Below are 72,089 nucleotides of genomic sequence, written 5' to 3' on the forward strand. Positions count from 1 at the left end.
CCAAACAGTGGTTTACCCCCACATATGGGGTATCATCGTACTCAGGACAAACTGGACAACAACATTTGGGGTCCAATTTCTCCTATTACCCTTGGGAAAATAAAAAATTCTGGGCTAAAAATCATTTTTGAGGAAAGAAAAATTATTTTTTTATTTTCACGGCTCTGCGTTATAAACTTCTGTGAAGCACCTGGGGGTTATAAGTGCTCACTATGCATCTAGATAAGTTCCTTGGGGGGTCTAGTTTCCAAAATGGGGCCACTTGTAGGGGAGCTCCAATGTTTAGGCACACAGGGGCTCTCCAAACGCGACATGGTGTCCGCTAACGATTGGAGCTAAATTTCCATTCAAAAAGTCAAATGGCATGCCTCCCCTTTCCGAGCCTTGCCGTGCACCCAAACAGTGGTTTACCCCCACATATGAGGTATCGGCATACTCAGGAGAAATTGCCCAACAAATTATAGGATCCATTTTATCCTGTTGCCCATGTGAAAATGAAAGAATTGAGGCTAAAAGAAATTTTGTGTGAAAAAAAAGTACTTTTTCATTTTTGCGGATCAATTTGTGAAGCACCTGGGGGTTTAAAGTGCTCACTATGCCTCTAGATGAGTTCCTTGGGGGGTCTAGTTTCCAAAATGGGGTCACTTGTGGAGGAGCTCCAATGTTTAGGCACACAGGGGCTTTCCAAACGCGACATGGTGTCCGCTAACGATGGAGATAATTTTTCATTCAAAAAGTCAAATTGCGCTTCTTCCCTTCCGAGCCTTACCATGTGCCCAAACAGTGGTTTACCCCCACATGTGAGGTATTGGTGTACTCAGGAGAAATTGCCCAACAAAATTTAGGATCCATTTTATCCTGTTGCCCATGTGAAAATGAAAAAATTGAGGCTAAAATAATTTTTCTGTGAAAAAAAAGTACTTTTTCATTTTTACGGATCAATTTGTGAAGCACCTGGGGGTTTAAAGTGCTCACTATGCTTCTAGATAAGTTCCTTGGGGGGTCTAGTTTCCAAAATGTGGTCACTTGTGGGGGAGCTCCAATGTTTAGGCACACGGGGGCTCTCCAAACGCGACATGGTGTCCGCTAAAGATTGGAGCCAATTTTTCATTCAAAAAGTCAAATTGCGCTTCTTCCCTTCCGAGCCTTACCATGTGCCCAAACAGTGGTTTACCCCCACATGTGAGGTATTGGTGTACTCAGGAGAAATTGCCCAACAAAATTTAGGATCCATTTTATCCTGTTGCCCATGTGAAAATGAAAAAATTGAGGCTAAAATAATTTTTCTGTGAAAAAAAAGTACTTTTTCATTTTTACGGATCAATTTGTGAAGCACCTGGGGGTTTAAAGTGCTCACTATGCTTCTAGATAAGTTCCTTGGGGGGTCTAGTTTCCAAAATGTGGTCACTTGTGGGGGAGCTCCAATGTTTAGGCACACGGGGGCTCTCCAAACGCGACATGGTGTCCGCTAAAGATTGGAGCCAATTTTTCATTCAAAAAGTCAAATGGCGCTCCTTCCCTTCCGAGCCCTGCCGTGCGCCCAAACAGTGGTTTACCCCCACATATGAGGTATCAGCGTACTCAGGACAAATTGTACAACAACGTCCGTGGTCCAGTTTCTCCTTTTACCCTTGGGAAAATAAAAAATTGTTGCTAAAAGATCATTTTTGTGACTAAAAAGTTAAATGTTCATTTTTTACTTCCATGTTGCTTCTGCTGCTGTGAAACACCTGAAGGGTTAATAAACTTCTTGAATGTGGTTTTGAGCACCTTGAGGGGTGCAGTTTTTAGAATGGTGTCACTTTTGGGTATTTTCAGCCATATAGAACCCTCAAACTGACTTCAAATGTGAGGTGGTCCCTAAAAAAAATGGTTTTGTAAATTTTGTTGTAAAAATGAGAAATCACTGGTCAAATTTTAACCCTTATAACTTCCTAGCAAAAAAAAAATTTGTTTCCAAAATTGTGCTGATGTAAAGTAGACATGTGGGAAATGTTATTTATTAACTATTTTGTGTCACATAACTCTCTGGTTTAACAGAATAAAAATTCAAAATGTGAAAATTGTGAAATTTTCAAAATTTTTGCCAAATTTCCGTTTTTTTCACAAATAAACTCAGAAATTATCGACCTAAATTTACCACTACCATGAAGCCCAATATGTCACAAAAAAACAATCTCAGAATCGCTAGGATCCGTTGAAGCGTTCCTGAGTTATTACCTCATAAAGGGACACTGGTCAGAATTGCAAAAAACGGCAAGGTCATGCAGGGGTTAATATATTAACACATATTGCATCTTTATCAAAGTACATTTGCTTCATTCGCAACAATAATATTTAAAATATTCTATAAAATCATTCTTACTACAACATTCACATTAGTGCCTGTGATATTCTATGCACATGAACAACATTTGCAATACACAAAAGCTCACCCATTTTATAGAGAAGAGAAAGAGCATGTTTCTTCCTGACACACTTAGAGAAGTTTTGTGAATTCTGCTCTTGGGCTCCCTCCGGTGGTTATAAGTGGTAGCGCTGCTGTCAGTCATTCACAGCAGTCATCAGGTGTGTCCACTTCGGACTGGGCTATTTAGTCTTGCTTCACCCTTTAGTCAGTGCCAGTTGTCCATTGTTCCTGGAGGATTCACATCCTTTCCTGGTCTCTCCTGCTTGCTGTTCATCTCATCAAAGATAAGTTCTGGCTTTGCTTTTTGCAGTCCACATGCTGTGGGCTTAATAGTTCAGTTCATTTCTACATTTTGTTTTGTCCAGCTTGGTCTGTGCAAGGATTTGTTCAGCCATGCTGGTATCTCTGGAGATGCAGATATACCCTCCATATCCTTAGTTGGATGTGGAGATTTTGTACTTTCTGTGGTGGAGATTTTCTAGTGTTTTTAATACTGACCGCATAGCACTCTGTTCTATCCTTTCTATCTAGCTAGTACGGCCTCCTTTGCTAAATCCTGATTTCAGTCTGCGTATGTTATTTCCCTCTCCTCTCACAGTCAATATTTGTGGGGGGCTGTCTATCCTTTGGGGATTTTCTCTGAGGCAAGATAGTTTTCCTTTTCTTATCTCTAGGGGTATTTAGACCTCCGGCTGTAACGAGGTGTCTAGGGAGTGTTAGGAACATCCCACGGCTGCTTCTAGTTGCAGTGTTAAGTTCAGGGTCTGCGGTCAGTACAGGTACCACCTTCTCCAGAGTGTTCCTCATGCTGCTCCTAGGCCACCAGATCATAACAGAGAGGTCAGGACAGAGGATATTATTTCAGGAAAAGGGCCAAGATGGATGACATTGTTATAGGATGAGGGATATTATTACAGGATGGGGGCCAGGACAAAGGACATTTTTACTGGATGGAGACCAGATGGGTGGGAATATTGTAGGATGGGGGCATTATTGCAGAATTATGAACATTATTACAGAATGAGAAGCATTTTTACAGGTTGAAGACATTATTATAGAATGGGAAGCAATATTGCAGGATGAATATATTATTACAGGGTGAAGGAAGTTATTACAGGATGTGGACATTATTACAGGGTAGAGGAACTTATTACATGATGGTAACATTATTACAAGGTAGAGGACCTTATTACAGGATGGGGACATTATTACAAGGTGACAAGGTGGAGGAACTTATTACAGGATTGTAACATTATTACAAGGTGGAGGAACTTATTACAGGATGGGAAAATTATTACAAGGTGGATGAACTTATTACAGGATGGGGCCAATATTGCAAGGTGACAAGGTGAAGGAACTTATCACAGTATGGGGACATTATTACGAGGTGGAGGAACTTATTACAGGATGGGGACATTATTACAAGGTGACAAGGTGGAGGAACTTATCACAGTATGGGGACATTATTACGAGGTGAAGGAACTTATTACAGGATGGGAACATTATTACAAGATGGAGGAACTTATCACAGTGTGGGGACATTATTACTGCAGGATTTTAGCATTCAACAAGGTCTAGTTGAAACTCTCTAACAAGCCATTTCCCATTCCTTCCAATAGGAAATCTGCATTGCCAGTTAAATGATGGACGGCCACAAACATTTTAGATCCATTGCAGATAGAGCCTTAGCAGTATATACTGCAAATCGGCAACAGCAAAACATGGCATTTCTGTTTTTGCATCTGACATACAAATGTTCCCTAAAGATTCAAATTTGGCAGGAAAAATAGATTTACATCTTGTTATTTAATGCAAATCAAATATTCCTTTTTAAGATCTGGTATTCCTCCATAATCTAGAGCATAGTAATAGTATGGTCTAAAAAAATGAATACCTTGCTGTTCACCTGTCCCATCACCGGTGCAGACCACCATCCATTGCTCTGCACCATTCAGGCTTTTCCTTCCTGCATCAAGGAATGTTGTCTTTGAACTTCTTTACTCTGTGCGTTGGGTGACGCAAGCTTTGATCTTGTGACATTGTAAGAGGCATAGTTGACTACAGAAACTATGATGTGCGATGAAGAAGCATGAAGAGGATGTCGTACATCAAAAGAAATAAGAGGCCAGATAAGGTGGAGAATTGGACAAAAAGCTGCATAGGGACAAGTGATCAATAAACTAAGTATTGTTTTTTTTAAACCCTTTTCTTAGCAAAATAATTGATTATCTGCAATAATGCTAAACTCACATATTTAATAACACAATACAGCAGAGCTAACTGTTAGCATATGGTCATTAATTGACAGGTCACAGGACATTCTAAGTGAACTGTCTTCCCTGTGTAAGAGCCATCATTGCCTGGGTTTGTTTCATAGAATGCTAGAGTTAGAAGGGACCTCAAGAGCCAACGTGTCCAACTCCCTGCTCAATGCAGGATTTTCTAAACCATCTCAGAGAGATGTCTGTCCAGCCTCTTTTGAAGACTTCCATTGATGGAGAACTTACCTACACAGTGAGCTCCTGATGACATTGTGAGATCAATGTACGGGCTCCCGCAACATCACTAGCAAGTTCAGAGAAGAACTACCAGGACGGTGAGCAGACTGCAAACTATGTCCTATGAGGAATGGTTAAAGGATCTGGGAATGTTTAGCTTGAAAAAAAAAGGATAAGAGATGACTTAATAGCAGTCTGCAAATGTCTGAAGGGCTGTCACAATGTAGAGGGATCATCCTTATTCTCATTTAAACATGGAAACATGAAAAGCAATGGGATGAAACTGAAAGGGAGATGATACAGATATTAGAAAAACGTTGTTAGAGTAAAGGTGATCATTGAGTGGGACATGCTGCCATGAGAGGGGGTGAGTTCTCCTTCAATGCATGTCTTGAAACAGAAGTTGAATCCTGCATTGAGCAGGGGGTTGGACATGATGAACCTGGAAGTCCCTTCCAACTCTAAGATTCTATGATTAGAAGCTCACTGCATGAAAAACATCACTGCAACGAACCAGGGCAATGGCGGCGCCTGTGCATTGAGCTACTAATGAGTACAGTGATCTGGTAAATTGATCTTGGAGCTCACTGTGCAGTGGAGACCGGTGACTGAAAGAAAAGTGAGCTATCAATCAATGATTGGAGGTGAGCAGTAAAGTGACCGCACTTTGGAATAACATGTAAAAAAGAGATTTCTTAAAAATGCCCCAACTGAATTCTCCTAGAAGGGAAGTATGAATGCAAGAAGAACTTAAGGGGTTATACACTCAATACTATAGTTAGGTATGAAATATCCTGGTCTGCTTTAAAACCTAGCTGTTAGAGCTGTAAATGTATGACAAGTGACTATAATTTTATTAAAAAGTAAGACTTTTTAGTTAGGAACCAGTACAACGTCCTGGTATGATCTACATGTTTCATATAGAAATGCAAATAAAGGAATTCTATATGAATATGAAAAAAGCCCTGGAATTATAGCGGGAATGCAGCTAAATAGATCGACGTGAGAACAAGTGGTGTGATTAAATGACTATTTACAGATAAGAGACCATACACTACACAGAGTGTTACTGAATTATGAAATCATTTATATGTTAATGAGGAAAAATTTACATTTAGTTCTTTCTGTGAATTTAATCCTCTAGAAAGGATCGGATTAATGAAAATGCAGAACGGTATTTGGAAAGACTTGCTGGATCAGTATTTATGGGTTTCATCTACTTTGTCCTTGTATGCCTCAAACTATAGCATAGGGTGTTAGAATAACAGACAGCTAATCAATATACCATATTGGAGGATAGCCACTCTTGTATGTGAGCATAATGTAGCAATGTGTTTTGTACAAAGATTAGAAATAAAGCACAAAGTCCACTGAATGCATTCTAAGAAGCAATTAATGGCTTATGAGCTGTTGATTAGGAGCGGCTGAAAATAATATTTAAATTGAGTGGGGTCACTACATAATAATAGCTGCACAAAATGTTCTCAGACAAGCAATAATCAATGGTCCTTCATGGCTGCCTTTCTAATGAAACCTTGAAAACAATACGCCCATTCCATCCACAATGTCTTAGCTAGTCTGAAACAAAACGAAAAATAGTTAAAATCGCTTATTGTTATGATAAAGAGTAGCAGGCAGCTAGCACTGATTGTAATTCATCTTAAATATACAAGTGGATGTAGCAACAACAAAAGAATACATTTTTCAAGCACAAAATATGTGGAATCTAATGATATAATCCATATTGATGAGGAGGGTGCTTTTAAAATATGTAGTAATAATAATAATCATTACAATGACAGCCTGTGGTTCTTTAACCCCTTAACGGAGCCTGACAGCTATATTTATTAGAGTCCACCTATATACTGTATATCTGTCATGAAGAGTGTAAGCAAGCTCAGAAACCAGAGCCTGTCCCACTAAGAGCAGATGCCGGTAATATTATATAGCCGACATCTGCCTCTACCAGTGCCTGTCGATTGCTACTGGTAACTTCTTAAATGCTGTTTGCCTTATGGAATATTCACTTATTGATTGAGTATCCTGTTACGATACTGGTGGAACAGCTTGAATTCAATGGCCAGAGGATCACGAGCAGGGTAAAGCAAGCGATGGTAGAAGTTCTTGGACCTAGCAATGGAAGTTGTAGACACAATCCAGAGATGAATGAGAACAGTCACAGTAAGACAGTTCAGGATCTGGAGACTAGAATTAGATTAACAAAGCTAAACATTATACGCAAGCAATGAGTGAATCTTTCATGTGGCTTCAAGTTGGCCAATACAGGAAAAAAAGATGGTTTCCACAGGTTCAATATAGACCGTATTGGAAAATGACAATTGCAGAAACATAATAACAGCCTCCAACGGTAAGGAGCGGAAAGGCAGCATAATTTAGTAAAAGTCAATATCGTCATCATCCTCTTGATTACATTCCAGAGGTTTTCAATGGGGTTCAGGTCTGGAGATTGGGCTGCCCATGACAGGGTTTTGATGTGGTGGTCTCTTAATTTTTACCAGAGCTATACTTCTGTTTAAATGAATGACTATGTTTCAACCTACATATGAAATTGGTGATCATTATCCCCTGTGTGGTATAATTAGTTACTTGTACACCTGACCATAATCCTACAATTACCTTTCTTTCAAGTGTACCTTTGAAGGCAAAGGGTGGTCAAACCAAATATTAATTTGATTTACATTTCTACTTACTCATTCGTTTTGCATTTTGGTAAGTGCTAAAAATAAACTATCAATACTTCTACTTTTGAAAACTTTTTTCTTTTGCAGTATTTTTTCACAGCCACCTAAATCATTTGCACAAAATGTGTCTCAAATAAAAAAAAATTCAAGCATTACATATTTGGAGATTGTCAGATATTTGAGTAAATTTAATTAGAGTTTTCTTCTTTGTCTCTGTGTGTAACAGCAATTACAACAAATGCTTGAAAAAAATAAATATGCAAAAATTATGCGAAACAAAGTCAATATTTAATTTACACACGATTCTGAAAAGCAAGCACAACAATGAGAAACTGATAAAAAAAATCTGCATAATATATCCACAGCCAAGAAAGTCTCAAAAAAATATAAGAGTGGTTATACCTAAAGTAAAAAGAACTTAATTTACAAGGAACCTGTCATGTCTCCCAACACTTTTAATCTGTGTCCATGACCTTTTTTGACCTATAATGCGGTACTCCAATAATGGATTTATTCCTTTATACAAATGCATACATTTCAGGAAAATAAATTGCTATGCAACACCCCACCATCATTTTGAGAAAAAAAATAAAAATAACAAAAATTAACATAATGTGTCTGTTTATGCAGTTGTTCCTGAAAAATTTGTTTCTTGCAGAAGCTAATTTTTTCTTCCTTATAAAGAAAGTTTAAAGTCCATTAGTATGCTCTATTGTCTACAGAACCCATATCACAATAAATAAGATTTGTTATAAATAAAAAGAATCATAATTCTCACCTTGTACTGACACTCTCTGGTCACTGATACTCACCACTAGAGATGAGCGAATTTGTTCGGCTCCCTCCTTATTCAGCAAGTTATAGCGCTTACTGAATAAGCTGCAGAGGGAACCTGACTAACTGGATCCCTCTGGCTGATCAGCGGCTGCATGATATCAGGACATGTGCAGTGAGTGACCTTCCACGTGTACTGTATGTGTAAAACCCTATACATGAATACTGGCATAATATCAGAGGCCCAAAAAGTAGCGGAGGGGCTAAAAAGGTGATGTGAGTATAGCAACTTTTCTTTAATTTTTTAAAGAGGTTGTCCACTACAATTTTTAATGCCCCCATTGATTTAAACCTTGTAAATAAGTATTTAAAAGTAAACCGAATTGCCGGCTTTTCATCTATCTATGTAATATATATACATATATACAGCTCTGGCAAAAAATTAAGAGACCACCACATCAAAACCCTGTCATGGGCAGCCCAATCTCGAGACCTGAACCCCAATGAAAACCTTTGGAATGTAATCAAGAGGATGATGGATAGTCACAAGCCATCAAACAAAGAAGAACTGCTTAAATTTTTGTGCCAGAAGCAGTGCGAAAGACTGGTGGAAAGCATGCCAAGACGCATGAAAGCTGTGATCAAAAATGCTTCCTGGCCATGTGCATAGGGGGGGGGGTGGCGCCAGAACTCTCTGGTTCTTATGTAATCAGGGTGCACCTGTCTAATCTGTTCCTGACCAATTACCAAGAGGCCTCCAGTATTTAGGGCAGCTCCACCCTGTGGACTGTGCCTGTGTGATGTGTCTAAACTCAGTTAGCGTTTTGCTTCTGACCTGCCAGGCCTTGCTCTGTGTTTTTTCTTCTCTGGAGGCTTTTCTCTTTTTCTTGCCTTGATCTTGTTTGTCTGCCCTCCAGGAGGCTTTATATGCTGGTCTCAGTGTCTTTGTTCTAGCCTTGCTTTGTACTTGTCTGTCTGCCCTCCAGGAGGCAGAAGATCCCGGTCCCTGTGTCTTTGTTCTTGTACCCTGTCTTGTTCCTTTACCTTGTCTGAACTCTGTCCTACCTATAGGCCCCGTCTCACATAGCGAGATCGCTAGCGAGATCGCTGCTGAGTCACTAGTTTTGTGACGCAACAGCGACCTCAGTAGCGATCTCGCTATGTGTGACACGTACCAGCAATCAGGCCCCTGCTGTGAGATCGCTGGTCGTGTCGGAATGGCCTGGACCTTTTTTTGGTCATTGAGGTCCCGCTGACATCGCTGAATCGGTGTGTGTGACACCGATCCAGCGATGTCTTCACTGGTAACCAGGGTAAACATCGGGTTACTAAGCGCAGGGCCACGCTTAGTAACCCGATGTTTACCCTGGTTACCAGCGTAAATGTAAAAAAAACCAAACACTACATACTCACCATCTGATGTCCGTCAGGTCCCTTGCCGTCTGCTTCCTGCTCTGACTGAGATCCGGCTGTACAGTGAGAGCGCAGCACAGCAGTGACGTCACCGCTGCGCTCTGCTCTCACTGTACGGTGGCTCAGTCAGAGCAGGAAGCAGACGGCAAGGGACCTGACGGACACCGAAAGGCGAGTATGTACTGTTTGTTTTTTTTGGTAACCAGGGTAAACATCGGGTTACTAAGCGCGGCCCTGCGCTTAGTAACCCGATGTTTACCCTGGTTACCCGGGTGCTGCAGGGGGACTTCGGCATCGTTGAAGACAGTTTCAATGATGCCGAGGTCGTTCCCCTGATCGTTGGTCGCTGGAGAGAGCTGTCTGTGTGACAGCTCCCCAGCGACCACACAACGACTTACCAACGATCACGGCCAGGTCATATCGCTGGTCGTGATTGTTGGTAAATCGCTATGTGAGACGGGGCCTTCTGTCTCCATGTCTGTGGCTTCTTTTCCTGCTGTGCCACTCTGCTCTTGGCTCTGCACTCTGCGACCTTGCTTTGCTCATTGCTCTGCAACCTGTGACTTTGCTCAGCACTCTGTGGCTTTGCTCTGTTCTTGGCTCTACACTCTGTGGCTTGCTCTTCACTCTGTGCCTTGTCTCTGCACTCTGTGCCTTGGCTCTGCTCTGGGCTCTGTGACTTTGCTCTGCAACTTTGCTCTGCTCTGGGCTTTGTACTCTGTGCCTTTGCTCTGCTCTGGGCTCTGCACTCTGTGCCTTCGCTCTGCTCTCGGCTCTAGGCTCTGTGACTTTGCTCTGCTCTGGGATTTGTGCCTTTGCTCTGCTCTGGGCTCTGTGCCTTTGCTCTGCTCTGGGCTCTGTACTCTGTGCCTTTGCTCTGCTCTGGGCTCTGCATTCTGTGCCTTCACTCTGCTTTTGGCTCTGGTCTCTGTGACTTTGCTCTGCTCTGGGCTCTGTGCCTTCGCTCTGCTCTGAGCTCTGTGTCTTTGCTCTGGGCTCTGTGCCTTCGCTCTGCTCTGGGCTCTGCACTCTGTGGTTCCACTCTGCCCTTGCTCTGTGGCTCTGTTCTACCCTGCTCCGCTCCTTGCAGTTCTACCCTACTCTCTTTCCTTGTCTCTCTGTGGCTCTGCCTGTGCTCCATACTCCTGCAGTTCTGCTTCATGCTGGTTCTGCTGCTGCAGAATTTCTTGCTGCTCTACAGCTCTTATCTGCAGCGGTTCTCCTCCTGTATGAAGAGGTCTTAACCTGTTCCTTCATACTTTATTCCTTCCTGCTTGTATCCTTACCTGCACCTCCTGTGTGAACAGGTCCCAATCTGTTCCTTCATTCACCACACCAGCTTGCCGTGTGTCTCAGCTGTGCCTGCCTGCCCTGTGTCTCAGCCATGCCCGCCTGCTTGTGTCTGTCGTGACAACCTGCCCGAGTACTAGCCGTGCTCACCAGTCCCTCTGCTACTCGTACCTGTCCTAGTGTGCCATCTCCCCAAGTGGGATCAGCAGCCACAGCCAGACACCACCCTGGAGTAGCATCTGGTAGCTGCACAAGCCTGACCTCAGCATCAGTGGCTCCAGTGATAACCAAGGCAGCTGTCTTAGTCATGCCCCTTCCAGAGTAGTCTGGTTTGTGGCCCAGTGGGGCCACAAACCCCCTGGCTCACATCCACCGGTCAGGGCGTGAGCATGACATTCCTACGTTAAAACATTAGTATTGTTGTTTCTACATGATTATGAACTTGTTTTCTTTGCATTACTTGAAGTCTGAAAGCACTGGTTTTTTTTACCATTTCTCCTTTTCAGAAAAAAAATACATTTATTGCTTGGAAATTCGTCAGAAGTTTATAGATGAAAAGAACAATTTACATTTTACTCAAAAAATATACCTATAAAGAGAAAAATCAGACAAACTGAACATTTTGCAGTGGTCTCTTAATTTTTGCAAGAGCTGTATATGTGTGTGTCACTGGCATCTATTTATCTACGTATTCCATGTGTATATATCTACAGGGTGGGCAATTTATATGGATACACCTAAATAAAATGGGAATGGTTGGTGACATCAACTTCCTGTGTGTGGCACATTAGTATATGGGAGGGGGAAAACTTCAAGATGGGTGGTGACCATGGCGGCCACTTTAAAGTCAGCCATTTTAGGGGATCAGATTGGGACAGGAAACCTTGGTGGCCATTCAACTAACCCACAATGACCATCATAATGATGTGTTGCCCTCTTTATGCACTGAATATGGCATGCTCCCTGAGTTTTTCCAGCAAGCTGGTGCACCACCACATTATGGGTATCAGGTCTGAGCTTTCCAGCATGAACAGCTTCCTGGAAAGTGGATTGGTCATAGTGGGCCAATTGAATGGCCACCAGGGTCTCCCGATCTGACCCCCTTAGACTTTTATCTTTGGCGTCATCTGAAGGCAATTGTCTATGCTGTGAAGATACGAATTATGTAGCATCGGAAACAATGGATACTGGAAGCCTGTGCTAGCATTTCTTCTGCGGTGTTGCTATCAGTGTGTCAAGAGTGGGAGAAGAGAGTTGCATTGACAATCCAACACAATGAGCAGCACTTTGAACACATTTTATAAGTGGTCATAAACTTGTAAATAACTCATGAAAGAATAAAGTTATGCTAAAACCAAGCACACCATTGTTTTTCTTGTGAAATTCTCAATAAGTTTGATGTGTCACATGACCCTCTTCCCATTGGAAAAGATAAAATTGGATCCAAAATGGCCGACTTCAAAATGGCCACCATGGTCACCACCCATCTTGAAAAGTTTTCCCCCTCCCATATACTAATGTGCCACAAACAGGAAGCTTTTTCATTTTCACTGCTCAACTATATGAAATTTTGTGAAACACCAGTGAATTGACGGTGCTCACCACACCTTTAGTTAAGTTCCTTGAGGGATGTAGATTCCAAAATAGGGTCACTTGTGTAGGGTTTCCACTGTTTAGGCACATCAGGGGCTCTGCAAATGCAACATGGTGTCCTCTATCTATTCCATCCAATTTTGCCTTCCAAACAGTAGTTTTCTCGACATTTGGGATATTGTTGTACTCATGAGAAATTTCACAGCACATTTTCTCCTGAAATATTTGAGGCTAAATAACATTTTTGCTGAAAAAATGTTTGTTTTTTTATTTTCATGGCTCAACAATATCAAATTCTGTAACCCCCCTTTAGTTTCAAGATGCTCACCACACCTCTAGATAACTTCCTTGAGGGTGTATTTTCAAAATGTGGATACTTGTGGGGGGGTCTCCACTGTTTAGGCACATCAGGGGAACTGCAAACGCAACATGGTGTCTGCTATCTATTCCAACCAATTTTGCGTTGCAAAAGTCGATTGCCGCTCCTTCACTCCCAAGCCCTACCATGACTCCAAATAGTAGTTTTCCACCACATATGTGGTATCAGTGTGCTAAGAAGAAACTATACAACAAATTTTATTATCCATTTTTTCATGTTGCTCTTGTGAAAATGAAATATTTGGGGATAAAGCAAAATTTTTATGGGAAAAATATATTTTTTCCATTTTCATGGCTCAACGATATAAAATTCTATGAAGCACCTGTGAGTTCAAGGTGTTCATCACACCTCTAGATAACTTCCTTGAGGGGTGGATTTCCAAAATTTGAATACTTGTGGGGGGTTCCCACTGTTTAGGGATTTCAGAAGCTCTGCAAACGCAACATGGCATCCGTTACCTGTTCCAGACAATTTTGCTTTCCAAAAGTCAATTGGGAATCCTTCCCTTCTGAGCCCGGCTCAATTTATGCACTAAAAGAGCATTCCTGTTTGCAACACTGGTGTTGTAAACAGGAATGCTCTTTTAAACTGGAAAGAAACATTTTGGATGTATCGTTTGGGAACATTATATCCAAATGGATTGAATGATATCATAAAGAGAGTTTAAACGTTGCTTTTTTTTGCATCAGTGTTGACAAGGCTGCATCAATCATTGGGTGTGTTCCTGAACTTGGTCCACACCCCAAATTAAATTTCTGAGGCTGGGATAAAAGGTTTGCTACTATATATATGTGATTGAATTTTGTACTAGTACGATTTGTACTGTGTTTTTATGATACCTAAAGAAGGATATATACTGTATCCGAAATGTGTTGTATCTCCTCTATCTTTACTTATCAAATAAAAAAAAATATAAAATATCATCTTTGGATGTGAGTCCTGGGAAGCGCTGTCATTCATGGGATGAATGTGCTTTTCTTGATCTATTCATCCTGTGTGAGCCTGACTCTGGCTCTTTCACTTGGATCCACCCGAGGCAAGCTGCAAGCCTTGTCAATTGAAAAGTATCCCAGTGGGATTTTTGAGGATATCCAATCTAAAGCCATATTAGTCTTCTATCAGGTGAGTACATGAAATTGTGCACCCTTTAAAGACCATAATATTGTGTTTACGCACTTAGAGGGCCACAATTTGTCTGTTCTTCTCTCCCAAACAGGGTTTTTTTTTTGTATATTGCTACACCCATGCCAGCGTAAATTAAAGGGAATCTTTCACCCCAAAAATCGTATATGAGCTAAGGCCACTGGCATCAGGGGCTTATCTACAACATTCTGTAATGCTGTAGATCAACCCCCGATGTAACCTGAAAGGTAAGAAAAACAGGTTATATTATTCTCACCCAGGGGCGGTCCCAGTTTGTTTCGGGTCCGATGGGCGTCGCGGTCTGGGTATGGCGCCTCCTATCTTCATGCGATGGCGTCCTCTTCTTGTCTTCCGGCCGCAGCTCCGATGCAGGAGTACTTTGTCTGCCCTGTTGAGGGCAGAGCAAAGTACTGCAGTGCGCAGGCGCCGGGTCTCTCTTACCTTTCCCGGCTCATGTTTACTGCAGTACTTTGCTCTGCCCTCATCAGGGCAGACAAAGTACGTCTGCGCCAGAGCCGTGGCAGGAAGACAAGGAAAAAACTTCATCGTATGAAGATGGGAGGCGCCGGACCCGGACCTAGCCTCTTTTTCTCATCTTTCAGGTTACATTGGGGGCTTATCTACAGCATTACAGAATGCTGTAGATAAGCCCCTGATGCCGATGGCCTTAGCTCATATACGATTTTTGGGGTGACAGATTCCCCTTAATCACTTCATCCCCCAAGCCTGTTTTCAGCTTCATGACAGGGACACATTTTACAATTCTAACCAGTATGGTAATTTCTCTACAATGCTTCAACAGATCATACCGATTCTGAGGTTTATTTTTTGTGACATATTGTATTTCATGAAAGAGTTAACATTTATTCGATATGAATTGCATTTATTTAAAAAAAATAGGAAATTTGGCAAAAAAATAAAATTTTCACATTTTAATTTTTATGCACTTAAAATGAGAGAGTTATGACACACAATGTAGTCAATAAGTAACATTTCCCACATATTTACCTTACATCAGCACAATTTTGGAAGCATAATTATTTTGTTAAGAAGTTATAAGGGTTAAAAGTTGACCAGTAATCTCTCATTTTTCCAACAAAATTTTCAAAACCATTTTTTAGAGATCACATTGCATTTGAAGTGACTTTGAGGGGTCTATATGACATAAAATACCCCAAAATGACACCATTCTAAAAATTGCACCCCTCATCATTCGAGAAGTTTATTAACCCTTCAGGTGCTTCTCAGGAATTTTTAGAATTTGGAAGAAAAAAAGGAATATTTAACTTTTTTCCTCAAAAATTTAATTTTAGACTCATGTTTTATTTTTGCAAGGGTAACAAGATAAAATGGACTCCAAAATGTGTTATGCAATTTCTCCTGAGCATGCAGATACCCCATATGTGAGATAAACTACTGTTTGGGTGTGCAAGCTTGAATCGAATATTCAAACACCACATAATTAGTCTAATAGGGCCAGGAACTAACTCACATACAGTGTGGTTCCCCCACAATCAGACAAAAAGTTAAAGTGTGGCGTACTCCCAGTAACATAGGAACAAAAGTGAAACCGGAGTAACCATAAACCACAAGAAAGAGTAAAGGCAAACAAATTGTATTTATACATAATTAATAAAACATCATATACAAATGTTGTTAAGACAAGAAACAAGGAGGAACATCCAAAGCAAACACCGGGGTGAACCACAAATATAGACAGAGTAAAGAGACACCAAGTGTGGATAAGTATCATAAAATACCCACAGAATAGATATGCCCACTGAATAAATGGTGGGTACAGAAAGAAGTGCATGTACTTAATCATAAGGTGCCAAGGACAAATGTGTCTATTTGAATCTTGTGTGTATCTACATAGTTAACACTGCATAATCTCTAATAGGTCATAGAAAATGTAAACTGCCACTTACCCATGTCAGAATAAGATGGAGTGCCCTACTAATCCCTGACGTGTGTTTCGCCATGGCTTTCTCAAGGGGAGGTTTGGAAATTATAACCCTTTGGAAATTTGTGCATTGATGATATTTACTCCATGGGTGTTTTCCAGAAACTATAATGAGGCAGGAGAGTTACTCTGGATTCTGTTCAGGGGTGTTTTTTTTTCAGAAGTGCACAAAACTGACCTGAGCCCTTTTACAACCGGTGGGAGGCAGAATGAAAAAATCAACAGCAGGTGAAGATATTTTTTATTTTTTCCTCTTGTAGTATAAGGGATATGGAGACTTTATTCTTTGGGTCAGTGTGATTGCAGCAATACCATATTTTTACTGGGTTTTTATGTTTGGCTGCTGTTACACAAAAAAATAATTTTTCCATATTTTGTGCAACAGAGTTATGCAATGTTTTTTTTTTATACCTCTTTACTCCACTTCCACTGTTATGAGGTATGATGAAAAAGATTGTTTATTTTCCTTGTTTTTTATTTTTATTTTTTTACGGTGTTCACTAAAGGGGTTAACTATTGGGACTGTTTTATAGGTCATATCGTTCCGGACGCTGTTTTACCATATATGTAGACTTTTTGTTTTTTTTCAATAAAAATATTTATTTATGGTACAATATTTTTTAATTACTTTGTGATATTTTAAAAATATTTCTACAATTTTGTTTAACTTTTTTTTACTTCCTTGCGTAGTCTCACTATGGGACTTTTACTTTCTGCAGTCTGATCGCAGTTCTTATGCACTGCAATTCACCAGCATTGCAATGCATTATAACTGCCAGTCTGCTCTCACACAAACATGTTAGATCATGCACTGAGCATGATTTAACAAGTTTGCTAGAGTCTGTTGACCTGGATGTCTTCATGATGACTTTAGGTCACCATGGCAATGATCGCGGGTGTCTGCGATCATGTGGTGGGGACGTCAATCGGAGGACAGAGGGGGCTCCCTCCCTCTGCCTGCCTTCTAAATGCTGTGATCAGGTGTCATAATTAGCTGACATTGGGCTGCAATCGCGCTCACACAGTGTCTGTGCTCACAAAATTGCCTGGATGTACAGTACTCTGTATGTCCAATGTCAGTAAGCTGTTATGATCTGGTGACCTGGGAGCCGCATGAAACTTTCTCAGGAGTAGGTGGAACCTATACTGACCACAATCCCTAAACTGACACCGCAACTAGAAGTAGCCGTGGGATGTACCTAACAATCCTAGACACCTCGACACAGCCGGAGGACTAAATACCCCTATAGATGGAAATGGGAATCCTATCTTGCCTCAGAGCAGAACCCCAAAGGATAGACAGCCCCCCACAAATATTGACTGTGAGTATTAGAGGAAAGACACACGCAGGCAGAAAACAGGGTTTAGCAAAAGAGGCCACTCTAGCTAAATAGATAAGGATAGGACAGAATGCTAAGCGGTCAGTAATAAAACCCTGAAAATATCCACAGCAGATAATATAAAAATTCCACCATCTAACTAAAGACATGGAATGTATATCTGCATCTCCTGAGAATCCAACTTGACTGGAAAAATCCTGGCACAGACAAAGCTGGACAAGAAAAAACAATGAATAGCACTGATCTGTAGAGCACACAGCATGTGTGCTGCGCGAAACAAAAAACAGACACTTATCTTTGCTGAATTGGCAGCAGGGCAGGAGGAACCAGACTGAGATCCAAACCTTCCAAGAACAATGGACAACTGGCAAGGACTAATGAATCCTGCAACCTTAAATACCCCAGTCAGCACTGCAATCAGCAGGGACACCTGACCAGGATTGCAACCCTGGGACAACTGTATTACCACCAACAACCACCGGAGGGAACCCAAGAGCAGAATTCACAACAGTACCCCCCCTTGAGGAGGGGTCACCGAACCCTCACCAGAGCCCCCAGGCCGATCAGGACGAGCCAGATGAAAGGCACGAACCTAATCAGCAGCATGGACATCAGAGGCAAAAACCCAAGAATTATCCTCCTGGCCATAACCCTTCCATTTGATAAGGTACTGAAGCCTCCGCCTCGAAAAGTGAGAATCCAAAATCTTCTCAACCACATACTCCAACTCCCCGTCAACCAACACCGGGGCCGAGGGATCAACAGAGGGAACAACGGGCACCACATATTTCCGCAATAAAGATCTATGGAAGACATTATGGATAGCAAAAGAGGCCGGAAGCGCCAATCGAAAAGACACCGGATTAATAATCTCAGAAATCCTATAAGGACCAATAAACCGAGGCTTAAACTTAGGGGAAGAAACCTTCATAGGAACATGATGGGAAGACAACCAAACCAGATCCCCAACCCGAACCAACACACCGACGATGGTTAGCAAAACGTTGAGCCTCCTCCTGAGACAACACCAAATTGTCCACCACATGAGTCCAAATCTGCTGCAACCTGTCAACCACAGAATCCACACCGGGACAGTCAGAAGGTTCAACCTGCCCTGAAGAAAAACGAGGATGAAAACCAAAATTACAAAAGAAGGGCGAAACCAAAGTAGCCGAACTAGCCCGATTATTAAGGGCAAACTCGGCCAATGGCAAAAAAGCCACCCAATCATCCTGATCAGCAGACACAAAGCATCTCAAATAAGTCTCCAGGGTCTGATTAGTTCGCTCGGTTTGGCCATTTGTCTGAGGATGAAATGCGGAATAAAAAGACAAATCAATGCCCAGCCTAGCACAAACAGCCCGCCAAAACCTAGAAACAAACTGGGAACCTCTGTCGGACACAATATTCTCCGGAATACCATGCAAACGAACTACATGCTGAAAAAACAATGGAACCAAATCTGAAGAGGAAGGCAATTTAGGCAAAGGCACCAAATGAACCATCTTAGAGAACTGGTCACAAACCACCCAGATAACCGACATCCTCTGGGAAACCGGAAGATCAGAAATAAAATCCATAGAAATATGCATCCAGGGCCTCTCAGGGACCAGCAATGGCAAAAGCAACCCACTAGCATGGGAACAACAAGGCTTGGCCCGCGCACACGTCCCACAAGACTGCACAAAAGAACGCACATCACGAGACAAAGAAGGCCACCAAAATGACCTACTAACCAAATCTCTGGTACCAAAAATACCAGGATGGCCAGCCAACACAGAACAATGAACCTCAGAAATTACTCTACTAGTCCATCTGTCAGGAGCAAACAGTTTCCCCACCGGACAGCGGTCAGGTTTGTCAGCCTGAAATTCCTGAAGAACCCATCGTAAATCAGGGGAAATGGCAGAGAGGACCACCCCTTCTTTCAGAATGCCGACCGGTTCAAGGACCTCAGGATAATCAGGCAAAAAACTCCTAGAGAGGGCATCAGCCTTAATATTCTTAGAACCCGGAAGGTACGAGACCACGAAATCAAAACGGGAAAAAACCAAGAACCATCGAGCCTGTCTAGGATTCAGCCGTCTGGCAGACTCGAGGTAAATCAGATTCTTATGATCGGTCAAGACCACAATACGGTGCTTAGCTCCCTCAAGCCAATGTCGCCACTCCTCAAACGCCCACTTCATAGCCAACAATTCCCGATTGCCGACATCATAATTGCGTTCGGTAGGCGAAAACTTACAGGAAAAGAAGGCACATGGTTTCATCAAGGAACCAACAGGATCCCTCGGGGACAAAACGGCCCCTGCGCCAATCTCAGAAGCGTCAACCTCATCCTGAAACGGAAGAGAAACATCCAGTTGACGCAACACCGGGGCAGAAGTAAATCGGCGTTTAAGCTCCTGAAAGGCAGAGACAGCTGCAGAGGACCAATTGGCCACATCAGCGCCTTTCTTCGTCAAATCGGTCAAGGGTTTAACCACGCTGGAGAAGTTAGCAATGAAACAGCGATAAAAATGAGCAAAGCCCAAAAATTTCTGAAGGCTCTTCACGGATGTGGGTTGAATCCAATCATGAATGGCCTGAACCTTAACCGGATCCATCTCGATAGATGAGGGAGAAAAAATGACGCCCAAAAAAGAAACCTTCTGCACTCCAAAGAGACACTTAGACCCCTTCACAAACAAAGCATTATCACGAAGTATCTGAAATACCATCCTGACCTGCTTCACATGAGATTCCCAATCATCGGAAAAGATCAAAATGTCATCTAAATATATAATCAAGAATTTATCAAGATAAGTCCAGAAGATATCATGCATGAAGGACTGAAAAACAGATGGAGCATTAGAGAGTCCGAATGGCATCACAAGGTATTCAAAATGGCCTTCGGGCGTATTGAACGCAGTTTTCCATTCATCACCCTGCTTAATACGAACAAGATTATATGCCCCCCGAAGGTCAATTTTAGTAAACCAACTAGCCCCCTTAATCCTAGCAAACAAATCGGAAAGCAGAGGTAAAGGGTATTGAAACTTGACCGTGATCTTATTCAAGAGGCGATAATCAATACAGGGTCTCAAGGAGCCATCCTTCTTAGCAACAAAAAAAATCCCGCTCCCAATGGTGAAGAAGATGGCTGAATATGCCCCTTCTCCAAAGACTCCTTAACATAACTCCGCATAGCGGTATGTTCAAGCACAGACAGGTTGAAAAGTCGGCCCTTAGGAAACTTACAGCCTGGAATCAAGTCAATAGCACAATCACAGTCCCTATGTGGTGGAAGGGAACTGGACTTGGGCTCATCGAATACATCCTGAAAATCAGACAAAAACTCTGGAATTTCAGAAGAGGAAGAAGAGGAGATTGACATCAAAGGAACGTCATTGTGAACCCCCTGACAACCCCAACTAGTCACAGACATAGACTTCCAATCAAATACAGGATTATGTACCTGCAACCACGGAAAACCCAGCACGATAACATCAGGCAAATTATGCAACACCACAAATCGACAATCTTCCTGATGGGCTGGCGCCATGTGCATGGTCACCTGTGTCCAAAACTGAGGCTTATTTTTAGCCAAAGGTGTAGCATCAATCCCCTTAAAGGAATAGGATTCTGCAAAGGCTGCAAGGGAAAACCACAATGCCTGGCAAACTTGAAGTCCATTAAGTTCAAGGCGGCGCCTGAATCCACAAACACCATGACAGAAAATGAAGACAATGAGCAGATCAAGGACACAGATAACAGAAATTTAGGTTGTACAGTACTGATGGTAAATGAACTAGCGATCCTCTTTGTACGCTTACGGCAGACTGAAATGACATGAGAAGCATCGCCACAATAAAAACACAACCTATTCTGATGTCTGAATCCTTGTTGTTCCGTTCTAGACAGAATCCTATCACATTGCATTGGCTCAGGCATCTGCTCTGAGGACAACACCACAGCGCGCACAGTTCTGCGCTCTCGCAAACGCCGATCAATCTGAATGGCCAGAGACATAGAATCACTCAGACCGGAAGGCGTGGGAAACCCCACCATAACATCTTTAACGGATTCAGAAAGACCCTTCCATTTAGTCAACACAGACCATTTTCTAAATTTCTGACAATACAATTCTGCCGCTTCTTGACCCTGAGACAGGGCCAACAAGGTCTTCTCTGCTTGATCCACAGAGTTTGGTTCATCATATAATAATCCTAAAGCCTGAAAGAAGGCATCTACATTAAGCAAGGCCGGATTCCCAGATTCCAGGGAAAATGCCCAATCCTGAGGATCGCCACGCAGCAGGGAGATGACAATTTTAACCTGCTGAATGGAATCACCAGAGGATCGAGGTCTCAGAGCAAAAAACAGTTTACAGTATTTTTTAAAACTCAGAAATTTGGACCTGTCACCAAAAAACAAATCAGGAATAGGAATCTTAGGCTCTAAAACCGGAGTCTGAACAATATAATCAGAAATACCCTGTACCCTAGCAGCAAGCTGGTCCACACGAGAAGATAATCTCTGAATATCCATGCTAGCACCAGACTCCTCAGCCACCCAGAGAAAAAGAAGGAAGAAAAGACAAAGCAGGCTACAGAAAAAAATGGCTCAACACTTTTCTTCCCTTCTTCTGAGATGCATTTAACTCATTGTTGGCCAGTTGTACTGCTATGATCTGGTGACCTGGGAGCCGCATGAAACTTTCTCAGGAGTAGGTGGAACCTATACTGACCGCAATCCCTAAACTGACACCGCAACTAGAAGTAGCCGTGGGATGTACCTAACAATCCTAGACACCTCGACATAGCCGGAGGACTAAATACCCCTATAGATGGAAATGGGAATCCTATCTTGCTTCAGAGCAGAACCCCAAAGGATAGACAGCCCCCCACAAATATTGACTGTGAGTATTAGAGGAAAGACACACGCAGGCAGAAAACAGGGTTTAGCAAAAGAGGCCACTCTAGCTAAATAGAAAAGGATAGGACAGAATGCTAAGCGGTCAGTAATAAAACCCTGAAAATATCCACAGCAGATAATATAAAAATTCCACCATCTAACTAAAGACATGGAACGTATATCTGCATCTCCTGAGAATCCAACTTGACTGGAAAAATCCTGGCACAGTCAAAGCTGGACAAGAAAAAACAATGAATAGCACTGATCTGTAGAGCACACAGCATGTGTGCTGCAGAAACAAAAACCAGACACTTATCTTTGCTGAATTGGCAGCAGGTCAGGAGGAACCAGACTGAGATCCAAACCTTCCAAGAACAATGGACAACTGGCAAGGACTAATGAATCCTACAACCTTAAATACCCCAGTTAGCACTGCAATCAGCAGGGACACCTGCCCAGGATTGCAACCCAGGGACAACTGTATTACCACCAACAACCACCGGAGGGAACCCAAGAGCAGAATTCACAACAGTAAGCACTTTCTAACAAGGGCATACTGAGCACATCCAAGGTCGGGAAGGGGTTAAAAATCAATGGTTTTTTAGAAGCCCCTATGCTTCCTGGAGAAAATCCCTAATCTGTCATAAGAATATTAGGTTATAGTATATACAGTTGTGCTCAAAAGTTTACTTACCCTGGCAGAATTATTGCTTTTTTGGTCTTTTTTTCAGAGACTTTGAATGATAACATCAAAACTTTTTCTCTACTCATGGTCATTGTCAAACTACTGTCCTTTCTCTTTTTAAATCATAATGATAACCTAAAACATCCAAATGACCTTGATTAAAGGTTCACATACCACATTTCTTTATACCTGTATTGCCACCTCTAACATCAATGACAGCTTGAAGTCTTTTGTGGTAGTTGTGGATGAGGTTCTTTATTTTATTGTTGGTTTTTCTTTGCATCCCAAACAATTTTCCTGGCAGTTGAGGACAACATTTTTGTTGGCATACCTGACTGTGGTTTTGTTTTTACAGAGCCCCTGATTTTCCATTTGTTAATCACAGTTTGAACGCTGCTGACTAGCATTATCAATTCCTTGGATATCTTTTTGTATCCCTTTCTTGTTTTATACAGTTCAACTACGTCTTCCCGTAGATCCATTGACAATGCTTTTTCTTTCCCCATGGCTCACAATCCATAAATGTCAGTGGCTGGATGAAAGACACAAGAGTCTGTCTGGTTCCCAGAAACTCACTCAGCTTTTATGCACACACATTGATTACAAACAAACAGGTCGCAGGTGAGGATGTTACCTTTAGTAGCCATTCAAACCCATTTGTGTCAACTTCTGTGCATGTTATCAGACCCAAATCACCAGGGTATGTGAACTTTTTGATCAGGGTCATTTGGATGTTTTGGGTTGTCATTATGATTTAAAAAGAGAAAACACAGTAGTTTGACAATAAATGGCTTCACCAAACCGCTAACAATGAGTGAAGAAAAAGTTTTGGTGTCATCATTCATATTCTCTGAAAAAAGGCCAAGAAAGCAAAAATTCTGCTGGGGTATGTAAACTTTTGAGCACAACTGTAATATCCAATCACCAGTTCTTCTTTTCATTGGTATCAAGCTGTGATGATTAGTGATACTGTATTTTTTATGTGAAATGCCAATAATGTGTATTGTCTAGAGCCAAACGCAACACAAAATTCCATTTCTGAGCTCACCATTACTAAAATAAATGAGACTTGAGGGGACTTTTCCCAGTACATGCTTCTAGAGGGGATACGATGTTGTTTCTCCCATTGATGAACTAAGCTCAGTACAATATATGATAAAAACGTGCAACATTCAAATCAAACTCCTACATCAAAAATCTGCTTCTTCCACAGATTAATAGTTTGCAGATACTATCATGTCTGAATTTATTGCATGCAAGTTATATGAAACAGGATATTAAGGCACCAAAAATGAATTATAACTGTAATTATAAAATGTGATGTAGTTCTCTATAACACATACGCTGATACGCATCGACATACCATTGCTATAAATTGTATAAAATGTTCTCCCGCCTCTACAGTAGTTCCAGGATAATGGAAACAAAAGTTTTAGAAAGAAAAGAACTTTTGATCTGTCAATCAGCTTCTTTATCAACCATTTATCATAATCGCTGCATTTGGAAGGGGCCTTTAAGACGAAGCTAAAAATGTGTAATTTGCATGTAATTAGAACTTCTCCAGTTCAATGACTCACAAACATGTAATTATAGGTATGAAATGACAGCAATAAAAAGTGAAAGCAAATGTTGAAAGTAGAATTAGAATATGCTGCCCTGTTTCACAAAGAATCTATTTTGATTCTTATAGTGAGGCTTGTCATTAATATGACTGACAGGGACAGAAGGGAGCTTAGGACACTGACACTCAGAGCAAATATACAATAAGAGAGTGTTATTCTTTTTTTTGTTAGGCATCGGACAGATCGCACAAAGATCAAAATTTTGGCACATTTACAAAATACACAGCATAGGTTCTGAAATCCAGATCACACAAATGATGAGTGATCCAATTGTAAAAGGTAACCAGTTGATAAGCTTGCCATTAGACACATTACTGATAAATGCCCAAATGAATATATTTGGCACAAAGCAGTGAAGAACATATCTTCTGAGCCAAAAAACTAATTTTAATTGAAGGGATTGTTGCCTTTCAATTACTTTTCTTCCATGGCTTCAATTTGCCATATAAATACAAACCTTCCCGGGTCCACTGATGCGTCTCCACTGCTGTTCCCGGTGTCTAACATTGCCTTGTCTGCAATGCTGCCATCATGTCGAAAGTGCATCACCAAATCAGTAAGCTTGGTGGTCCTGAAAGGGGCGCTCTTGTTACATGACAACACCCCGTCACAGCTCAGAACTCACTGATTGGCTGCCAATGTGCCAAGGTGACATCAGTTCTTCAGCTATGGGCAGACAAAGGAAACAGTAGAGTAGCCTGGTGGAGCCAGAAAAAATAAGTACAGCGCGGTTTGTTTTATCCTACCAAATTGCAGATAGAAGAGAAATTAAATAAAAAGAGAACAACCCCATTCAGAATTTGCCACACTTGATACATGTTATTGAAAATACTAATGTTTTCTTTTCCAGAAGGGGGTCTTTGGCCTTCTTTAGCTATATGGATCCATGCGCACCTTATGCCCCAATGTTATTGATGTAAACATTGCAGAAAGGTACAAAAAAATAGTTAAAAATAAAAGAATGGGAAAAAGATGCATTAAGAAGGGAAAACTAAAGGATAATTGCAAAAATATTTGGGAAAAATCCCATATAAAAGTGCTGCAAAATGTCCAAATGGGATAGAATACTTACTCGATCAAGGAAAAGGTGGTACAATAAGTAATGTGTTACCTTCAACAAGCCAAAAGTCAATATCAAATGATATTGTAAATTTAGTTTGTGAATCTAAAGTTAAAGGGAACCTGTCAATAAATTAATGTCGCAAAGAAAAAGAAAAGGAAAAAAGCCAGCTCACCGATCTTCAGAAGGTGCACGGAACTCCGTCCTGATGAGACACAACTATCAGGCTATGTGCACACTTTGCGGATTCTGCTGCGGATTTTTCCTGCAGCGGATTTGATGAAATCCGCAGTGCAAAAAGTACTGCGGATTTATCGTGTTTTTTTGTGCCGTTTCCACTGCGGTTTTAGACACCTGCGGGTTTTTAACATGGAGCAGGTGCCAAACCGCTGCGGATTCCGCACAAATAATTGACATGCTGCGGAATGAAAACAGCTGCATTTCCGCACGTTTTTTTCCGCAGCATGTGCACAGCGTTTTTTGTTTTCCATAGGTTAACATAGTACTGTACATCACATGGAAAACTGCTGCGGATCCGCAGCGTCCAAAAAGGCTGCGGATCCGCAGCAAAAACCGCAAAGTGTGCACATAGCCTGAGTAAGAAAACGAATGAAGTGTTCCAGCTCCTTCTTGATAAAACAATTCCTTCATTCCATGTAAATTAAAATACAGAAAGCTCCTCGGACTTCACCATATCACACGTGAGGAAAGTGACGTGTTTCGACCGCTGACGTGGACTTTATCAAAGCTACTCCACCATAGAATCGGCAAGCATTAAAAAGGATCTGGCACCAATCAACTGTCAGAATCCTGTCACATGATCAAAGGTCCTAATAACAATATACACATATACAAATTATTAAAAACTATGAATCAATAAAGAAAAAAGAAGAAAAAGGCATTAATATAAATGAACCATAATTAATCATACTTTGATACCAATTAATAAGGAAACATGATAATTTTTTTCTATTCAATCCATCAGGGAATCTAATTCCTAAGTTGAAAATCTAATATGCTTCATGGGTAAGGAAAATGTTCCTAATATCACCACCAAGAGGGGTTTTTTTTAATTCTCTCCATGCCCACTACCCTCAAAGAACTAATACTATGTGAGTGATGATCTATAAAATGTTTTGCTGCAGAGTTACGATTGTTATCCCTAACATTGGAAACATCATCTAGGTGTTCACTTATGTGTGTTTTTAATTTCCTAGACGTGCACCCTATGTAATCTTTATTGCACACATTATAATCAATTTTATACACAACAAAACGTGCATTACAATTAATAAAATCCTGTATTTTAAAGGTGTTAGTGCTGTTATAACTACTCAATGACTTCGAATTAACCATTTGTTTGCAAGTACTGCATTTAGTTGCACCACATTTAAAATTTCCCTTACATCTCAACCAGGTTTCTTGCTGCTTGTTGGAATTGAACATACTAGGGGATAAAATATTTCCAAAAGTGGGTGCCCTCCTTGCCACAATATTGCAGCCCTGTTGCAAAACTGTTGCCAAAATAGGACCTTCATATAAACATCGGATTAAATCTATTGATAATATTTTTAATGTCATAAAATTGAGGACTATATTGTAAACATACAAATAGCTTATCAAAAGATTCATTTTTCTCTTTGTTAATACGGTTAACCCGTGATGAATGACAATAAAAAATACACTACTCCCATTGCTCAGGTGATCCAGCGGTGTCATTGTGACTACTGGAACTTATCTCAATTACCTCGGGCCACTGTTTTAAGCTTTTTGGCTGTTCCTGTCCATTGACCAGACAGGAGCAGCCAAAGAACAGATGTGGCCTACAGTCTGCACATTGGTCAGGTCTGCTATAAGAGGTGGTACATAAAGAGCCTATACCGCCATAAGAAACAGTTGCATGAAGCATTAGTTTAAAATATATAATAAATGAACATAACAAACATTATATTTTTATAATTTAACATTTAAAAGAACAGCAACAGCAACAAACATGCTAACATAGCTCATTTAATTCTAAACATTTATTGCCATAGGAAATATTTCAAAAGGTTATCGTGCACTGAACCTCTATATACATTAAATGAAGAACGTTAGGGACATAAAATCCTTGTAAATAGTTATTAGCAAGTTCTTTAGGTAATAATAGATAAAGCAAAGCTGAACAATATTTCATGCAAAGTTTCAAAACAGTTTAGATTCATTAAATGAGATTGAGCAAGTTCAGCAGCAGAGATTGAAGGTAAATTCATTGGTAAAAAAAAAAATCTGAAAAATATATTACATTTTTTCTCTGTCTTTTTTTATTAGCTCTTTTACAGTTTGAAAACAATGAGTGACGGGAAATTGGTTGTTAAAACAAAGTTTAATTTAAAAAAAGCACCAAAAATTAAAGGACTCCCCAGCAAAATATTTTTATTATTTTTTTTTTTTTTTTTGCATATAGAGTGCAAGATGACAGTCATAAAAATTAATGTTGAGATTCTTGTGTATACCTGCGCCATATCTGAGTTGTCTGACTTTGTGTTTTCTTATACACTTCTGATATGGCTCTGTTAATGAAGATAATATTTCCCATGAAGCCATTGCCTTTGCAGAGTTGGTGGATTTTTATTGCATAGTGTTTGCTCCTATGTAATATCTATCAGTGATAGATCAGGAATGTAGGGCATATGTCCCCTTAGTTATACTGTAGAGATTCAGCTTCAGCCTGTCTTCTGCTGATGATATGTTTCTCCCTGTCAAAGTTTAGATGTGTGACTCTGCATCACACAGACATACTTTTCATTAGATAATCAGCAAGCAGTACTTACAGATTGTCGGTATGAGTCAAGGTGTGGTTATAACTCTGCAACTAATCATTAAATGCACTAGTGTATCTCTAAATGCATGGAGGAGGCATTCAGTAGAACAATAAGAATAAGGTTCTTTGGGAGATGTCTTAGAGTTGGTTGAAGGGATCTAAAAAGTGGGAGGTGAAGAAGTAATCCTGCAGTTAAGTAGGAAATAACTTCCTGTCTAATAAGAAGACCGTTTAGTTTATTAGATTGGTTGAGATGTCTCATCTGCCTGTATGAAAGGTTGAAAAAATGGATGCAACTGAGCTTGAATGAAAGAAATTGCACAGAAAGAATATTGCTGAGCAATACGTACTATATTTCCAAGCAAGATTAAATTCCTGGAGTGCTACTTTAGATTGTACTTGTGTGCCAACATCCCTTGGTAAACTATAATAAAATGCAAATTATATAATACAAAAAAATTACTATTTATGCTTACTTATATAACTCATTAAATTACAGGGTACATATGCCAGTAGACACTCTACTGTGAACAGTTTATATATAAATTACAGAGATGGGAACACATTTATTTCAAAACTTTAACAATTGCAAAAATGTGTTACTTGAATATAACAAAGTTATTTTAACATGGTCAAACAGTATGAAAAAACTGTTAATGTTTGGCATAAACCTAATAATCTCTCAATGAATCCTGAATGCAGGGGCATGTTTAAGTGTGGAGACAGTAAGTGTCTGTGCTGCACAATGTTGAAGCATGGATGCACCGACTTTAAATCAAGGTTGACCGGAGAAACTTTTGACATTTAGCAACATCTGACCTTTGGCATGTCATTCGCTGTTTACCTGTTGCAATGCGTGTGCGATCTCCAATATATGAGAAGCATCACATAGCAGGTTCACTGCAGAATGAATAGCTACAAGCAGAACATCAAAAATGGAGTAACCAACCATAGCATGTTGATGGATTTCCTAATGTATCATCAAGATAGGCCTGATAATTTATGTTTGGCAATTCTGGAACATATACCTGAGACTACTCTGTATTGGATACGAAGGCTGAATAACAGAGTCCTTCTGGATATAGAAGTTGGGTGCTTTATAAGCAGAGAGTTTGAACCTTAATTTTGAGCACAGCCATTTAACAAACATCATATAACTTAGCTAGGTGAAGTTATGATTAATAGTATTACATTTATGAATTCTGTCTATAAACACAAATAAGTCCTGCCAAACTATTTTTGATCCAGATCTGGTGGAGATGCCCAGGGGGATGGGATCTTAGAAGTATTTGAATGTTACTTATTATTTTTTCTCCTCTTTCTAACAATCATTTTTTTGTGTATTATTGCTTTGTCTTATATGATTTGTAAGTATTTACATTTTATGTATGTTCATAATTTTTAAAGCCTGTGTGCATTAAGTTTTAACCAATCACGTCAGTGCCTGTCTATTCATAGCACTAAGCATGGTATACATTTTGTACTCACCTAATGAAGGGGACAGATCGTCCCTGAAACAAATTGTGCATTGAATAATTAAACTTTTCTTATCTAACTTGTGTGGTTCCTGACTCAGACCATGGCGCCCAGTGGATTTGCACCACCAACCATTTATCATTTTTCACTGTATGTCAAGGTGTATTAGAGCAACTTTCTACTTGAGACAGCTAATCGCCAAATGTTACTTCAGCGACTCCATCATAAACATTATTCAGAAAAGCATGCATGTTTTTAATGGTGAGAGAAGACGAAATGGCTGATCTGTAGCAGAGCATGCTTAATTTTATGATAAAATGACCATTTAGCAATAACAGAAAACCCCTAGCACATTGCACATTATTCTATCTCTTGGTTGTCAAACTTATATTCCTATGTTGTAGTTCATCTCCCAACTCCAACTTGTCAACATAAAATCCATACTCTCTGCTCCTCCATAGTTGCTAAGGTAGATGCTGTATGACAACTCCTCTGGTAGCCTATTTACGAGGGACGTTCATTAAATATTTCGCCTGACCCACTTCTATTTATCACAGGATGCTGAAACTGCATGTGTAATGATATAAGTCTCTATGGGTTACTTACCAATTTGCAACTCAGAACTGATAATGGTCTTGATTTTACAGGTGCTGAAGTAGTGTGAGGTTTGATAATAGACCTAGTGGAATACAGAGCAGCAAACAGGTTCCTTTACTTGAAAGGCCGTACACTAAAGGAGACGTTCAATTAAATGAAAGAGGTTTATGGTGATGATTCCCAGTCATATGATGTAGTCAAGAACTGGCATTGTCAATTCAAATCTGGTCGGACTTTGCTGCAAACAGCTCCAATTCCAGGACGACCTCACTCTGCTATTGATGAACACACCATCCAGAAAGTAGAGGTCGCCATTTTGGAAAATCGACGCATAACCATTCATCACCTAGCCAAAAATGTCAAGATTAGTGTGGGATCCATGGAACAAAATCATCCAAGACCCTCTTCACATGCATAAGGTATATGTTCACTGGTTTCCTCAGCTGCTCACACCTTTCCAGAAGCAGGAACGAGTTGATTGTTGTCAAGCTCTATTGATGATATGCCATGGAAACCAGGAGGTCTTTTTAAACAGAATAACCACACAGGATGAAAGCTGGGTCCATAACTATGATCCTGAGACTAAAGTCCAGTCGATGCAATGGAAGCATCATGACTCAGTGCCTCCAAAGAAGGCATGTGCCTGACCCTCGACAGGCAAGGTCATGCTCACAGTATTTTGGGACCATCACAGAGTAGTATTAATGGGATTCCTAGAAAAAGGTACCATGATCACTGGGCATACTATTCTTCACTGCTGTGGAAATTGTGGGAGCCATCAAAACCATGAGATGTGGCATCCTCACCAACAGTGTCCACCTTCTGCAAGACAAAGCATCAGTTCACAACTCACATGTTACCCAAATTGAAGCATGCTCCTGTGGCTTTGAAATTCTACCGTATCTCCCTTAATCACCCAACCTTGCACCATTGGACTTCCACCTCTATCCAACAATGAAGTTATTTTTGAAGAGCATGCATTTTCCAAATTCACAACGTGAGGCTGGAGATGCTGCCAGGAGACAGGCCAGTACACCAGGAGACTAGGAGGGTGTTGTAGGAGGGCAAAACCCAGCAGCAGGACCGCTACCTCAGCCTTTGTGCAAGGAGGATCAGGAGGATCACTACCAGAGCCCTTCAAAATGACCTCCATCAGGCCGCAAATGTGCATGTGTCTGCACAATGAGGATGGTCTGAGTGCCGATGTTCACAGATGGGGGTTGTGCTCACAGCCCAACATCGTGCAGGATGTTTGGCATTTGCCACAGAACACCATGATTGGCAAATTCGCCACTGGTGCCCTGTGCTCTTCACAGATGAAAGCAGGTTCACACTGAGCACATGTGACAGACGTGACAGAGTCTGGAGATGCCTTGGAGAGTGATCTGCTGCCTGCAACATCCTTCAGTGTGACCGGTTTGGCAGTGCGTCAGCAATAGTGTGGGGTGGCATTTTGTTTGAGGGCTGCACAGCCCTCCATTTGCTCGCCAGAGGTATCCTCAGACCTCTTGTGAGACCATATGCTGGTGTGATTGGCCCTTGGTTCCTCCTGATGCAGGACAATGCCAAAACTCATGTGGCTAAAATGTGTCAGCAGTTCCTGCAAGATGAAGGCATTGAAGTTATGGACTAGCCTGTCCATTTTCCAGACCTGAATCCGATTGAACACATCTGGGACATCATGTCTTCCACCATCCACCAATGTCACGTTGCACCACAGACTGTCCAGGACTTGGCGGATGCTTTAGTCCAGGTCTGGGAGGAGATCCCTCAGGAGACCATCTGGCACATCATCAGGAGCATGCACAGGTGTTGTAGGGAGATCATACAGGCACATGGAAGCCACACAAACTGCTGAGCTTCATTTCCTTGTCTTGAGGCATTTCCACTGAAGTTGGATCAGCCTGTAACTTGATTTTCCACTTTCATTTTGAGTATAATTCCAACTCCAGACCTCCGTGGGATATTAATTGTGATTTACGTTGATCATTTATAGGTTAAATTGTTCTCAACACATTCCACTATGTAATGATTAATGAATAAAGATTTACAACTGGAATATTTCATTCAGTGATATCTAGGATGTGGAATTTTAGTGTTCCCTTTTGTTTTTTGGAGCAGTGTATATATACAGTATATATATATATATATATATATATATATAATACATTACATCTTCAACTTGCTTTACTGTTCACATTGACAGCTTTGTATGTGGAGGTATACAGCAGCATCCTGGTGTTAGGGCTAGCGGAACGCAATGAGGAAAACAGTTTTTATTGTTATTGGTGTGTTCGCAGCACCGGGGTCCACCGTGCAGGAGAACCTGCTGCTAGACAAATGGCAGCACTATATGGCGGTATTGGCTAGCTCGGTTAACTCACAGAGCAGCCGTGAAAGCAAAGCTCTGTGCCCTGTTAACTTCACAGGAACACAGGCTAACTACCCAAGAGAGAGCAGTCAGTGGTCATGCATGCACACAAAATTCCTCGCCGGAGGTGCCAGCATTCTAGGGGCTTATTTCAGCCAGGTCCCTGAATGTACTCAGACACACAAACTCCTCGCTGGATGTGCCAGCATTCTAGGGGCTTATTTCAGCCGGGTCCCTGAACACAATCACACATGACCACACTGGCGCAAAGCACATAATTTAGAAAGACACTAGCGCATGGCCGTGCGGCCATGCAAGCCTTTTATAGCTGCAGCCTGAACAGGACCTTCCAAGAAGGACCAATGAGAAGCTGCCGCAAAGCCTGAGCACCTTCAGGACCTTCCTGGAGGACCAATGGGCTTTGCTGCAGTATCCAAGCATGTGACCCTCGATCTCCAATTAGAGATCTTACCCTGGGCATGCTCAGAAGGAGAAAAGCAAGACTTAGTCCCAAAAGCGTCTGCTCACCGCTGCCCAGCTCTGACTACAATAGCAGAAGCTGGAAGAGCAGCAGTAATCCTCCTCACAGAGTCAGATTGAGCGAGACGCTGAGACCGACGTCTCCGCTGAGCAGCCTCCACTGCGGCAGGAGAAGAATGGGAGACCGCAGCGGAAATGGCCTGAGATTCCCCCTGTGCAGAGGCAGGAACTCGACCACTAACATTACCCCCCCTCCTAGGGCCCCCCCTCCTTGGGCCTCGCTACGCTCGAAGGCAGCAATGAGCTGCGGAGCCCTAATGTGCTCAGCAGGCTCCCAAGACCTGTCCTCAGGACCATAACCCTTCCAGTCCACCAAATAAAGTTTTTTGCCACGTACCACCTTGCACCCCAAAATAGCGTTCACCTCGTAATCATCCGTAGATGAACCCGATGTCCCAGCAGATGACTCGGAAAATCGGGACATGTGTACGGGTTTCAAGAGGGACACATGAAAGGTGTCGGTGATACCAAGGCGTGGCGGAAGAACTAAACGATAGACCACAGGGTTAACCTGTTTGAGGACCTTGAAAGGACCCAAGTAGCGAGGTGCAAACTTAGTGGACTCAACTCGCAGCCTGATGTTACGGGCGGAGAGCCACACCAAGTCACCAGGAGAAAAGGTCGGAGAGGGGCGCCGATGTGCATCGGCGGAAGACCTCATTCTCTCCTTGGAGGCCCGAATGGCATCCTGAGTGTGGTCCCAAATATCCTGTGCCTCCACAGCCCAGTCTGCCACCCTGGAGTCGGCGGAAGACAAGGGCATAGGCACAGGTACCCGCGGATGCTGACCACAGTTGAGGAGGAATGGGGTTTGTCCAGTGGAGTCGGCTACAGCATTGTTCAGCGCAGACTCTGCCCACAGTAGCAAGGATGCCCAGTCATCCTGCCTGGCTGAGACAAAATGTCGCAGATATGTGACCAAGGTCTGGTTGGTCCTCTCTACCAACCCATTCGTCTCGGGATGATATGCGGAAGAGAGATTTAAGTCAATGCTGAGAAGACAACAAAGCTCTCTCCAGAACCGAGACGCAAACTGGGGACCCCGGTCACTGACAATTTTGTCTGGCATACCGTGTAGGCGGAAGATATGTTTTATGAACAACGCTGCCAAGGCCCGTGCAGAAGGTAACCGTGGAAGCGGCACCAAATGCACCATTTTGGAAAAATGACCAGTGATAACCCAAATGATGGTACAGCCACGAGACTTTGGCAAACCCACCACAAAGTCCATCCCAACCATTTCCCAGGGCCTGTCTGCCACCGGCAAGGGATAGAGTAACCCAGCTGGCCATTGTTGAGGAGACTTATTTTTGGCGCAGGAGACACACGCCTGAATATAATCTCTGACATCACGGACCATATGTGGCCACCAGTACGTTTTTGCCAACAGCTCAGACATCCTCTTTGTCCCAAAGTGTCCACCCACCCTGGACGAATGAGCCCAAGAGAGAACCTCCGGTCGCAAATTAATGGGCACAAAAGTCTCGCCCAGAGGCACAGACTCTAGCGAAACTAGAGCTACGGTTCTCAGACTCTCGGAAGGGACAATAAGCCGAGGCTCTCCTTCCTCCTGCTCAGATGACACAACAGAGCAAGAAAGGGCATCAGCACGAATGTTCTTCTCCTCAGCGAGATAATGGAGGGTGAAATGGAACCTGGAGAAGAACAAGGACCATCTGGCCTGGCGAGAATTTAGCTGCTGAGCTGTTTGCAAATATAATAAATGTTTGTGGTCCGTGAAGACTTGAAAGGGAAAATGAGCCCCCTCCAAGAGATGTCTCCACTCAGAGAAAGCCAACTTCATCGCTAGCAACTCCCTGTCCCCGATGGAATAATTCTTCTCCGCTGGTGTAAAGGTCTTGGAGAAAAAGAAGCAAGGATGCTTCTGACCTTGAGCATCCTTTTGGAAAAGGACTGCTCCTGCACCATTGGATGAGGCATCCACCTCCATGATAAACAGCTTATCTACATCGGGACGATGTAGAATGGGAGCGCTAGCAAAATGAGACTTGATAGAGGAGAAGGCCTTGGAGACCTCTTCTGACCACAATTTGGGATTTGCTCCCTTCTTGGTGAGGGTTACCAAGGGAGCTACCAAAGTTGAGAAGTGGGGAATGAACTGGCGGTAATAATTAATTAACCCCATAAAGCGCTGCACCGCTTTAAGAGAATGAGGTTCTTGCCAGTCCATCACAGCTTAATATAAAGAAGGAGCACCAAAAACGCAGTCAACACTGTCCAATTATCACAAACATGGAAAATACCTTTATTAAAGTTAAAACATACAGGTATACAGCATGGCAGGAAAACATCCCCTATAAGACCCGCACACGCATGTCATTAAGGGACTGGATTAAGGTGCATAAATAACATTGTAGACCACAAACATCCAGATGGAAAGTCTTAGTAGTATTAAGCATATACAGATATCTATCTGTGGTCCCTATAATCATGTGGGCTTGGATAACATGATCAAATACATACCGCAGTGCCAGATAACAGTACCCACGCACAGCAAACCCAGTCCTCCCCGACGCGCGTTTCGGCGCTTTGCCTTCCTCAGGGGGGTAGTTGTAGCTTGTAGTTTGGCAGGATCCATAGCCAATCCCTGGGCTGAGATGATATAGCCCAGGAAAGGTAAAGACTCCTGCTCAAACATACACTTCTCCAACTTAGCATACAGGGAATTTGCCCATAAGAGGTTGAAGACTCTGCCAACATCTCTCCGGTGGGAGTCAATATCAGGAGAAAAGTTGAGAATATCATCCAGATAGACTACAACTGAGGTGGAGAGCATATCCCGGAAAATGTCATTGACAAAGTCTTGGAAAACGGCTGGGGCATTACAGAGCCTGAAGGGCATCACTAAATATTCATAGTGCCCATCTCTGGTGTTAAACGCTGTCTTCCATTCGTCCCCCTCACGGATGCAAATCAGGTTATACGCACCCCGCAGATCTAATTTGGTAAATACCCTTGCTCCCCGTAGCCTATCCAAAAGCTCAGAAATCAAGGGCAGCGGGTATTTATTCTTAATGGTGATGGCGTTAAGACCCCTGTAGTCTATGCAAGGACGTAACTCTCCGTTCTTCTTCTGGACAAAAAAGAACCCCGCCCCTGCCAGTGACACTGACTTCCTAATGAACCCTCTTGCCAAGTTCTCCTGGATGTATAGGGACATAGCCTCAGTCTCCGGGAGAGAGAGGGGATAGACACGTCCCCTAGGAGGTTCTGCTCCAGGCAAGAGATCTATAGGACAGTCATAAGGACAGTGAGGTGGAAGGGTCTCAGCAGCCCTCTTGGAGAGAACGTCTGCATAGGACCGATAGCATTCGGGAAGAGAAGACAGATCTGCGGGTATCTCAGTGGTGGAAACCTGAACGCACTCTTTCACACATCTGCCCTTACAAGACTCGCTCCAATCCAATATCCTCCCAGAGGACCACTCAATATGTGGAGAGTGAAAACGGAGCCAGGGTATTCCCAGCAAAATCTCATCCATTCCCTCGGGAAGAACAAGAAGGGAAATAATCTCCTGGTGGGATGGGGACATGGCTAATGTGAAAGGGACAGTCTGGTGTGTGATTTGTAATGGAAGTGTCGACCCATTCACCACTCTAACAGTTACTGGTTTAGTGAGCATCACCAGAAGTACATTGTGGCGCAGAGCAAAAGTAGAGGACATGAAATTTCCCTCAGCTCCTGAATCCACACAAAGCTCAACTGCAAGAGTGAATGAGTCCAACAGAATTGTCCCTTTAAAGGACAACTTGGAGGAAAAGGCCGCTGTGTCCAGTGAACCTCCTCCTATAGTCACTAGACGCGATCGTTTACCCGACCGCTGTGGACACTTGTTAGCATAATGTCCCAGTTGCTGATAATTTCTACACACCACAGGTACTCGAACGGTCTGAGACTTAGGTCCCGCTCGAGAAACCTCCATGGCCTCATGGGAGTCGGACGCCAGGACGGGAGATTCTAGAGGTTTGGCGAAGGTGGGAGCCAGCCGAAACCTCTGCCTACACTTGGTCCGCTCCAACCTCCGCTCGTTAAAACGGAGGTCGATGCGGGTAGAAATTGTAATGAGCTCCTCCAGTGTGGCAGGAATCTCCCTGGTGGCCAAGGCGTCCTTTACATGATCAGCCAGTCCTTTCCAGTATACCGGAATAAGGACTTTATCCGGCCATTCTAACTCAGAGGCTAGAGTCCGGAATTGAACGGCAAACTGGCTGACCATGGACGAACCCTGAGTAATTGCCAACAATTGGAGTGCGGTATCGTGAGTGTCATGAGGTCCTAAAAAGACCTGCCTAAGAGCGTCCAGGAAGAGAGGAGCACTCTGCACTACACGATCATTGCGCTCCCAAAGCGGCGTTGCCCACTCCAATGCCCTGCCCGACAAAAGAGACAAAATGAATCCCACTCTCGCCCATTTCGAAGGAAAACGTGCAGCCAGGAGCTCGAGATGTATGGAGCACTGGCTCACAAATCTGCGACATAGTTTACTGTCACCAGAAAACTTGTCTGGAAGCGGGAGACGGGATATAGTCGGAGCAGGGGTGGTTGCGGCAAACTGGCTGCAGCCGCACTTGCAGCCTGAACAGCGACAGCAGTGATGTCCACAGCTGAGGTTGTACGCTCTAGAGCCGCCAACCTTCCCTCCAGCTGCTGGATGTACCGCTGTAAACGCTGATCGTCCGCCATTCACTAGCCCGACCCTGGCGCTAGTGTACTGCTAGGGCTAGCGGAACGCACTGAGGAAAATAGTTTTTATTGTTATTGGTGCGTTCGCAGCCCGTGGTCCACCGTGCAGGAGAACCTGCTGCTAGACAAATGGCAGCACTATATGGCGGTATTGGCTAGCTCGGTTAACTCACAGAGCAGCCGAGAAACCAAAGCTCTGCGCCCTGTTAATTTACAGGAGCACAGGCTAACTACCCAGGAGAGAGCAGTCAGTGGTCATGCATGCACACAAAACTCCTCACCGGAGATGCCAGCATTCTAGGGGCTTATTTCAGCCAGGTCCCTGAATGTACTCAGACACACAAACTCCTCGCCAGAGGTGCCAGCATTCTAGGGGCTTATTTCAGCCGGGTCCCTGAACAAAATCACACATGACCACACTGGCGCAAAGCACATAATTTAGAAAGACACTAGCGCATGGCCGTGCGGCCATGCGAGCCTTTTATAGCTGCAGCCCGAACAGGACCTTCCAAGAAGGACCAATGAGAAGCTGCCGCAAAGCCTGAACACCTTCAGGACCTTCCTGGAGGACCAATGGGCTTTGCTGCAGTATCCAAGCATGTGACCCTCGATCTCCAATGAGAGATCTTACCCTGGGCATGCTCAGAAGGAGAAAAGCAAGACTTAGTCCAAAAAGCATCTGCTCGCCGCTGCCCAGCACTGACTACCATAGCAGAAGCTGGAAGAGCAGCAGTAATCTTCCTCACAGAGTCAGATTGAGCGAGACGCTGAGACCGATGTCTCCGCTGAGCAGCCTCCACTGCGGCAGGAGAAGAATGGGAGACCGCAGCGGAGATGGCCCGAGATTCCCCCTGTGCAGAGGCGGGAACTCGAACCCCTAACACCTGGTTGGATTATTTAAAAATAAAAAATTTTATTAGAAAAAAATGAAAATTAGCCATTATATGTAAAAATAGCATATCTCTAGGATGTGCTAGGGTTCAAACTGACGTGTTTCGAACTATACGTTCTTAGTCATAGTTTATAATGATTGTGTTAAGTAAAGATGAGTGAAATTATCTGTTTGCTCCATTTTTTCAATTAGTAGAGAAGTTATTCTCTGTCACATGAAAGTTGTTGTCAACTACTAGCACAACCCATTCTTGATCTAAATGTTTCGCCCCCCAAAATAAAAAAGTCTACACTTCTCTCCCGAGCCAACACTGTTCTATCAGTTTCAGCACTCCCATTCCCTGGACTATCGTGCAGTTTTTATGACATGTTTTGCCCAATCCGCACTGTCATCTCTTTCCCTGCCTTTGTACAAATTGAACATGAAGAGAAAATCACAAATCAGCTGCAGCCCTGACTTTCTCTTTATGTTCAAAATATCTGAAGTCTAGGCCAGTGATGCCTGCACTAATTGGGCTCTGGGCACCACGTGTCATAACAACCGCACAAGAGCCCATGGAACTCGAGTGCCGACACCGCTGGAACTATGCCAGCATGGGAGGTTAGTATGAACTTTTTTACTTTATCAGGTCCAAACATTTAGATCAAGATGGGGTTGTCCTAGTTGGGGACTTTAATGTTTCTTATTATGTTTGGAATCTTTCCTCACCCAAGAGCATAATAAACGTAACATGTAAAAAAAATTAAAAAATTATTATGCTCACTCTGGTCACCTCTCAGGCCTATCCATTTCTCATCACCACCCATCTTTGTCCTCGTAAAATACAAATGGAATTCAAGTACACTAGAACTCATTTGCTCAGCTCTAGTGTTAAGGTAAACTTTTCTATATATATGTTGGAACTAAACACTGTCTCCGGACTTTAATGTTTGCTTGGGACAATTTGCTCCATTTTCGTACAATAATTTACCTAAATGTTAAAATAAATTCTGCTAAAGATCTTGTTGAGAATGTAAGTATTCAAGAGCAACAATGGAACATATAAACATATGTTAAGAGTGAGTCTAAATAAAGAAAGTATAAATTGTAGTTTTGCTGCTATTTTTATAAAACTGTAGCTAATGTACCGTAACTTAAATTACTTTAACCCTATATTAAGAAGGTGGTCACTTTTCGTATAGATGCTGTCTTCAGGCTAAAGTAACGGTATAAATATAGCACACATCATTTTCTTTTATTGGTGCAGTGATGGATTCTCAGCAGGATTCACATGTCTTGTTAATTTGGGTCTCTTCTTTCTAGTATGAATATTGCATTAAGTGGTATATTTCACTTCATAATCACACTTGGTCTCCATCTAATTGCGGCACCCTCTGTTTCCTTCTGACATGTAGAGGAGAGAAGAGTTATGTCCTAAGACTTTGGTGTTCGGATCTATGCCACAGTCCATATTTCACATCCAGGCAAAAAACATTTCTAGCTGCTTCCTACTACTGACATTATGCTGGGGCACTCTGGTCCTGTATATCTCACGCTCACAGAAATTTTTCTACAAGTCTTTGTCCATCATTGGATCAGTATTCAAAGAATGTATATGATGGTTTCAAAGTAACAGGTAAGTTTTGACCATTTAATATTATTGAGGACTAGATTTTATCATACAGTCATTTTACATACATACACACATGGTCAAAATTGCTGGTACCCCTCGCTAATTAGTGGACACACCTTGATTTAACATGTCCCTTTTTCACATTATTTTCAGGGGTACCATCATTTCTGTCCAGGCCTATTTCATGAGTTTTTTGTTTTTTTTTAATTTGTGGAAGCATGGTTGAACAGCAATGTCTGACTTTCATTTGTTTATTGTCATAGTTTTTTTTATTTATTATTACTTTTGTCAGATTCAAGTTATTTATGTGACCATTGTGGGTTTTTCTGTCATTAAATGAGGGATACCAACAATTTTGACCACGTGTGTAAGGAGATCAGACACTGTAAAGTATAGCATGTGCCCTCATTATTATTGGTCTATGTCAAAGAGGGTTGTCACATTGACTTTTTATTTTCTCTAGACAGCTTATCCATAAATCATGGACAGACAATATTTTAAGGACATTTTGAAAAACCATAATAAATTATTATGATTATTGGTGGTCAATGTCTGCAGCCAATAATTCTGATTAGAAGATATCGTCTGCATTCACTTTAAACTGTGAAATGATGATAAATACAGTAAAAATAAGCCACCCATCCACCTTTTTTCCTTCATTTACCCTTTTTTGCTTTGTTTCCTTCTTTCTTACAGTCTTTATGTATTCCCTCCTCCCTTTCAATACATCATTTTACGCCTTTCTTACACATAAACTTTATATAGGTGATAGCTCATGTGCAATAGATCTTGCGCCGTCTGGGTTTTATTTTTTCTTTTCTTGCTTTCCTTTTCTTTCTTTCTTTCTTTCTTTCTTTCTTTCTTTCTTTCTTTCTTTCCTTCTTTCTATCTTTCATATTATATTCATTCTTTCTATTTCTTCCATGCTTTCTTTCCTTTATTTTCACTGTTTGCTTACTTCTCAGTTATCTTTCTTCTTACTTCCTTTCCCTTTTCTTTCTTTCATTTTTCCTTCATTCATTTTCCATCATTCATTTTCCATTTTTTCTTCATTCCTCCAATTTCCATTTCTTGCCATTTTTTCCTTTTTCACATTCTTTGATTCCTTCTTCCGTTTTCAATTTTCTATTCCTTCAATCCTTCCTTCTATGCTTCCTTCCTTACTTTCTATTTCCACTTCTGCTTTTCTGCACTTTTATAATTTCGTCCCCTTCCCTCATTTCCTAGCTTTGCAACTGTATATAGATGATGCCGGTGAATATGAGGCTGTACAAGTAGTATTCAGGATTTTGTATCCTTCCAAAGTCAAAACTCTTTGATGATGGTGGGTGGTCGAACAGAGCAGCAATTATTGTAGGTTTGACAGAGAGAGTCTGGTAGAAAATAAATAGTTTAAGCACATGGACACCTGCTGCTCTATATTCTGCACTTATTCCTATGTAATAGCTCCAGAAGGATGCAGTGATATAAGCTTATTTTGTGTAAAAGTGTGCACTTGCTCGTATCACAATAAAGTATGATTTTTTTTATTTTGGTATCCGATATGGTAGAATACTGTAGAATTTCTGACAATATAAGTTTTTATGCAGAAAAAGGAAAAGAAAGCTCTAAAGCTGAAGACGAAACTAATGCAGCAGACCAGTATCATATTTCTGTTGGACCTCTACTCTGATTCTACCATCACATGTCAGTCTTTGCAATGGTTGCCTGACTGTTACAGAATCGAATATAAACTTACCACTCTTATACACAAAACTCTCCACAATTCTGCACCTTTCTACATTTCCTCTGTCATCTCTGCCTTCTACCTTGCACGTGCCCTACATTCTTCTAACAACCTAAGACTAACATTCTCTATAATCTGAAATTTCCACTCATGTCTCCAGGACTTCTCTTGTGCTGCACCAGTTTTCAGGAATTTACAACTCTAGGTAATCCGGCTTATTCCCAGTATCCACAGTTACAAGCGTGCCCAAAAAATGCATTCCTTTAGACTAGTCTTTCATCTCACCTCACAATAATCTATTTATTGGATTTATGGTTGGACCTGCATAAGTCATTTTAGAAACCATAATTTTCTAAAATAATGTATTCACCTTAATGATTCCCTACCACCTGGATTTATTGACAGTATCTGTCCCTAACCCTAAGCCCAACACACCCTTAACCCTAATCCCAACCCTAACCATAATGCTAACCACAAACCTGACCCCAACACATCCCTAACCCTTATCTCAGCCCTAACCATAGCCCTAACCACAAACCTAACCCCAGAACACCCCTAACCCTAATCTCAACCCTAACCGTAATCCCAACCATAACCATAATCCTAATGCTAACCCTAGCCCTAACCCTAACTTTAGCCCAACTCACTTTAGCCCAACCCTAACCCTAACTTTAGCCCAACTCACTTTAGCCCAACCCTAACCCTAACTTTAGCCCAACTTACTTTAGCCCAACTCAATTTATCCCAACTCTAACCCTAATAATAAATAGAAATAACTTCATTTTTATTATTTTTAGCTAAGGGGGTGATAAATGGGGTTTTGATTTGCAATTTTGTTAATTTTCATAACTGTGATTGGGTCTATCACAATGATCAATATTGACCAATAGGAAAAATCTCCTATTGTTGTCATATGTTGGCCGGCAGATCTCGGCGGGCGCACTGCACATGTGCCTGCCATTTTCTCCCAGAAGAAGATGCCAACATCCCGGGGAACATCATGGGGGGATGCAGGTACTCCCGAGATACCAGGGGGATCGGGGGAACCTATTTCTCTCTCCTCTGATGTGCGGTCATATCAGAGGAGAGAAATTAAATGGAGAATCTGAATTTTTTGCGCCAATATATCGTTAATAATGGCAATCTCAACACCAGGGTGGGTGAAAACTGACCCAAATCATGTTCCCTGGGGTCTCAGCTACTCCCGGTAGCCGAGACCCCAGAGAAATTCAGACTCTGGGGGCTTGTTGTGAATTCCGTTCTCGGGCTCCCTCCTGTGGTCGTGAATGGTACTTTGGTGAGTTCTGTCCTTGGACACCCTCTGGTGGCTTTGAGTGGAACTGCTGATCTTTGAGGTTGGCTTTCTCAGCTGCCCTCGTTGATTGCTGCTGTTGGCTTCCCTATTTAACTCTGCCCAGGTCGTTAGTTCAGTTCAGTTCAGGCCAGCTGTCAATGTCTCAGTACTGGTTCGGATCTCTCTTGGATTTCTCTGATGACCTGTCTACTCCAGCAGAAGCTAAGTCCTCGCTAGTTCATTTGCTGTTCATTGGTTTTTGAATATATTTCTCAGTACATGCTATGTTTCAGTCCAGCCTGCTATTATGATATTTCCTTGCTAGCTGGAAGCTCTGGGGGTGCAGAGCTGCACCTCCACACCGTGAGTCGGTGTGGAGGCCTTTTTGCACACTCTGCTTGGTTTTTGTAGTTTTTAATACTGACCGCATAGTTCCCTTTCCTATCCTCTGTCTGTCTAGAGAAGATTCGGCCTCCTTTGCTAAAATCTGTTTCATTCCTGTGTTTGTTACTTCCTCTTAACTCACAGTCAATATTTGTGGGGGGCTACCTTTACTTTGGGGAATTTCTCTGAGGCAAGGTAGGCTGCTATTTCTATTTTTAGGAGTCGTTAGCTCTTAGGCTGTGAAGAGGCGTCTAGGGAGAGTTAGGTACGCTCCACGGCTATTTCTAGTGTGTGTGATAGGATTAGGGATTACGGTCAGTAGAGTTACCACTCCCTCAGAGCTTGTCCCAGGTTTTTCCATTTTAACCATCAGGTCATTTCGGGTGCTCCTAACCACCAGGTCCATAACAGTACAGCTGGCCCACAAAGTGTTAATGCATCTCAAAAGAGGGAAAAGAGAAGTTCTGAGTAATTCTTTTTTTCTTTGCTGCTTGTTTTGTCTTTCTTTTCTCCTTAACCTCTGGGTGGTTCAGGACTCAGGTGTAGATATGGATATTCAGGGTTTGTCCTCTTGTGTGGATCAACTCGCTGTTAGGGTACAGAGTATTCAAGATTATGTAGTTCAGAATCCGATGTTAGAGCCTACAATTCCAATTCCTGATTTGTTTTCTGGGGATAGATCTAAATTTTTGAATTTCAAAAATAATTGCAGACTGTTTCTTGCTCTGAAACCCCACTCTTCTGGTGACCCCATTCAGCAAGTAAAGATTGTTATTTCTTTGTTGCGTGGTGACCCGCAAGACTGGGCATTCTCCCTTGAGCCAGGAAATCCTGCATTGCTTAATGTAGATGCATTTTTTCTAGAGCTTGGATTGCTTTATGATGAACCTAATTCTGTGGATCAGGCAGAAAAGATCTTGCTGACTCTATGTCAGGGTCAGGATGAAGCAGAAGTATATTGCCAGAAGTTTAGAAAGTGGTCTGTGCTTACACAATGGAATGAGTGTGCCCTGGCAGCAATTTTCAGAAAGGGTCTTTCTGAAGCCCTTAAAGATGTTATGGTGGGGTTCCCCACGCCTGCTGGTCTGAATGAATCAATGTCTTTGGCCATTCAGATTGATCGGCGTTTGCGTGAGCGCAAAGTTGTGCACCATTTGGCGGTGTCCTCTGAGCAAAGGCCTGAGCCTATGCAATGTGATAGGACTTTGACCAGAGCTGAACGGCAAGAACACAGACGTCAGAATGGGCTGTGTTTTTACTGTGGTGACTCTTCTCATGCTATCTCTGATTGTCCTAAGCGCACTAAGAGGTTCGCTAGGTCTGTCACCATTAGTACTGTGCAGCCTAAATTTCTCTTATCTGTTACTCTGATTTGCTCATTGTCGTCCTACTCTGTTATGGCATTTGTGGATTCGGGCGCTGCTCTGAATTTGATGGACTTGGAGTTTGCCAGGCGCTGTGGTTTTTTCTTGGAGACTTTGCAGATTTCTATTCCCTTAAGGGGGATTGATGCTACGCCATTGGCCAAGAATAAACCCCAATACTGGACTCAGCTGACCATGTGCATGGCTCCCGCACATCAGGAAAGTATTCGCTTTTTGGTGTTGCATAATTTGCATGATGTTGTCATTTTGGGTTTGCCATGGTTACAGGTTCATAATCCAGTACTGGATTGGAAATCAATGTCTGTGTCTAGTTGGGGTTGTCAAGGGATACATACTGATGGTCCTTTGATGTCAATTTCTTCTTCCACTCCTTCTGAAATTCCTGAGTTTTTGTCGGATTACCAGGATGTATTTGATGAGCCCAAGTCCAGTGCCCTACCTCCTCATAGGTACTGTGATTGCGCTATTAATTTGATTCCTGGTAGTAAGTTCCCTAAGGGCCGACTGTTTAATTTATCTGTGCCAGAACATGCCGCTATGCAGAGTTATGTAAAGGAGTCCTTGGAGAAAGGACTTATTCGCCCGTCTTCGTCACCGTTGGGAGCAGGGGTTTTTTTTGTGGCCAAGAAGGATGGCTCTCTGAGACCCTGTATAGATTACCGCCTTCTCAATAAAATCACGGTCAAATTTCAGTACCCTTTGCCTCTGTTGTCTGATTTGTTTGCTCGGATTAAGGAGGCTAGTTGGTTTACCAAGATTGACCTTTGAGGGGCGTATAATCTTGTGCGTATTAAACAGGGCGATGAATGGAAAACAGCATTTAATACGTCCGAGGGCCATTTTGAGTACCTGGTGATGCCATTCGGGCTTTCTAATGCCCCATCTGTGTTTCAGTCCTTTATGCACGACGTCTTCCGGAAGTATCTGGATAGGTTCATGATTGTATATTTGGATGGTATTTTGGTCTTTTCGGATGATTGGGAGTCTCATGTAAGGCAGGTCAGGATGGTGTTCCAGGTCCTTCGTGCTAATGCGTTGTTTGTGAAGGGGTCTAAATGCCTCTTTGGAGTTTAGAAGGTTTCCTTTTTGGGCTTCATTTTTTCCCCTTCTACTATCGAGATGGACCCTGTTAAAGTTCAGGCCATTTATGATTGGACTCAACCTACATCTGTGAAGAGTCTTCAGAAGTTCCTGGGCTTTGCTAATTTTTACCGTCGCTTCATCGCTAATTTTTCTAGTGTGGTTAAGCCTTTGACGAATTTGACGAAGAAAGGTGCTGATGTGGTGAACTGGTCCCCTGCGGCCATTGAGGCTTCTTCAGGAGCTTAAACGTCGTTTTACTTCGGCTCCTGTGTTGCGTCAGCCAGATGTTTTGCTCCCTTTTCAGGTCGAGGTTGATGCTTCTGAGATTGGGGCAGGGGCTGTTTTGTCTCAGAGAAGTTCTGATGGCTCTTTGATGAAGCCGTGTGCTTTCTTTTCTAGAAAGTTTTCGCCTGCTGAGCGTAATTATGATGTCGGCAATCGGGAGTTGTTGGCTATGAAGTGGGCATTCGAGGAGTGGCGACATTGGCTTGAGGGAGCCAAACATCGCGTGGTGGTCTTGACTGATCACAAGAATCTGACTTACCTCGAGTCCGCCAAGAGGTTGAATCCTAGACAGGCTCGATGGTCACTGTTTTTCTCCCGTTTCGATTTTGTGGTCTCATACCTTCCGGGATCTAAGAATGTGAAGGCTGATGCCCTTTCTAGGAGTTTTTTGCCTGATTCTCTGGGAGTCTCTGAGCCGGCTGGTATTCTCAAAGAGGGGGTGATTTTGTCTGCCATCTCCCCTGATTTGCGGTGGGTGCTGCAGGAGTTTCAGGCTGATAGACCTGACCGCTGTCCAGTGGAGAAACTGTTTGTCCCTGATAGATGGACTAGTAGGGTTATTTCTGAGGTTCATTGTTCAGTATTGGCTGGTCATCCTGGGATTTTTGGTACCAGAGATTTGGTTGCTAGGTCCTTTTGATGGCCTTCCTTGTCACGGGATGTGCGTTCTTTTGTGCAGTCCTGTGGGACTTGTGCTCGGGCCAAACCTTGCTGTTCTCCTGCCAGTGGGTTGCTTTTGCCTTTGCCTGTCCCGAAGAGGCCCTGGACGCATATTTCCATGGATTTCATTTCTGATCTGCCTGTCTCTCAAAGGATGTCTGTCATCTGGGTGGTTTGTGATCGGTTTTCTAAGATGGTCCATTTGGTACCCTTGCCTAAATTGCCTTCCTCCTCTGATTTGGTTCCATTATTTTTTCAGCATGTGGTTCGTTTGCATGGCATTCCGGAGAACATTGTGTCGGACAGAGGTTCCCAGTTTGTTTCTAGGTTTTGGCGGTCCTTTTGTGCTAAGATAGAATTAGAATACTGTGCACAGTTCTGGTCTCCGGTGTATAAGAAAGACATAGCTGAACTGGAGCGGGTGCAGAGAAGAGCAACCAAGGTTATTAGAGGACTGGGGGGTCTGCCATACCAAGATAGGTTATTACACTTGGGGCTATTTAGTTTGGAAAAAAGAAGACTAAGGGGTGATCTTATGTTAATGTATAAATATATGAGGGGACAGTACAAAGACCTTTCTGCTGATCTTTTTAATCATAGACCGGTGACAGGGACAAGGGGGCATCCTCTACGTCTGGAGGAAAAAAGGTTTAAACATAAAAACAGACGCGGATTCTTTACTGTAAGAGCAGTGATACTATGGAACTCTCTGCCATATGATGTTGTAATGAGTGACTCATTGCTTCAATTTAAGAGGGGACTGGATACCTTTCTGGAAAAGTATAATATTACAGGGTATATATATTAGATTCCTTCATAAGGCGTTGATCCAGGGAACTAGTCTGATTGCCGTATGTGGGGTCGGGAAGGAATTTTTTTCCCCATGATGGAGCTTACTCTTACCACATGGGTTTTTTTTACCTTCCCCTGGATCAACATGTTAGGGCACGTTAGGTTAGGCTATGGGTTGAACTAGATGGACTTAAAGTCTTCCTTCAACCTTAATAACTATGTAACTATGTAACTATGTAAGATGGGCATTGATTTGTCTTTTTCTTCAGCGTTCCATCCTCAGACAAATGGCCAAACCGAACGAACTAATCAGACCTTGGAGACCTATCTGAGATGCTTTGTCTCTGCTGATCAGGATGATTGGGTGACCTTCTTGCCATTGGCCGAGTTCGCCCTTAATAATCGGGCTAGTTCTGCTACTTTGGTTTCGCCTTTTTTTTGTAATTCTGGTTTTCATCCTCGTTTTTCTTCAGGGCAGGTTGAGCCTTCTGACTGTCCTGGTGTGGATTCTGTAGTGGACAGGTTGCAGCAAATTTGGACTCACGTGGTGGACAATTTGACGTTGGCTCAGGAGAAGGCGCAACGTTTTGCTAACCGCCGTCGCTGTGTTGCTCCCCGACTTTGTGTTGGGGACTTGGTTTGGTTGTCTTCTCATTTTGTTCCTATGAAGGTTTCTTCTCCTAAGTTCAAGCCTTGTTTCATTGGTCCTTATAAGATTTCTGAAATTATCAATCCTGTGTCATTTCGTTTGGCCCTTCCAGCCTCTTTTGCCATCCATAATGTGTTCCATAGGTCGTTGTTGCGGAGATATGTGGCGCCTATGGTTCCTTCCGTTGATCCTCCTGCTCCGGTGTTGGTTGAGGGGGAGTTGGAGTATGTGGTGGAGAAGATTTTAGATTCTCGTATTTTGAGACGGAAGCTTTAGTACCTGGTTAAATGGAAGGGCTATGGTCAGGAGGATAATTCCTGGGTTGTTGCCTCCGATGTCCATGCTGCCGATTTGGTTCGTGCCTTTCATTTGGCTCATCCTGATTGGCCTGGGGGCTCTGGTGAGGGTTCGGTGACCCCTCCTCAAGGGGGGATACTGTTGTGAATTCCGTTCTCGGGCTCCCTCATGTGGTCGTGAATGGTATTTTGGTGAGTTCTGTCCTTGGACACCCTCTGGTGGCTTTGAGTGGAACTGCTGATCTTTGAGGTTGGCTTTCTCAGCTGCCCTCGTTATAGTGCTTTGGAACAAAGCACTATACTGTTATTCCACCGTGGTAAACTTCTTCTTATTCTTATTATTCAGTCCGCACGTAATGCGGCCCGAACCGCTAAACTCACAGACTCCAGTGAGGTGTCATTTCGAAGCCAGCGTTCCTGAGAGGTGTGCTAAGTATTTTTCGTGTCGATCGGATTTGTAGTTTTTGCGCAATTTGTGTTTGAAAAAAGTCTTTCAATGCGTTTCAATGGAGAAATTTTCCTATACGTTTATAATGGGCTGGTTTCTGAGGCAATTTCTAAAAATAACTGCCACCTGGCTGATTAGCTCATTGATATGCGCAGTCAGACACAGTTACTATGCCAACTCCTATGAAATCTACATCAGCTCACCAGGTCACAAGTTTTGTCAGATAATATCAGCTCTTAAAGTGACAGTACAGCACAATTCCAAACCACTATCCGTAGTCTTATGATTATTAGACTGTGGCCCGATTCTAACTCATCGGGTATTCTAGAATATGCATGTCCACGTAGTATATTGCACAGCCACGCAGTATACAGTGCAGAGCCGCGCAGTACACAGCGCAGAGCCGCGCAGTACACAGCGCAGAGCCGCGCAGTACACAGCGCAGAGCCGCGCAGTATAAAGCGCAGAGCCGTGCAGTACACAGCGCAGAGCCGCGCAGTACACAGCGCAGAGCCGTGCAGTACACAGCGCAGAGCCGCGCAGTATAAAGCGCAGAGCCGTGCAGTACACAGCGCAGAGCCGCGCAGTACACAGCGCAGAGCCGTGCAGTACACAGCGCAGAGCCGCGCAGTATAAAGCGCAGAGCCGTGCAGTACACAGCGCAGAGCCGCACAGTACACAGCGCAGAGCCGCGCAGTACACAGCGCAGAGCCGCGCAGTATAAAGCGCAGAGCCGCGCAGTACACAGCGCAGAGCCGCGCAGTACACAGCGCAGAGCCGTGCAGTACACAGCGCAGAGCCGCGCAGTTTAAAGCGCAGAGCCGTGCAGTACACAGCGCAGAGCCGCGCAGTACACAGCGCAGAGCCGTGCAGTACACAGCGCAGAGCCGCGCAGTATAAAGCGCAGAGCCGTGCAGTACACAGCGCAGAGCCGCGCAGTACACAGCGCAGAGCCGCGCAGTACACAGCGCAGAGCCGCGCAGTATAAAGCGCAGAGCCGCGCAGTACACAGCGCAGAGCCGCGCAGTACACAGCGCAGAGCCGTGCAGTACACAGCGCAGAGCCGCGCAGTTTAAAGCGCAGAGCCGTGCAGTACACAGCGCAGAGCCGCGCAGTACACAGCGCAGAGCCGTGCAGTACACAGCGCAGAGCCGCGCAGTATAAAGCGCAGAGCCGTGCAGTACACAGCGCAGAGCCGCGCAGTACACAGCGCAGAGCCGCGCAGTACACAGCGCAGAGCCGCGCAGTATAAAGCGCAGAGCCGCGCAGTATAAAGCGCAGAGCCGCGCAGTACACAGCGCAGAGCCGCGCAGTACACAGCGCAGAGCCGTGCAGTACACAGCGCAGAGCCGCGCAGTATAAAGCGCAGAGCCGTGCAGTACACAGCGCAGAGCCGCGCAGTACACAGCGCAGAGCCGTGCAGTACACAGCGCAGAGCCGCGCAGTATAAAGCGCAGAGCCGTGCAGTACACAGCGCAGAGCCGTGCAGTACACAGCGCAGAGCCGCGCAGTACACAGCGCAGAGCTATGCAGTACACAGCGCAAAGCCGCGCAGTATAAAGCGCAGAGCCGCGCAGTATAAAGCGGAGAGCCGCGCAGTACACAGCGCAGAGCCGAGCAGTACACAGCGCAGAGCCGCGCAGTAGACAGCGCAGAGCCGTGCAGTACAGAGCGCAGAGCCGCACAGTATAAAGCGCAGAGCCGTGCAGTATACCGCGCAGAGCCGTGCAGTACACAGCGCAGAGCCGCGCAGTACACAGCGCAGAGCCGCGCAGTACACAGCGCAGAGCCGCGCAGTACACAGCGCAGAGCCGCGCAGTACACAGCGCAGAGCCGAGCAGTACACAGCGCAGAGCCGCGCAGTACACAGCGCAGAGCCGCGCAGTACACAGCGCAGAGCCGCGCAGTATACAGCGCAGAGCTGCGCAGTACACAGCGCAGAGCCGCGCAGTACAGAGCGCAGAGCCGCACAGTATAAAGCGCAGAGCCGCGCAGTACACAGCGCAGAGCCGCGCAGTACACAGCGCAGAGCCGCGCAGTACACAGTGCAGAGCCGCACAGTACACAGCACAGAGCCGCGCAGTACACAGCGCAGAGCCACCCAGTATACAGCGCAGAGCCGCGCAGTACGCAGCGTAGAGCCAAGCAGTATGCAGCGCAGAGCCGTGCAGTATACAGCGCTGAGCCGCGTAGTATACAGCGCAGAGCCCCGCAGTATACAGTGCAGAGCCCCGCAGTATACAGCGCAGACACGCGCAGTACACAGCACGGACACGCGCAGTACACAGCGCAGAGCCGCGCAGTACACAGCGCAGAGCCGCGTAGTATACAGCGAAGAGCCACGCAGTATATAGCGCAGAGCCGCGCAGTACAAAGCGCAGAGCTGCGCAGAGCTGCGCAGTATACAGCGCAGAGCCGCGCAGTATACAGCGCAGAATGCGCAGTACACAGTGCAGAGCCGCGCAGTACACAGCGCAGAGCCGTGCAGTACACAGCGCAGAGCCGCGCAGTACACAGCGCAGAGCCACGCAGTATACAGCGCTGAGCCGCGTAGTATACAGCGCAGAGCCGCGTAGTATACAGCGCAGAGCCACGCAGTATACAGCACAGAGCCACGCAGTATACAGCGCAGAGCCACGTAGTTATACTGCCCAGTCACGTAGTATATTGTCCAGTCACATAGTATACTGCATATCCCTGTTAAAAAAAAAAAAGAATTAAAATAAAAAAGTTACATACTCACCTCCTGGAGCGGCCGGTATCTGATGGTTGTTGCACCTCCTAGAGCGGCCGGTACACGATGCTTGTTGCACCTGGAGTGGCCGGTACCCGATGCTTGTTGCGCGCTCCGGTCCCAAGAGTGCATTGCGGTCTCACGAGATGATGACGTAGCGGTGTTGTGAGACAGAAAGACGGAAGTGCCCTTAGATAATTAGATAGTAGATTACCCCGCTCACCAATTCGGAACCCGAGAGGCCCGGCCCACCAAATCGGACCCCGAGGGGCCCGGCCCACCAAATCGGACCCAGAGTGACCCCGCCCCCTAAATCAGACCCAGAGTGACCCCGCCCACCAAATCGGACCCAGAGTGGCTCCGCCCACCAAATCGGACCCAGAGTGACCCCTTCCACCAAATCAGACCCAGAGTGACCCCTTCCACCAAATCGGACCCAGAGTGACCCCTTCCACCAAATCGGGCCCAGAGTGACCCCGCCCACCAAATCGGACCCAGAGTGACCCCACCCACCAAATCGGACCCTGAGGTGCCCAGCCCACCAAATCAGACCCTGAGGTGCCCAGCCCACCAAATCGGACCGAGTGACCACACCCACCAAATTGGTCCCTAAGGTGCCCCGCCCACCAAATCGGACCCAGAGTGGCTCCGCCCACCGAATCGGACCCAGAGTGGCCGCGCCCACAGAATCGGACCAAAAGTGACCCCGCCCACCGAATCGGACCTAGATTTACCCCGCCCACAAAATCAGACCCAGATTGACCCAACCCACCAAATCGGACCGCCTGAGGGGCACCCAAGTGTGAAAGTCTTGCAGGGGCAGCCCGGGCACCATTCCAAAGCACTATCTGTAGTTCCTTCAGGAAATACCCATCTAGTTGATTGCTGCTGTTGGCTTCCCTATTTAACTCTGCCCAGGTCGTTAGTTCATGCCAGCTGTCAATGTCTCAGTACTGGTTCGGATCTCTCTTGGATTTCTCTGATGACCTGTCTACTCCAGCAGAAGCTAAGTCCTCGCTAGTTCATTTGCTGTTCATTGGTTTTTGAATATATTTCTCAGTACATGCTATGTTTCAGTCCAGCCTGCTATTATGATATTTCCTTGCTAGCTGGAAGCTCTGGGGGTGCAGAGCTGCACCTCCACACCGTGAGTCGGTGTGGAGGCCTTTTTGCACACTCTGCTTGGTTTTTGTAGTTTTTAATACTGACCGCATAGTTCCCTTTCCTATCCTCTGTCTGTCTAGAGAAGATTCGGCCTCCTTTGCTAAAATCTGTTTCATTCCTGTGTTTGTTACTTCCTCTTAACTCACAGTCAATATTTGTGGGGGGCTACATTTACTTTGGGGAATTTCTCTGAGGCAAGGTAGGCTGCTATTTCTATCTTTAGGGGTAGTTAGCTCTTAGGCTGTGAAGAGGCGTCTAGGGAGAGTTAGGTACGCTCCACGGCTATTTCTAGTGTGTGTGATAGGATTAGGGATTGCGGTCAGTAGAGTTACCACTTCCTCAGAGCTTGTCCCAGGTTTTTCCATTTTTACCATCAGGTCATTTCGGGTGCTCCTAACCACCAGGTCCATAACAGGGGATATACACTTATTCCACAGCACCATTAAAAAGTGGCACTGTGGTTTATGTACCCTTAACTGCTGCTGTTAAAAGGTGTATCGGCAGTCGTTAAGGAGTTAAATCTCCTGGTCCAGATTAATTAAATCCTAGGATACTGAAATAGTTAGCAGAGAAAATTGCAGAACCACTAGCCAGAATCTTTGAAAAATCATGGAAAACAGGAGAAGTCCCAGAAGATTGGAGAAAGTCAAATGTAGTACCTATCTAAAAAAAAGGAAAGAAGACTGACCAAGGAAATTACAGACCAGTGAGCCTTACTTCTATACCAGGAAAGATCTTTTAACAAACTATTAAAAAGTGTGTATGCAAGTAATTGGATAAGAATACAGTAATTAACCAAAGCCAGTCTGGGTGTGTAGCAAATATGTCAGGCCAGACAAATCTAGTTTCCTTCTATGATGGAATTACTGACTGGGTGGATCAGGGAAAATGCAGTAGATACAGTATATCTTGACTTTAGCACAGCATTTGATAAAGTATCTCATACTATCCTTATTGAAAAAATGACCAAGTATGGGATTGTCAAGGCTACGGTTAGGTGGATTCATAACTGGCTCAGTGATCGTACTCAAAGAGTGGTAATAAATAGTTGCACATCCAATTGGAAAAGTGTTTCAAGTGGGGTACCACAAGGCTCTATCCTGGCACCAGTGTTGTTCAACATTTTTATAAATGATCTAGATAAGAGCACTGAAGGTAAACTAATTAAATTTTCAGATGATGCAAAGCTAGGAGGGGTAGCTAACACTAGAGAAGACAGAGAAAGTATTCAGAAGAATCTAGATAAGCTTGAACAATGAACAGCAACTAATACAATGGTATTTAACAGAGAGAAATGCATCTGGGCAAGAAAAATGAAAATGACATCTATAGAATGGGAGGAATAGAACTAAATAAACAGCACATGTGAAAAAGACTTGGGTATACTAATAGATCACGGACTGTGAGCTGATATTAATTGAATGGCACGCTCCATGGTTATTTTCCCCTTCCCAAGCTATAAACATCTGCTTCCAACTGTCCACCTTCCCTCTGCTGGTAAAAAAATTTTGGTGAATCAAAAAACATTTTTTTCATAAAATAATTTCTTTAGTAATAAAATACATGCACAGTAAGCTACTCAAGCACTGTAATAACTATTTATGAGTCTGACATCTTTATAGCTGTCTATTCTATGTATAGCTCTGACAAAAATTAAGAGACCACTGCAAAATATTCAGTTTGTCTGATTTTTCTCTTTATAGGTATATTTTTGAGTAAAATGTAAATTTTTCATTTATTCTATAAACTACTGACAACGTGTCTCCGAATTTCCAAGCAATAAATTTTTTATTTTTATTTTGTCGGCACAATAAAGTTTTCATGAATATTTCCATTGCGTGAGGTCAGCGCGGACACATTAGAAAACCCGGTCTTCGCCTTCCTTCTTTGTCACATTGTTATCCACAGGAGCCTGCAGCGACCACTGTTTCTTCTCACATTCTGCAAGGGGCTGTGACTTTTCACAACCTCTAAAGGTGAATGCACCTAGCATGTATTGTCATCCAAATCATCACTTTTATCGCCTTATGTGCGCTCTCTCTCCTAAATTCCTTATTTTCTGAAAAGGAGACATGGTCAAAATTATAAAAAAAACAGTGTTTTCAGACCTCAAATAATGCAAAAAACACAAGTTCATAATCATTTAGAAACAACAATACTAATGTTTTAACTCAGGAAGAGTTCAGAAATCAATATTTTGTGGAATAACCATGATTTTTAATCACAGCTTTCATGCATCTTGGCATCCTTTCCACTAGTCTTTCACACCACTGCTGATGCAAAAATTTAAGCAGTTCTTCTATGTTTGATGGCTTGTGACTATTCATCATCCTCTTGATTATATTCCAGAGGTTTTCAATGGGGTTCAGGTCTGAAGATTAGGCTGCCCATGACAGGGTTTTGATGTGATGGTTTCTTAATTTTTGCCAGAGTTGTATATACATATCAGCGAAGGTGCCATGGACAAAGTCTACTGGAACTGAGTCACTGCTCCACCTCATATTGTCCCACAGAGAGACTCCTGTTCCAGAGAATAGAGAGGAATACACAAGTCATTCTTGGAGTTCACTGCATGCTGCGTCAGCACCTAAATTTAGCATAGAATCTTTAGTTACTGAACAGCACAAAAATGGAGTAACAAATCTAGGGTTTCTGGCCGTTGATTCCGGGAGGAAAACGTGGTCTGTAGAGTCAATATACCTAATTAACTAAAGGCTTTGTTCCGGCCTTGGGTTTCTTGGCAGCAAAATATATTGTGAGGCGTGCACATGTACTTACTGCAGAATCACAGTGGGCTTTTTTTTGTGTTTCTTACCTCTGGGTCTGCTCCGAATGACACAATCAGGACACGCAGGAGGATGCAAAGATCTTCCACCCGGTGAGCAATACTAAGGAGGCTTGCGCTATAATGCCTCCACAGGTTGCGGCACCTCTCACTTCAAAGGTTCTGGCCCCCTTCTGTTCTTTAACAGCTTTTACACCAGGAATTCTTTCGCATCCGGACAGGTTCGGGTACCGGTTCAGTTCAGCTTCAATCTGCCGCTGCTCTTTACTCAGTCACAAGGGGATGTCACTGTATCCCTCTCCAGCACAGCCTCATACACTCCACATTCCTGCAGACCCTCCTTGAGATAGCTGCGCTTCCTCTTCATGTCTTTTACTTTTATAAAACCCTCCCCTTCACATCTTACAGACATATCACAGTCTCTTAACCATATTCAAACAAAAGTGACATCTTGTGGCCAGATAACAACATTAAGTATAAAGAAACAAATCTATTGACAATGAGTACAAAGATTATTCAGATGTGAGTACAATTAAATTTATCTTCAATTATACCGACCAGGTGAGCCGGCACACATCTCACAAGTAGATGATTACGGTTACGTTACCACTATGAGCTTTTGGTGAGTGATGTTGGAATGTGGGAAATCAGGATCCCTTTTGTCTTCTCAATCCCCATTTTATACTCTATATCTATCATCCAGCACTTTTACACAGAAACTTCCGCTACATATTCTAAGTCCCTGAGATTCTGGATCGAACCAGACACTTAGACACAACTGTCTCTGGATCACACAAAACGGTTGCTTGCTTGTTGGTATATAGCCCTTTGTACAAGGGGTGCATATAATCCCCACACGCATTTAATTAAAGTGGAATCTTATGGAGGACACTGTGTGTGTACTGTATAGATTATGTGAGCTTTTTCATCCCAACACCACTAATCCGGCTTTGCACATCAACTTTTTAAAATACGCGGATTGAAAAACTCACCCAAAACTCATCATGGGAACATAGCCTAATGGTAAGTCGAGTAAGGACTGTAGAGCTGAGCAGTAAAGAGAGCATAGTATTTTTTGTTTTTTACATCTTACACTAATTATGTTCAGGGGTGAGGAGCAGAGGGGCTGGAGAGGTGAGTGGTAAGGTGGATATAAGACTTGTTTAATTTTTTACATCATAAATTAATCATACTCTAAGATCCCAACCATAATAAAACAAGTTCAGTTTGGGGTGAATAAGTTCTCTTCAGTGGGGGAAATAAGTATTTGATCCCTTGCTGATTTTGTAAGTTTGCCCACTGACAAAGACATGAGCAGTCTATAATTTTATGGGTAGTTAATTTTAACATTGAGAGATAGAATATCAAAAATAAATTCCAGAATATCACATTGTATAAATTATATAAATTTATTTGCATTTTGCAGTGAGAAGTAAGTATTTGATCCCCTACCAACCATTGAGTTCTGGTTCCTACAGACCAGTTAGATGCTCCTAATCAACTTGTTGCCTGCATTAAAGACAACTGTCTTACATAGTCACCTTTATAAAAGACTCCTGTGCACAGACGCAATTAATCAGTCAGACTCTAACGTCTACAACATGGGCAAGACCAAAGAGCTTTATAATGATGTCATGGACAAGATCATAGACCTGTACAAAGCTGGAATGGGCAGCTAAACCATACATAAGATCCTGGGTGAGAAGGAGACAACCGTTTGTGCATTAGTAAGAAAATGAAAGAAATACAAAATGACTGTCAATCAACATCGATCTGGGATGCCATGCAAAGTCTCACCTCATGGGGTATCCTAGATCATGAGGAAGGTGAGAGATCAGCCTAAAATTACATGGGGGAACTTGTTAATGATTTAAAGGCAGCTGGGACCACAGTCACCAAGAAAACCATTGGTAACACATTACACCGTAAAGGTTTAAAATCCTGCAGTGCAAGCAAGGTCTCCCTGCTCAAGAAAGCACATGTGCAGGCACGTCTGAAGTTTGCCAATGAACACCTGGAACACCTGGATGATTCTGTGAGTGATTGGAAGAAGGTGCTGTGGTCAGATAAGACAAAAATTGAGGTCTTTGGTATTAACTCAAATCGCTGTTTTTGGAGGAAGAAAAATGCTGCATATGACCTAAAGACACTGTCCCCACTGTCAAGCATGGATGTGGAAACATTATGTTTTGGGGGTATTTCTCTGCTAAAGTCACAGGACTACTTCACCACATCAATGGAAGAATGGATGGAGCCATGTACCGTAAAATCCTGAGTGACAACCTCCTTCCCTCCACCAGGACATTAAAAATAGGTAGCCACTCGGTCTTCCTGTAAGACAATGACCCAAAACATACAGCCAAGGCAACAATGGAGTGGCTCAAAAAGAAGCACATTAAGGCCATGAAGTGGCCTAGCTAGTCTCCAGACCTTATTCCCATGGAAAGCTTATGGAGGGAGTTAAAGCTCCAAGTTGCCAAGCGACAGCCTCAAAATCTTAATGATTTAGAGATGATCTTCAAAGAGAATTGAACCAAAATTCCTCCTGGCATGTGCGAAAACCTTATCATCAACTACAAAAACCGTCTGACTGCTGTGCTTGCCAACAAGGGTTTTGCCACCAAATATTAAGTCTTGTTTGCCAGCGAGATCAAATACTTATTTCTCACTGCAAAATGCAAATAAATTAATATAATTTATACAATATGATTTTCTGGATTTTATTTTTGATATTCTATCTCTCAATGTTAAGGTTAACCTACCTTTAAAAGAATAGACTGTTCATGTCTTTGTCAGTGGGCAAACTTACAAAATCAGCAAGGGATCAAATACTTTTTTCCCCCACTGTATATGAATCGAATTTGCAAGGAAAATCTGCGTGAACATGTGAATTCAAATTTTTCCTGATCTGCTCATCTCTACTTCTAGTCTGTCTTAACAAATAAAGTACAACTCTTCTACATCAATACATAAAACAAAGTTATCCAATAATCCACAGGAGGCTATTTCTTTCCTTTTAAAAAAGCAATAAAGTCATCTAGAAATCCTATTATGCCTGAAACAAAGCATATTTACTTTACCATATAAAGAGCAGCAAGATAAATCATTTTCAGATAACACTGTAAAGTTCACTGGGGTCCAGATCAAATTAATCTTGGCAAAGCAATTTAATTAAGTTCATTGGCTGAGATAATTAATAGTATGGAATCAGAAATTGGCATTGTTTGGAGGATTTAGTGAGAGCTTCTAATTCCAAATAAAAACAATGAAGATGAGCTGTGGAAATACAAATATTGTGAAATGTAAACACTTCTTCTGTAGATTATTTACTAATGTATTTCTTTTGGTTGATTTTTATGCTTTTTTAAGTCCTGCTCTATGTTCTTTTTTACAATTCTGAGCAACATAAGACAGTTAATATGATGTTTCCACTGCACACCACACATATTCGCTGCTGACCCCCTTCTACACATTTAATTGAGGTAAGCGCTTGCTACTCTCTGCTTTGCACAAAGAATTTGCAATATTTTCAGGGCTAGTAAGCTTTCTTTTCTGCAGCATATTTTAGATTTTATTTGCATTATGAAATGTAAAAGCAGCACAATGAGAAATAAATAGCAGTCTACAGCTTGTATCACGTTGTTGAAACTACTCTCTGGCCATAATAGGCAGCACATTTATCTCATGAAGGGCCTCATCTTATCTTTGACTAGGTCTATATAGTGGATTGGTGAGGGGACGTTGAGTCATAGAGTTGTGTACATGTGCCAGGGAAGGGCTGGGACTAAATAGCAGCCCAGGCACACAAAATTAATGTGCAATAAGTGTCCTCCACCCAAATCATTCAACATTGACAGGTTGTGCCGAATTTTGCTTCACTTGTTACACCACTTGCTGGAACGTATTGGATAATCACTTTAAAGGGAACCTGTCACCTGAATTTGGCGGGACCGGTTTTGGGTCATATGGGCGGGGTTTTCGGGTGTTTGATTCACCCTTTCCTTACCCGCTGGCTGCATGCTGGCCGCAATATTGGATTGAAGTTCATTCTCTGTCCCCCGGAGTACATGCCTGCACAAGGCAATATTGCCTTGCGCAGGCGTGTACTCCGGAGGACAGAGAATGAACTTAAATCCAATATTGCGGCCAGCATGCAGCCAGCGGGTAAGGAAAGGGTGAATCAAACACCAGAAAACCCCGCCCATATGACCCAAAACTGGTCCCGCCAAATTCAGGTGACAGGTTCCCTTTAAAGCCATGTTTACACCTTCAGTATTTGGTCAGCATTTTACATCAGTATTTGTAAGCCAAAATCAGGAGTGGGTGAAAAATGCTGAAGTTGGATTAAAATGCAAAAGCGCAAATGGGTCTTATCCAAGTGAAAAATGAGGAACTAAAGGGAGAATGTGCTTCCGTTGCCTTTGGTAAAAAATTATACCAAAGGCGATGGAAGTATCCTGCTCTGCTTAATCAATAATGAGCCAAGATGGAATAAATGAGTGGTGCTTTGATGTCAATCTGTGATCAGTGAGTGTCTCAAAGAAGGAGTCGGAGTGAGTCAGAGCCACGTTGACAGTAAACCACCATTCCTTTGTGCCATCTTGGTTAGTTTTTTTATTCAGCAGCAATGATTAATTCCATCGCCCTTGGTATAAAAAGCAGAAGTGGTGACGTGTTGCTATAATACTTTTCTTCTACTTGTTCTACTCCTTGTTTTGGCTTACAAATGTTGATGTAAAATACCAACTAAATATTGGACGCAGAAACATGACCTAAATACATTATTTATTACTCAGACAACTGATTTTCAATCCAAATGTTTCCCCCTTTAAAATAATAACATTTGTATTTACTTCAGGTTCCGGCGCCAGTGTTTGCATCGGATTGTGTACCGGTGATAAGTCACGGGATCCCCACAGCCAATCAGCAGCCATTTCATTCTTGCCACCTTCGGACGTACCACATACATCCGGAAGATGAAAGGTCAGCAGCACATCTTTGTGTCACAGTCTGAGTACAGACAGTTATTCACAGTCTAGCAGTGAGTCTCCTGACCTGACCTGAGCCTCATATATGATTATGAGTTTGTCAATTTTGGGTCAAGAGACCTGAGGCAATTTTGTGAATGACAGACTGTACTCTGACTGTGACACACAGATGTGTGAATGCGGTCTTAATTGAATAAATTGTAATTATTTTTTATGTGTATCAACAGTCTGGCAGAGTACCATTATCCCTTACAATATTAGACTGTAAAAGATTGAGATGGAGAATAGAGATGCTCAGTTGTCAGTTAGGTCTAAGCTACTAATTTTTAAGTACTATGTACTTATTTTAACCATCGAGTGGCTGTTGAAGCTCTTCGTGCTGTTAACTTGCGGATATGGGGATAATCTGCAGGTTAATAGGGTTCTAAATCTGCGCTGGTGGCAGTCCGACTACCAGGGGGAATTTAACTTTATTCCATCTGCCGGCCTCTGGCTTTCAACAATTGAAGTGAGCTTCAGTCACCACTCAGGACATAGTAAACTGCAGCTGTAACCACGCTCTGACACTGACTGACAGCTAGCTCTGCAGTGCATCAGTACAGAGCTGACTGTCAGTGCCAGAGCATGGTTACAGCCACTTCTCACTTTGTACTAAATGATGACTGAAGATGCTGTAGCTGCACCTCTATGACAAAAGACCAGACAACCCTTCTCAATGCCTGTTTCCCCCTAGTAAAATAATAACACTTATGTAGCATTAGCGTGCCTGCACGCTCTCTTCCCCTGGCAGGGATGCCATCTCACTCACTGCCCCAGCCCCTGCCCTGTGTTTACACCTGCTGGTTCCTGGGATTTGCGCACACTTGACAGATCCCCAAACACCATGCATAGGGTGCGAGCGCCCGCCTCCTGTCTTTTGAAGAGACAGTGCGCACAGTCCAAAAGTGTCCGCAGCGAATGGCTGGGAGGCACTTATTATTTAAGGCACCTTCACCTGTTGAGAGGTGCCTAAGCAGCATGTTAAGTCAGTTAGTCTGCATGCTTGCTAGTTCTCAAGTCCCCTGTCTGTTGTCTGTTAGTGCCTGCCAGTACCCACTAGTACCTACCAGCATCTACCAGTACCTGCTTGTTCCTGCCTGCCCCTACTTGTGCCATTCAGTATCTGCCTGCCTGTATACAAACCATACCTGTCTGTACCTGCTGTGCCAGTCTGTATACCAGCCATACCTGCTTGCACCTGCCAAGTCAGTCTGAATACAAGCTCTATTTGTCTGCACCTGCCGTGCCAGTCTGTATATCAGCCGTACCTGCCTGCAACTGCAATGCCAGTCTGTATATCAGCCGTGCCTTTCTATGATCCACCTTGTCTTCCAGTTTTCCTGCCTTGTCTGACTGTACTTGTCCAAGTCCATTCATTTCTGGCTGCTTCAACTTCCCTCCCCTTTGGGGGTCAGCTGCTGTGTGTCAAAGGTCTGTCCTGGAGTAGCACCTAGCATCCATCTAGAGCCAAGTCTTACCACACCTTCAGAGGCTGTAGCAAAGAGTCAGGTCTGCAGTTAGTAACACTCCTCCAGGCTCTACTTGGTCCTGTACACAGTGGTTCCACCACTATACCCATTACAACTTTGGAGCCATTGCTGTTCCAGCAGTGTTGACACTGGGTCTCGTGGGACTGAAGTGACAATGTTATGTAATGTGATCTCTGTAGTCAACCAGTGCTGGCTTCACTCTTCCCTCCTTTGGACAAATCAGACATCAGACAGAGGAGGCGAGAACTGCAGCTGCTCTCATATTTCCTCCGAATGTCAATTATATTCAAAGGAGGGGACAGTGAAGCCAGCGCTGATTGGGATCGCATGACATAACAATGTCACATGAGCCCCGAGAGAGCCAGTGCTTACACCGCTGAAATAGCACTGGCACCAGAGGTGAGTATAACTGTTATTATTTTACTGGGGAGAAACATATTTATTCAGAAGGTGCTGTAAGAATAGTGGACAATCCCTTCAAGGCCAGACAGCAGCTACTATGTGGCCCTGATTAATTAAGACCGGAGTTATCAATGCAGGGCTTGAAGAGAGGGTGTGCTGGAGATAGAGGTGCTGGATTCATTAAGAGGCATACTCTTCTTATTCAATCCTCGTGTGTCTGATGAGTAATATGTGTGAACTGGAGTAATATTTCTAGCATTTATATGTGTTGCAGTGTGAATTATTAGAATTCTAATGAATTATTATCATGAATTAGGTGAGCTCTGGAGCCTTACCTCTGTTCCAAATCTGGCTGAGCTGGATGAAACTGGCATGAAAATGTCAAAAATCACAATATTTTTACATAACTTCTAGTTGTGCAAAAATTCTGCAATTGTCAATGTGTTTTAAGCTAGATTTCTGGCTGAAAACATTTTAATGAACCAAGGGCTTATGTGTCTCTATTCCCTAACATCTTTATATGATTCATTACAGTAGCGTAACTGGGAGGGCAGAGGGGCCATTGCCCCGGGCCCCGTCACATGAAAGGGCCCACCTGGCGCTACTTCCTCTTCTGTGATGAGGAGGAACACTGGACAGGAGGAGGGCAGCAAAATTCCAGCTCCTATCTGATGGAGACTCTGCACACTGGATAGAACAGTGGCCAGTTGCAGAGACTCTGTCCTCCAGTGAACTGTACTGATTGACCTGATGAAGGAGATTGTCCTGGGCTGCAGTTTTTTTCACTCCATGCATGCTCGGATTGGCTCAGGCATGCTGGGTCCTAGTGCCCATCTTGCATTTCATTCAGACACTTCCTGGTTCTGCCTCACTGCTTGCAAACTTCAATTTATTATGTTTACTAAATTCAGGTATGTCATGGTCACTGTGGTGTGAATGTGAGAGGATGGGGTATTGTGGGGCTAAAATGGGGGAGAGGGGACAAGGCACTGTGGGTGAATGTGAGACAATGTGGGTAGAGTGGTGGCTGAATTGCTGGAGGGGGAACAGGGCACTTGGGGTGAATTTGAGACCATGAGGTTATTGTGGGGTTTGAAGTGGAGCAGGGGAGACAGGGCACTGAGGGTGAATGTGAGACCATGGGGATATTGTGGGGGCTGAAGTAGGGAATTGGAGAAATGGCACTGGGGGTGAATGTGAGACCATGGGTGTATTGTGGGGGCTAAAGTGGGGGATGGGGGACAGGGCACTGGGAGGTGAATGTGAGATAAAGCGGTATTGTGGGGGCTAAAGTGGAGAAGGGAGGGGGGACAGAGTGCTGGAGGTTGAATGTGAGATAATGGTGGTATTCTGACCGCTGAAGTAGAGGGGGGTGAAGGGCGACAGCGTACTGAGAGCTGATTATTACACTGTTTTGTTATGAGATTATATGCAGCCCATCACATGCAAGAGTTGCTGACTGGGTAGGCTGGAGATGGGGTGGTAAGGGGCTTTTCATACTCTCTTGGCTCTTTCACTAATATTAGTATAACAAGCCCACATACAGTAACCATGGACTGCATCACAAGCACCACAAGCATTTTTTTAATTTCACTGCTGGAGTGGTGCTTAAAATCCAAGTCCCCTTCCACCTGTCTTGTTCTCACCTTCCGGCATTTTCATCTGTTTTCGCCGCTGCTCCTCTCCGTCTCCTGCAGTTTGTGAACTGCCGACTTCTCCAGTGTTTCATGGAGCGACATGGAGGTCACCAATAAATGTAAGTCTATTCTCTCCTCATTCTTGCCTTGTTCTCACTTTATTCTGACCTCGTTTTGACCTTGTCCTGGCCTTGTTCTAGCTCTCATAGATTTGCATTGAGAGCTTATGATGTAGCTTCTATTTTCTGGCCAATAAGAAGCTGCACTCACAAGATGGAGCCGTGCCAAAAAGCGGTGAATATGCCAGAGGATGTGTAAATGACCGGGGCGTGGGACTTGTGCTTAAAATACCACTCCAGTGGTTAACCCCTTCATGACCCAGCCTTTTTTTAGCTTAATGACCTGGCCATTGTTTGCAATTCTGATCAGTGTCCCTTTATGAGGTAATAACTCAAGAACGCTTCAACGGATCCTAGCGATTCGGAGACCGTTTTTTCATGACATATTGGGCTTCATGCTAGTTGTAAATTTAGGTCAAGATTTTTTGCATTTATATGTGAAAAATATGGAAATTTGGCGAAAATGTTGAAAATTTTGCAATTTTCACATTTTGAATTTTAATTCTGTTAAACTAGAGAGTTATGTGACACAAAATAGTTAATAAATATCATTACCCACATGTTTACTTTACATCAGCACAATTTTGGAAACAATTTTTTTTTTCTAGGAAGTTATAAGGGTTACAATTTTATCAGCAATTTCTCACTTTTACAACAAAATTTTTTAAAAAACACATTTTTTGGGGGACCACCTCACATTTGAAGTCAGTTTGAGGGGTCTATATGGCTAAAAATACAGAAAAGTGACACCATTCTAAAAACTGCACCCCTCAAGGTGCTCAAAACCACATTCAAGAAGTTTATTAACCCTTCAGGTGCTTCACAGCAGCAGAAGCAACATGGAAAGAAAAAATGAACATTTAACTTTTTAGTCACAAAAATGATTTTTGAGCAACAATTTTTTTATTTTCCCAAGGGTAAAAGGAGAAACTGGACCCCGAAAGTTATTGTCCAATTTGTTCTGAGTACAATAATACCCCATATATGGGGGGGAACCACTGTTTGGGCGCACGACAGGGCTCGGAAAGGAAGGAGCGCCATTTGACTTTTTGAATGAAAAATTGGCTCCAAACTTTAGCGGACACCATGTAACGTTTGGAGAGCCTCTGTGTGCCTAAAGATTGAAGCTCCCCCACAAGTGACCTCATTTTGGAAACTAGACCCCCCAAGGAACTTATATAGATGCATAGTGAGCACTTTGAACCCCCAGGTGCTTCACAAATTGATCTGTAAAAATGAAAAAAGTACTTTTTTCACAAAAAAATTCTTTTAGCCTCAATTTTTTCATTTTCACATGGGTAACAGGATAAAATGGATAGTAAAATTTGTTGGGAAATTTCTCCTGAGTACACCGATACCTCACATGTGGGGATAAACTACTGTTTGGGCACACGGCAAGGCTTGGAAGGGAAGGAGCGTCATTTGACTTTTGAATTAAAAATTAGCTCTAATCGTTAGTGGACACCATGTCGCTTTTGGAGAGCCCCTGTGTGCCTAAATATTGGAGCTCCCCCACAAGTGACCCTATTTTGGAAACTAGACCCCCAAAGCCTCCTGAAGAAGTCTTGACGAAACGTGCGTTGGGGCGGCGGGGACGGTTTGCCACCGACACATTGCCTGTTCATATTGGTAAGGCATGCAGCATTTTCCTTCAGCGTTTGGAGTATAATATTTTGATAGTAGTGGTATATTCTGGAATATGTAGCATGCACTTTACACTTACTATTTTGTTTACAGACTGCTGCTAGACTGAGTCTATTATAGTTTTCAGCTATGCTGTGCTGGAGTGATGCTGGAGGACACTTTGCAATAAGGACATATGAAAGGCTTTAAGATGTGTTGCTTACATTCTGTCCCCTATTTTATAGTGTCCAGTAGTTCATCTTTTTACTTTGTTAAATTTTAAACTTCAGTAATAAAGATTCAATTTAGGACTATACTCAATTTCTGGTCTTAATTTACCATTTTTTTGTTGTTGTGAATAATAGGTTCTGAGTTTTTTTGTCCTATATATTTCCTGGGATATTTTCTTGTGTGTTTTCCCCCAAGTAACTTATCTAGATGCATAGTGAGCACTTTGAACCCCCAAGTGCTTCACAAATTGATCCATAAAAATAAAAAAGTACTTTTTTTTCACAAAAAATTTCTTTTAGCCTCAATTTTTTAATTTGCTCATGGAGAACAGGATAAAATGAATCATAAAATTTGTTGGGAAATTTCTCCTGAGTACAGCAATACTTCACATGTGGGGGTAAACCACTGTTTGGGCACACAGAAGGGCTCGGAAGGGAAGGAGTGCCATTTGACTTTTTGAATGAAAAATTAGCTCCCCAATCGTTAGCGGACACCATGTCGTGTTTGGAGAGCCCCTGTTTGCCTAAACATTGGAGCTCTCCCAAAAGTGACCCCATTTTTGAAACTAGACCTCCCAACGAACTAATCTAGATGTGCAGTGAGCACTTTAAACCCCCAAGTGCTTCACAGAAGTTTATAACGCAGAGACGTGAAAATAAAAATTATGTTTCTTTCCTCAAAAATTATTTTTTAGCAAGCAATTTTTTATTTTCACAAGGGTAATAGGAGAAATTGCACCACAGTAGTTGTTGCCCAGTTTGTCTTGAGTATGCTGATACCCCATATTTGGGGGTAAATCACTGTTTGGGCACACGTCAGGGCTCGGAAGGGAAGAAGTGACGTTTTCAAATGCAGGCTTTGATGAAATGGTCTGCGGGCATCATGATGTGCTTGCAGAGCCCCTGATGTGCCTAAACAGTAGAAACTCAAACCACAAGTGACCCCATTTTGGAAACTAGACCACCGAAGGAACTTATCTAGTTGTGTGGTGAGCACTTTGAACCCCCAAGTGCTTCACAGAATTTTATAACGCAGAGCCATGAAAATAAAAAATCATTTTTTTCCCACAAAAATAATTTTTTAGCTCCCATTTTTTTTCTCAAGGGTAACAGGAGAAATTAGACCCCCAAATTTGTGCATCTTTTCTTGAATACGCTTATGCCCCATATGTTTGGGTAATCCACTGTTTGGGTGCACGTCGGGGCTCGGAAGGGAGGGAGCACCATGTGACTTTTTGAACGCAAGATTAGCTGGAATCAATGGTGGCGCCATGTCACGTTTGGAGACCCCTGATGTGTCTAAACAGTGAAAGCCCCTCAATTCTAACTCCAACACTAACCCCAACACACCCCTAACCCTAATCCCAACTCTAGCCATAACCCTAATCACAACCCTAACCCCAACACATCCCTAACCCTAATCCCAACCCTAACCACAACCCTAACCCCAACACAACCCTAACCCTAATCCCAACCCTAACCATAACCCTAACCACAAGCCTAACCCTAACACCAACACACCCTTAACCCTAATCTTAACCCTATTTCCAACCCTAACCCTAATTCCAACCCTAACCCTAAGGCTATGTGCCCACATTGCGGATTCATGTGCGGATTTTTCCGCACCGTTTTTGAAAAATCCACATGTTAAAGGCACTGCGTTTTACCTGCGGATTTACCGCGGATTTCCAGTGTTTTTTGTGCGGATTTCACCTGTGGATTCCTATTGAGGAACAGGTGTAAAACGCTGCCAAATCTGCACAAAGAATTGACGTGCTGCGGAAAATACAAAGCAGCATTTCCACGTGGCATTTTTCGCACCATGGGCACAGCGGATTTTGTTTTCCATAGGTTTACATGGTACTGTAAACTTGATGGAAAACTGCTACGAATCTGCAGCAGCCAATCCGCTGCATATCCACAGCCAAATCCGCACTGTGTGCGCATAGCCTAATCCTAACCCTATTTCTAACCCTAACCCTAATTGCAACCCTAACCCAAATTGCAACCCTAACCCTTATTGCAGCCCTAACCCTAACCCTAATTGCTACCCTAACCCTAATTGTAACCCTAACCCTAGTGGAAAAATAAAAGTAAATATGTTTTCTTTATTTTAGTATTGTCCCTACCTATGGGGGTGGTAAAGGGGGGGTTATTTACAATTTTTTTTTTTAATCACTGTGATCGGCTCTATTGCAGTGATCAAAATGTACCTGGAATGAATTTGCCAGCCAGCAGATTCGGCGGGGGTGCAATGCGCATGCACCCGTCATTTTGGAAGATGGCGGCACCCATGGAGAAGACAGACGGACACCGGGAGGGACACCGAGCTCGGTAAGTATGGGGGGTGGGATCGGAGCACGGGGGCAGTGGACAGGAGGACGGAGGGGAGCGGAGGATGGTAGAGGACAGGACGGAGGATGGAGGGGAGGAGATCGGTGGTGGGGGCAGATCATGGTCTCCAGCCATGGCCGATGATATTGCAGCATCGGCCATGGCTGGATTGTAATATTTCACCAATTTTCATTGGTGAAATATAATGATTGCTCTGATTGGAAGTGAAAGTGAAACAGTCACTTTCAACAGCCAATCAGAGTGATCGTAGCCACGGGGGGGGCAAAGCCCTCCTGGGCTGAAGTACCACTCCCCCTGTCCCTGCAGGTTGGGTGAAATTACAGTTAACCCTTTCACCCGACCTGCAGGAACGCGATCATTCTGTGACACAGCATATGCCTTACAGGTCAGATTAGCACCGACTTTCATGACGCATACGCTGTGTCACAGGTCGGGAAGGGGTTAAAACCCCCCGCTAGAGTGGTACATTATTAATTTAATTATAAGCAATTTATTATTATAACATTAATAAAGGCTTGGAATAAATGTCTGTACTTTATTATTGCAGACTGCCAAATCATGATAGGGAGATGCTGCATGCACCCCTAATATCACTGGCGTTATCAGGTGGTCATGGACCCCATGCTTGTTATTTGCAAGTGTTGACTAGAAAGGGTTGGCTTTTCTCAATAGAAGAGAATTGAGAGAAGCTGTAAGTCATCACATTACCGCTTGGTCGGATCAGTGATAATGGGGTCATTATTACTTTACACGTGGGGCTAGGAAGACATTACTAAATGTTAAGAGGGCACTTAAGAAGCATTATTGTTTATAGAGCACCAGTAACACAGCTTCTGGGTGGTAGAGGCTGCTGAGCCAGCTGTCAATCAATGCCGGGAGGCAGTTACAGCTGCTGATCTCTATACACAGAACGATGACTGAAACTGTGACAGCGCCAATCCTATGAAGGGACTGGATGCCTTTCTTGAAAAGTATAATGTTACAGGTTATATATACTAGATTCCTTGATAGGGCGTTGATTCAGGGAACTAGTCTGATCATCGTATGTGGAGTCGGGAAGGAATTTTTTTCTCCCAATGTGGAGCTTAGTGTTTGCTGCATGGGGTTTTATTGCCTTCCTCTGGATCAACATGTTAGGCTATAGGTTGAACTAAATGGACTTACAGTCTTCCTTCAACTTTAAGTACTATGCATGACTGGAGCAGCGAGACTGCCGGGAGGAATAAAATTAATTTCCTCCCGGCAGCAGGGCTCTCAGTTCTGGTGATGCATTGTGTTACAACACTATTAACAATTATATTGTGTTTTGGGGAAGCAGCCGGGACATAATTCTATGTATTCTATACTGTGTATAGGGGAACTGTGAAGGAATTATAATATGAATAGGGGAGATGTTGCCCATTATACAATATATAGAGGAGCTTTGGGGACATTAAACTTTCTTTAGTGGAGCTCTGTCAGCATTATACTGTGTATAGGGCAGCTGTGAACTCATGCTGTGTATAGGGGAGCAGTGAGAACATATGGTGTATAGGGGAACTACGGGATCATCACACTGTGAATAGGGGAGGTGTGGGCCCATCATACTGTGTATAGGGGAGCAGTGGGAACTTCATTTGGTGTATAGAGAGCTGTGGGATCATCATACTGTGTATAGGGGTGCAGTGGGAACATATGGTATATAAGGGAACTGCGGGATCTTCATGCTGTGTAGAGAGGAGCGGTAGGATCATTGCACTGTGTATAGGGGAGGTGTGGCCCATCATACTGTTTATAGGGGAGCAGTGGGAACATCATATGGTGTATAGGGGAGTTGTGGGATCATCATACTGTGTATAGAGGAGCTGTGGGGGTATTATACATTATATAGGAAAGCTGTGGTCACACCTAACTGCATATAGTGGAGCTGTACATGGGGAAACTTAGTGAACATTATTTATTGTTAAGTGGGCACTTAAGCATTATTGTTCTAGCGACACTCAGAGTGTTGTGACCATCAAAGTTTCATATGGGGTATTATTACTTTCTAGGCACAAAATGTGGAGGGCAATAGCACAGGGCATTAATATATGGATCCCGATTCCACCCGCGGCTGTTGTGGGCACATGTCAGCTGTATATATCAGCATTTACCCAGAAAGGTGCAGGCTCAGCGCCGTAGCCCGCACCAAACAGGGCGAGTCTGACATTAGTGTACCATTACTCCCAATGTTGGAAAGGGGTCAATTTTTGTATGTTTTTTGTTTCATTTCATATAGTTTTTACATTTTATAGATATAAAGCAAAGTTAATAATGAGATGGTTTTGATGCACAAGGCAATTCTTCACATGTTGATCTCTTTTACACATTTAATTGGTGTAAAAACATGATTTTTTGCCATTAACTCAAATTAATTTACAGTACTTTACAAGGCTAGTAAGTATGTTTGCTTTATGAAAGATAAAGTAGCATAAAAAGAGATAAATAATTGTTAACGGTTTCTATCTTGCTGTCAAAATTATTCCTTGAATATTCTCACAGATTCCATGATTTTACCATTTGCATGAGCCCTAAAGTGGCAGTATAAAACCTATGTAGCAGGCTTAGGAGCTGAGGATTTTCCATACAAGACATATGCTCAAACCCACCTATAACTGATGAATTGAAAGATAGTTCCAATCTTGCAAATATAACCCCTTAGATGACGAGGTCAAAGAGCTATATTGCCCATCTGTCAAATGCTAGTTGGGCTGATCTCCATACATAATGAAAAAAAAAG

The sequence above is a fragment of the Ranitomeya variabilis genome, chromosome 3 (genome assembly GCF_051348905.1).
Source record: "Ranitomeya variabilis isolate aRanVar5 chromosome 3, aRanVar5.hap1, whole genome shotgun sequence".
In the NCBI taxonomy this organism is placed as follows: Eukaryota; Metazoa; Chordata; class Amphibia; order Anura; family Dendrobatidae; genus Ranitomeya; species Ranitomeya variabilis.